The sequence below is a fragment of the Triturus cristatus genome, chromosome 7 (assembly GCF_964204655.1).
Source record: "Triturus cristatus chromosome 7, aTriCri1.1, whole genome shotgun sequence".
In the NCBI taxonomy this organism is placed as follows: domain Eukaryota; kingdom Metazoa; phylum Chordata; class Amphibia; order Caudata; family Salamandridae; genus Triturus; species Triturus cristatus.
In genome coordinates, this window is record NC_140590.1 from 1577484785 (window position 1) to 1577556873 (window position 72089).

Here is a 72089-nt window from a genome sequence, read left to right on the forward strand (position 1 = left end):
GCATGGGGTGACCTCCTAGTAAGTAAAAGGAGATGGTTATGGTTTCAGTCTATAAGCATGGAGATAGGAGTCAGGCTTCTAATGATTGTATCATTGCCATGCTTCCTCCCTATATTAAAAACGTTACCAGAACTCTCCAAGTTGCAGTTCAAGAATGGCTGGAGGACAATCATGGCATTCTCATAACTAAATTGCTTTCAGAGACAACAATACATTCTGTCTAAACTGTTTGTTCTGAGTAGTTGCATAAGTGTTGCAGTTATGAAGCACAGTCCTCCTTGATACTGTCATTTATTGATTTGTAATACCTATTTCACACAGGGAATCAGTCACTAATAATAGCTAAAACAAAAGGAGGTAGAATGTTACTGAAAATGTATTAAGAACAATATTATTATAGCCTTGTAGCCCTTTGCCTTGTGCTATATGTCCATTAGAGACCTCAATGAGGAGCAGGAGTTTAATGTCTGGTATATCCTTCTATGACCCCATGAGGGCAAAATGTCGTAATTAAACATTTTAAAAAAGCAGCCTCCTGAATGAAACAGGGGGTTTCATGCACATGCAGCTCCAAAGCTTCTGTGTATTTAACAACTCCTGCTGTGTGTGTCTGACATTTGCTGCTGCACACAGAACCACAGCAGTGAGTGAGGAAGATCACACATGGTCAGCAGGAACTGTGAAAGGAGGCTGAAGTCAGCTACTGATTCTCAGATAATTTGTTTAATACCAAGGTGGAATCTTCAAGATCCATCTTAAATCAAATCAAATACAGACATGCTCCTCCTTGTCAAGGAAAACATTGTCCTTGTCGCGGAGGAGTGCAGCTGCATTTGATAGCATTCGATGCAGGATGATGCCCGGTTCACTTGAGTCTCTATAAATCATTGTGGTGAATATGGGATACTCAAAGTAATTATGGCAACCTGAGAATGGTCATTCCTCTGTGCCATACGGGCCGAGAGGAGTTCACAGGTGGGAGTACATCCTCCCGTGTTATATACTATTCCACAAAAAGTATCCCACGGTCTTGTGAACACTGTTCACAAGTTCCTGTAACTAACCCTGGAAAGTTTGATATGGGAAGGTCCTACATGAAGCAATTTAGATGTTACCCACTAGAGAGTAGGGAAGGAAGCACTTCCTTTTATTTATATTACCCTCATACACCCTAGTGGTGTCATGCTTCATCATCGGGTCACCCTGACCCCTATAAGTCAGGGTGGGCTAATTAAAAATCCGCCAACAGATCCCAGTATCCCCACGAATAAAGAGATACTGGGATCTGTTTGTGGATTTTTAATCTTTAACTCCCCCTGGCTATATTTCATCAAGAGCTCCCTGGAATATGGTCGAGCCCACCGTGACTTATAGGGGCAGGATGCCACAAAACATGTGTTGTCTTGATTTAAAAAAAAAAAAAAAAGGCTTCAAGCTATTTTTATTATCGGAAACTGAGTGTTGCCCTTGTGCACCATTATGCCAAAGATTCCAAGATGTTACACAGAAGCGATAACACCAATGAACTAAAATATAATACTTCCCCTTTCCTGAAAATCGTCTACCTTCTGAGGTGCAAATCCTGATCAATTCAGCTCCAGATCATGCCTGCCTAGTGATATCAATGTTTAATATGGACTATTTACTTGCACTGTGTAAATTTACTTCCACTTGAAAGATCTCACCAATTCCACCCTTTTTCATCTGTTTAGCAGACGGGACGCTCCTAATACAACACTGAAATTTATGAACCAAAGTATCTGTTTGAATGGTTCCAAGCCCCCCAAATAAGCAAGGGTAAATTGGTATCACTTCTCCTTTTATTTTTCTCCACTAGAGTTGTACTAAAAGTTCCATTCACTCCACTGTCACCTTGAATCTATTAGCACATCTCATAAACAAAGAGGGGAGGTAGAGGCGAAAGGATCTGACTCGTCCTCCAAACTATATATAAATAACCAAAAAGAGTCCCTCCAAAAGGGAAAAAATTATTAACGACTCCAATCTTGTTGTAGAAGGTAAACGTTTTCCTTTAAAGTAACCCTCACCCACCAGGGTTACCCCTTGGTGGCATGCTTCATCGTAGGGTTCATCCCTGACCTGCTATGGAAAGGGGCATGCTACAACCAGTGACTACATGGGAGCACTGACTAGTGATGTTCCTATACACCTATGCTGGTTGAGATGGTAATGGAGTGGGTTATCTAGTGCATACAAAGATTTTATAATATCTAACTAGTGGGAGAAAAGTAATTTTATTCGCTCCCCTGGCTGATATGATTGCAAATTGGGGATGTGGGAAACCAATTGGGTGTATGACCCACTGTCAACTAGTTTCAAGCCCTACCCCAAGGCTTTTCATCAGGACCATAGGGGATTGTGCCTACTCCTATAGTCACTTAATTTCTACCTAATAATAAAATTAAGAATTCACAGTAAGGAACGAAATTAAGAAAAAATATATACAGCACCAAATAAGTCTGTTCTTAATCTGTCAAGTTACTGTAGAGGTTAGAGAGGGGGGACATCGTTTACATCGAAAGCGCTACAACACCTTCCATTACAACGCAGTCGTTACAACGACCACGTTGTTACAACGCAAACCATTACATCGCAAGTTGTTTCAATGACTTCCTGTAGGGGGCACTCTGGTGTTGGATTTGCACTCCAACACCTTCCCTGCTGTTGCACAAGCTGGAGTAGGAATAGTAAATTACACTATTCCTACTTCAGCACGCCCCCTACAGCAAGTCGTTGTAACAACTTGCGATGTAATGGTTCGCGTTGTAACAACGAGGTCATTGTAACGACCGCGTTGTAATGGAATGTGTTGTAGCCCATTCGTTGTAAAGAGATATATTCATTGGAGAGACAAAGAAAGATCATGACAATATGCACGACCCATGAGCCTTATAAAAGTTTTGTTCTGCTTGCATGCTTATGATGGGTAGTGATATATTTTTCTCAAAAATCATGAGCACGCTGTGAAGTGTGATACTATAAGATGAAAAACAAGGATGTACAAAACACCAAACACAAAACACACATATATCTCGTACTAGAAACCGCACATAGCTAGGAGACATTACGTACATGTAAAAGACCAAAATCAGGCCACATGAGTCCAAATCGGGGAAGAAGGGATGCCTGTAGTCAGACCCTAGAGTGTAAGAAAACATAAAAATCCCTGTTCCGAAGTTAGATGCTGAGGAAGGGATCGCAACTTGCCTTCCAAGGGGGACAGCAGAACCTGAAAGGTATGAAAGCACTTACTTCCTCAAGGCTACTCCTTCACTAGGAAAAGAACCAGTTTGCCCGAGACTCCGGAGATGACAGAGGGGCGTCCTCGCGGAGGTGGTGGTGTTAGACCGCTAACCGACTGAGGATTTGTAATACTCACTTCCTGTTTGGTCTTAGGTGAGCTCCTGGAATGAGGGTTCACGCCTCAGGTTTTCAATACCCGTTATGTGTTAAAAACCATTCGCCGAAACAGGCCGCTAACCGACTGAGGAGTTGAAATACTCACTTCATGTTTGAACAGAGATGCATACCAGGAATCAGGGTTCGCGCCTCGGGTTTTCAACATTCATTATGTGTAAAAAGACCATTTACCAAAATGCAATGTGAGAGGTAAAGGGCACAGAAAAACCACTTGTGTGAAATTTACTATTGAAAAGGTGCAACTGTTCCACACTTTAAGAAGGAAAAGAGACTGCAAAAGGTAAATGTTATCTGATTGCTGTACCATGTATGTCAAGAGAGATTGGAACAAACTATCAGTTGAGAGTGAAAAACGTAGTATGTCACAGGAGAGGGAAGTAATAAAAAACAGAAGTACTAAAGGAAAGGTGAAAAATGAAGTACTTCGGAGCAAAACTCCCAGTAGTTCAGTGCTGGACCACACCCCAGATGGATGGTATGAAACACCGGTTGAGGTAGCCAAATGGGTGGTTGGTGTCCCGGACTCGGATTTTACCTCCTTTGGGCACCGTCTCCTAATTATTTCGGGTGCTGTATGTGGGTCCTGACATGGATTGACGTAACTAGTCAAAATTCATGGATGCATCTTGATAGTAATATAAGATTAGTCATACTGAAGTGAAGGAGGCGAACATAGAATTTGTAGATTCCTTTAATAACTGAGGAGCATCAGTAAGATGCATCTTCCATCTCCTATCCCAGCAACGATTCTGGTCAACCACGCAGTGGAACCAGAATCCCTTACAAACCCAAACATTCTGTACAACACGAGGATGCAAGGTAACTAGTTACCAAGCAACACAACTCTTACCCCTCTTTATATAAAAACAAGAATTAAATAACATATACAAGGAATAACAATAATAAAGGTAAAGGAATAAGGGTTAGGACCATAAGAATAACAAAGAATATGGTACACACTATTATTACCATAACTCAACCTCACTCATTGTTAACCACATAATCCCTCAGCCACACGGGAGCTTTCTTTAAACGTGGAGCCCTCTGGTTAACAACAGGAGGACCAGAAGATGGAATGTTCTCACCAGAGGTAGGGATGTTCTCACCAGAGTTAGGACCATCCAACTTTGGAACCTCCAAGACCACCCATCCCCCTCCTGAACCACAACAGGCTGCTGCATATTACAGCCATCTGCCAAATCAGAGGAAGGACCCGCTACATTATTAAAATCATCTTCCAACCAATCTGAATTGTAAGGATCCTCACTGAATCTATTACTAGACTGACCGGGGTGATCCATAGCAACCCTTTTCAAATTCCAAACCTCACCATTTTTAAGTCTCACGGCATTGTGAAGCACTTCTACCACTTCTTCAGCGTCAAAGAAAGCGCTCTCACCTTTGCAACAAAACCCAGGCTTTTTAACTCTAACCCAGTCACCCACTTCAATCACAACTGGTTTGGTGGAGTGTTTAACATTGTAGTATTCACTGTTTTTTTAATGAATACGCTGCATCCTATTCCATACCTCATCCCTTGACCAATTAACCGGACCCAAAGGAAATAACCAACTAGGGTTAAATTTAGAGCGGGGTTTACGTCCACGCATAATAATAAACGGAGGTAACCCGGTCGCTTCGGTGGCAGTCACTCTGTAAGCCCAGACAGTCTTACCCACCTGTGAAATCCAATCTTGTGCATTACTAGAAGCAATTGGAATTATCCCTTTTAGCACATGGTTAAATCTCTCTACCATGCCGTTCCCGCTAGGGTTATACAACAAAGTAGTCCTGTGATTCACGCCAAGTTTTGCAAAGTACTCCTTAGCCATATTGGACACAAATTGGACTCCATTGTCACTAATTGAAGACGCCGGAATACCTTCCGAGGAAAAAACCTCTTCTAAAAAAATTCAAGAACTGCCGAAGTATCCGCCTTAACCACAATCTTTACAACTGGCCAGCGCGAGAAAAAGAACCATAAGCACGAAAATATACTTCTGAGACTCGCCACACTGATCTTTAATGGGTCCCAAAATATCAATAGCGACCTGTGGTAAATAATTTAATTACCGGTACTTAATTTGATGCGGAAGATTAATAAGAATAGCTCAGTAAAATAAGAGGCAGAATCCGTGGTATTAGAGATTCGGAACGGGCTTTATTCCAATAACAATTCGAATTGTGGGCTTCATATTCCATCACCACGGAGGTTCAGGAAGTGAAGGACCCCACATTATTGACAGGTAATCATTTTTATAGAAGAGGCATTACAGTAAAACAGATGCAGGAGGCGTAACAGTTGATAACAGAGATAAAGACATACATGCGTAACTAAAATGGGTGTAACTAGGCGTAACTAAAGAACGTCATTAGGTATGATGTCACAAATGGGTGGTTCCATGAAAGAATTTCGCAATGTCAGCAAAAATATTTGGCAGAGATGCGCGCGCAGCAGCATGACGTGTGATTTGACGTGCAACTAGAAGGAGAAAGGGGCTTGACATTTAGCTCTACATGTGGAGACAAAAGTCTGGGGTTATGTCAACCTAATCCCAAATCATATCTAATATCCTATGTTTAACCCCTTCCATGCTGCGCAAATTCCGCCGCTGTGCTGACGGAATCTTGCGCGGGCGTGGTCATGACGGAACGGTTCCGTCATGAGCACAGCTCAACCGTGGCTCATGACGGAACCGTTCCGTCATGAGCACCGAAGGGGTTAAAGAACTGTGTTATCCAAAAAGAGAGGTCTCTTAGGATAGAATCTTATTCTATACTGACTATACTGACTGTTAGTGCGTGTACAAGCGTCTAAGTGTCTACACTAGATGCGAGGGGGTAGGAATATTCCATGGTAACAGGGTTTATGAATTACTTGCATGAGGACAGCGAGGCCTGGCCCTTTTGCACGGTAGCTGGAGGAATGTTTACCTAAACTGCTAGACAGGAATGCATCGGATGAGGGGCGGAGGAGATAATCTTGAAGGTGAAATACAGTTTTCTGGCAGGCTACGGGCTGGATCAGGCACCGTTAGCCGCGCAGGGAGTAAGACAAAGTTCATGGTCACAGATGCAGGCTCAGACTGGAGCTTTCAGAGGCAGAAGGCAGGAAAAGGCTTGGTGGCAGAATCAGGGCCTACTCGCCTGGACTGTAAAATGGGATAAATGAACCATATAAAGCCGGTGGCCTTTCATACTTAGGAATAGAATATCCGGCCCATTCATGGCGGATCTGAAAGAGGACATGTTGACGGTGGACGCACATGTATTTGCGTCTTCATAACTGGAACTGGAGGGAACATACATGTACTTGTGACTTATACATGAAACCGTTGGGGTCCAAGATAGGGGACATAACCGACCATAAAAATCCATATTTCCACATTCCCTCCTTGTCCCCTACTGGCCCTTAGGAGATATCAATCTTCATCAATCTATCGATCTGTTCATATAACATCATTTGTTTTTCTTTCTTCTTCCGGGATCTCGAACGAAAACTTGGATGTGGGATACACGAGGTGGCACACAGACCACAAATCGCTGGCCCACATTGTAGACATAAGCAGCAACTGAATAGGATGAGAAAGCCAATACCTAGGAAGGAGAGCATTCTCCATCCCCAGGCTGACAACACGCCCCAGAACCAACCGGACCAAGTCCAGGTGCCTGGACTCTGGTGTATCTGGCTTACAATCTTATGAAGGCGGGTTATGGCTTTATATACTGACGGCGAATTTTCTGGTATGAAAATGCAACAACTTGATCCGATGACCCTACAAGCTCCGCCCCTATCGGCCAGGATGACGTCAAGGACAAGACGATTTTGAAGCACAACAATCCGCATAGCAGACTGTTCTTCTGTTAAATTGCCTAAGGCGGAAATAGTTTCGTTCACTACTGCTTCAAGGGTTCTGGTTAATCTACGTATCATCTTACTATTAGTGACTGTACCTATATAGGGGAAGAAACCTTTATTGAAATCTGTGTATTTTTCCCATGCTGTTTCAGTGTAATCGACGATTGGGAGATCTCTCTGCTGTCTATTGTGTACTAAATGAGTATTTCTATGATAATCAGGAGGAGCTAGGAAAACAGGTGGTAGGAGGAATGCTATATAACAGGTACCATCCCAATCTAGAGGTAGGCGTATATATGCGGTCTGGCCACATATAAAGTAGGAATGACGAGAAGCTCTAAATGTAGACTTGCCTTGATCACTGAATTTTATCACAGTGGTGCATTTACTATGGCCCATGTGTATGGAGCCATTCTTTCTTATACATAGTTCCCCTTTTACTGGGAATACGGACATGGCGGACAAGATTGGTGTAGCTTCAGATTCAACGTTCAGGATCATGAGGTTAAGTGTAAAATTACCTAATCCGTATACTTCATTTTCTAGATCAGTTCCTGTTCTTATGGGAAGTCCCTCCTTGTTAGGGTAGCAGACTTTAAGCAAAACTAAGTTCAGGTTTCCCCATACCCAGTTGTCTTGATAAACTGCGGAATTCGAATCTAGGGAATTGATCAAACTAAACCATGCTCCACAGGAGCCATTGTGTGTGAACGGATAGGGAAAGAGGGGCAAAACTCCCTTATAGTTCTGATAGGGAGGGAGTCGGCCACATATCCAACAATTTGTAGCATTGCTAGTCTGATGGGAATGATGTAACATACTAATAAAAGTGTTATTGCGCAGCGCAAATCTATAGGACAACTCATGCGGGGGTAATTCACTAAAAGAATGTTCAGCAGTAACATTGTAAACATGTTTAGAAATAGGATAATATATGTGCAACAATATACTTGCAGCGATTATTAAAAGATTTAAGAAAAACAAAATTAACAACGTCACTGTGCAATGACTACGTAGTGATTTACAGTACGCATGCTTTTTCAACTGCATCTTTCGGTTTCTTTCTCTATTCAGGTCTAGGGGATACATGTCAGAGACAAATTCGATCGATTCACCTTGGAGAGGACTTAAACAATCAAATTGTCTGACTTATTAGACTGTAATTTTAGTTTGTATAGTTCTTTATCGCTTTGTTCAACCAAAGGAAGCTTTGAGTCAATCGGTGAAGACACGCGAGGTGTAACGTTTACATCAGACGGTAGTCCATGAAATTTCTTGATATGACTTGAATGTAACCATCCTTTGCGACCTTCGATCTTCACGGCTGTCCTCGTGGTGAGTAGTACAAGTTGAGGCGATTTCCACCTAGGATCCAGCTGAGTCTTCCGGTCAAAATTCCGCACTAACACCAGGTCCCCGGGAACTACGTCATGGGGTTTCACCTCGGTGTTGTCGGGAAAGGCTGCAGCTACCTGTGAACGACAAGATTGTAGTGCAGACATCAAGGAAGCCAGGTAATCTGTCAGCATATTACAGTCAACATCAGTTATTTTGCGTGGTATAGGCGTCCCCCACATATTTGGTGGTCTGCCAAAGATCACCTCATAAGGGGATAGCCCTGTTCGAGAGTGTGCTACCATTCTCATGTAAAAGAGTGCAACTGGTAAGGCTATTACCCAATCGACACCTTTCTCTCTACATATTTTGGACAATCTAATTTTCAGAGTTTGATTATGTCGTTCCACGAGACCTGCTGCCTCGGGGTGTCGGACACAGTGAAATCTCCATTGATAGCCTAACAAAAGTGAAACGTGTCTCATTAGTTCGGATGAGAACGGCTGGCCGTTATCTGAGTAGACAACACGTGGTAAACCGTACCGTGGGAAGAATTCTCGAACTAACTGTTTGGCAGTAGTCGGGGCAGTGTAATCTGAAACCGGGTATGCTTCTGTCCAACGGGAAAGAGCACAGACAACTACGAGAACATATTTGAATCCTCGACATCGGTCCATCTGGATATAATCCATCTGGAGGACTTCAAAAGCATGATTAGGAGGTTGAAATCCACCCTGTTCTACGGGAATGCTTTTACCTGGATTAAACTGACAACATATCATACAGGTACGAACTTTTTGTTTAGCTGCGGCTCGTAAATGTTTGTTGAACCAAATGTGTTGAATGCTGTCTAGCATAGCTTTTTCTCCTAGGTGCGCTGGACTATGTATAGTGTTAATGATGACTTGGACCATTGAGTCGGGAAGAAACCATATAGATTTTTCCTTCGTCATCCATCCTTGATCTGTTTGGATCCCTCCTAATTCAGTCCATTTCTTTATTTCTTCTGGTGTAGCGTGTGTCTGTATGTCAATTACATCAAGGGCGGGATCCTTAACTGTCATGCAATGTGTTGGTGTCGGTACTATTGTCTTTGTCATGTCAGACATGTGAGTTTGAGCAGTCTGTTTAGCTGTTCTGTCAGCTAGATCATTGCCTTGGGAAATGATATCAGTAACTTTCGTATGAGCTTTACATTTCATAATTGATATTGCAGTAGGTAGATGTATTGCATCTAATAAGGCATGAATGAGGGGTCCGTGCTGAATGTGGGCACCGTGAGAAGTTAAATAACCTCTCTCTCGCCACAGCACGCCGAAGTCATGTACAACTCCGAATGCATAACGTGAATCAGTGTATATGTTGACTTTCTTATTTGTGGCTTGAATACAGGCTTGTGTCAGAGCGATGAGCTCTGCTGCTTGAGCTGACAAGGTATTTATGCAATATGTTTCAATGACTTCAGTGTCTGTTGTAACTGCATACGCGGCCACTAGCTCTCCTGTACTTGTTCTCATACATGAACCATCTACATACAACGTCAGGTCTGGATCTGACAATGGGACGTCTGTTAAGTCTTGTCTGGGTTTCGTCGTGATAGTAATAACTTCAATACAATCATGTGCTAGTGGGTCTGTTCCGTTTACTGGCAAAAGTGTGGCAGGATTCAATGTACTACAACGTCTGATTCCTATGTGTGGCTGAAACAATGTCAATTCGTAACCGGTAAGTCTTGCTATAGTCAAGTGTTGTGTTTGCGTTCGGTTCACAAGAACCTCTACTGCGTGTGGTACTTGTACTGTCAATGGATGTCCTAACACTATAGCATCGCTTTGTCTGATTGCTAAAGCTGTCGCTGCCACTGATTTCAGGCACGCAGGCAGAGCCTGAGCTACGGGATCTAATGTACTAGAAAAATAAGCACATGGTTTGTGTGATCCTGCTTGTTCCTGTGTGAGTACTGACAAAGCAGTACCTTCGCGTTCTGTAACAAAGAGCGTGAAATGTTTATTGTAACATGGTGTTGCTAAAACAGGTGCTTGACATAAAGCTTTCTTTAGGCTTTCAAAAGCTTGTGTATGTTCCTGAGTCCAAGGGAGGACAGTCGATGTGGCCGCCTCCTGTGTTGTCAACTGAATGAGTGGTTTTGCTAGAAATGCATATTGAGGGATCCACTGCCTACAGTATGAAGTGAGGCCTATAAAAGCCCGTACCTCCTTTTGTGTCTTGGGTGGTGGCATGTTAGCGATTAACTGGATGCGGTCGGATGTAAGCTGCCTTCCCTCCTTGGACAGCGAGTGCCCAAGGTAAACAACTCGCTGGACACAGAATTGCAGCTTAGAAGGGGACACCTTGTGCCCCTTGTCAGCCAAAAATTTTAAAACCGTCAGTGACGCTTTTTCACATTCAAGTTCGCTTCGGGCGGTGATCAGTAGATCATCGACATATTGAAGCAAGGCAGTGTTAACTGGCATGTGGATACTGTCAAGTTCTCGTTTCAGTGCTTGGCTATAGATGCTGGGGCTTTCTGTAAATCCTTGAGGTGCGCGTGTGAATTTAAAACTTCGTCCATTTAAACTAAATCCGAACAAGTATTGGCTTTCCGGATCTATTGGGACGCTGAAAAAGGCATTCTTGAGATCAATTACAGTAAAGAATGTTGCTTCGGAATCAATGGCTGTCAGTAATGAAGAAATGTCTGGGACTACGGGGTATTGTGGTACAATACATTTATTTAATTCGCGCAGATCAATAACCAATCGATATACTGGCGGGGCTTTTGGATCAGTTCGTTTAAGAATCGGAATTATCGGGGAATTACATACATTGGAGTCGGTTTCCACAACCACTCCTTGGGTAATAAGCTCGTCAACGATTTGCAGTAAAGCCACTACAGCATCTGGGGGTAGCTTGTATTGTCGCATTCGTGGTAGTACCACTCCTGTCTTTAGTGTGACTCGATATGGTGTAATGTTCATGCAACCAACATCTGTAGGGCCTTGTGCCCATAAATGTGTGGGTAAAGTCTGCAGTCGGTGATCCATGTCTCGGGACACATAGTGCCCTTTGAAATCACGTAAAAACAATCTTACTCCTTCCGGAGAACAACATATTATAGCTCCTAGAGCTTTCAGTGTTTTTATACCTAACAGGTTTTCTGGACATGATTTAGTAAGCAATAAATCTGTAGTTCGTGTCAAGGGACCAATCGTAAGTGGAAGAGGCTGTGATACTTCGTTAATGATGGGTTTTCCTGAAAAACCAAGGGAAATATTCTGTGAGCCTGAGAGGGGTGCCCCTGGAACTTCACTACGTTTTATGGTTGTTCGGCTTGCCCCTGTATCAAGTAAAAATTTTCTATCTTGGCCTAATAGTTCACTGTGTACATAAGGTCCTTCTTGATCTACAGGGACCTCGATAAGGGGTAAACCAACTTCCCTCTCTAGGCTGTTTCATGAGTATCGTTGATAATCAGGGTAGTCATACTGTGCGGTCTGGTACATCTGTCGTGTCGTTGTTGGTGTGGCAGCAATAGGCTGCGGTGGTGGAGCTGGCATAGACTGTTGTGGAGCTGGCATGGACTGTGCATGCTGCGGGGCTCCTTGTTGGTTCTGATCCTGTCTAAGTGGCCGTGGTCTTTCTTTTGTAATACCTATGGCGATATTATGTTTTAAGACTGGACAATCGTGTATATAATGACCTGACTGTTTACAATAGTTGCATGTCCCTTTTACAGACCCTGCTGAATCACTGGACTGTGTCATACCCTTTTTATGACCGTCAGCCGGAACTGTCTGGGAAACTAGCATTTTCATTTTCGTGTCTTTCATGCGTCTTTGTTCATGTTCTTGTTCCTCTCTAATTCTATTGTGATGGTACTGTAGCATTTGTAACATTTGTGACGGGGTGTTACCTTGCCAGGTACTCTCGAATTTCAATACTCTATTCTTAACTTGGGGCAAGGAATTTTCAACTAATTTTGTCACAAACAGATGTGGATACGATTCGCTACTTGCTTTTATTCCACTATTTATACCAAAACATTTTTCGAATCGGGCATAGAAATCACTAGTGTCTTCATCTTGCCTTTGTTTACAGGCTGAGATTGCACCCCAGTCTTCCTTTTTCGTAGTTAATAAACGTGGCAGTACCTGTACTAATAAACCTGGTAGTATTTTGGTCTTTTCCCCAAGCCCTAAACCTGGACCTCGAGCTGTTTCTTCGTTTTCTAATGCTGTCCAATCTATCTTTTGGTCTCCCACCTCCCAATCCTTTTCTTTGAGTTTTTCGTAAATGCCCGCAGGCATTAATACCTTTAATATTTTCATAATGTCGGGATAGGTATACTCTCCCATGAGCAACATGTCTTTAATTTCACGGTGGAAACCCGCTGGGTCTTTGTCATGACTGGGTACCACTTTCTTCATTTCTAATAGTTCCATTTTAGATATGGGTGTGTATACAAACACACGTTTAAACTGATTGTCATCACCTTTTATCGGGTGGACTTCGCGTAAGGGATTCTGTCTATCCATATAATACGTCGTTCTTTCCTTGATGGGCAGTGAGACATGTTCGGGGCATACAAAAAGAATGTACTGCTTTCTGGATTCTAGTATTTCTCTAATTAACTCAGTACCTGAACCTCTCCATTTATTCGTGAGTAATTCAGTCAATATATCAGGTAAGGGACCAGGATCGGAGTGTTGGCTTTTATATAATATAAGGAGTTGTTGAATCATGTAGATACCAGCTAAACCAGGGGTCGCCAACCGGTCGATCGCGAGCTACCGGTAGCTCGCAGGTGCCCTGACAGTAGCTCGCGGCCTGACTTTCAATTTAGTAGCCTATCATTGTCGTTTTGTTTGTTTTTCAGGCCTTTTTAAGTTGCTCGTCTCCCGCGGTAGGAAGCAGCTGTTATTTGAGCCTATCTGGGGCGGGGTGAAGTGGTTGACGTCGGCCAGCGCATGGGCAGTGTTTGCTGCCCTCGGAGAACCACTATGCGCGCCTTTTGCTGCATGTCTCCATTCTAGGATCATGTGCATTTTTGCGGCCGGAGCAGCAGCCTTGAAGGCATAATATGGAGATCCGTGCTGAAATAAAGAAGATGCAGTGTCAGCCACCTTAAGAAGAACCAGACAGAAAGCAGGTATGTGGGCAAGAGGAGCTTTATTTTTTTTTAAATAGATGCCTGTGCATGCCGTTATTCGAGGCTTCTAAAATAAAACATGAGCAGTACTTCAAACAAGTACATTTTTTGGACCGAATTCCTTCCGAATGGCTGTTGAAATTATGTAGCTTTTGTTGAGCTTCAGAAAGTGTCTTATAGTACATGTGAAGGGCCTTAATTCCCTCCCTCGTGTGGTTACTATGGCGCCCTCTGTGTCTCTACTGGCCATTATACAAGTGGGTGACTGTTCTCTTTTTAGCAGCAAGACTAAAAGGCATCCCATTCTATCCCTCTCTCAGTGCAGAGCCTGACGAAAACAGCGTAACAGTAACAGTTCTCTTTGCATTGTTTTTCCTAAAATTTCTGCCTGAAGAGCCTCAAGTTTAATTTCAGCTTGAGCAGCTTTACCAGAGGCGTTCTGCTGGCGGGTCAGCTCTATGTCTCTGTCTCGGAGTTCTGTGTTCCATTTCCTGGTCATTGGGGCTCTGAGTGCGCAGTACCTCTCATAACTACTTTTAATTTAAGGCATTTCATTCTATGTCTCGGTTACTAGCAGTATCAGCATTCAGGGTGTAGTACTCTGTGCTGGCCTCGTTGCGGGATTGGCAAAGCTCTGGGTCACATATCGCTGATACAGGGAGCCGCCAAGTGAGGATCATCACCTTATATTTAGCAATTACATAATCCAGTCCAGTTCCACTGGTGAGTGCTCGGGTCATGCCCTACCCATGTGGGTCACAGACGATGCATATTGAGCCTCATTTCTGTCCAATCTGATATAGTCTAGCCTTGAATATGTGGGACAGGGGCATCCATACTGTGTGTATTCCTTCATGTGGGGATTTTGTTCCCTACAGAAATCCAAAAGGTTCCGATTCAACATCACTCGGTAAAGTAAGGTGGCCATTTTGTACTTGTATGTAGTGAGGGGCACAATTGTGCATCTCATCAAGTACACAGTTAAGATCTCCCATCCATATCTGTGGGCTGTCCATGTGTGTTGTGAGATCTAATGTACGAGGGGAGAATGTGTTGTCTGTGTTTGGTGCATAAACACCCACCAGGGTGAGCTCCCTGCCAATTAACTGACCTTGCAGAATGAGGTAATGGCCCGACTCACCTTTCAGTGCTGCGGTTGGTATGGTGTGCCTGGCGTCATCCATATACCTACTCCCTTTGAATGTGTGCTGTAACCTGTGTGATAAAAATCCCCCCTCCTTTTACGTACTAGCTTTGTGGCTTCTGGTGCCAGTAAATGAGTCGCCTGCAGACAGACCAATGTGTGCCATGTCTTCGCAGATATGCTCCCACTCTTGCCCGTTTTGAATAGCTAACAGTAACACGCTATCAGACATTCCATGTGACTATCACTAACTTATGTCCATGTGTTTGTGCCAGCCCATATCCCGCGTGCAACCCGTTTCATCCACTGAGCTTTTTTGCCCTGCATCTGTGTATCAATGTCCTATATGTCAAATGTCCTCATGCAGGCGCATCTAGTGATTCCCAGGCCTTTAGATCTGAGATATGAGTGCCTCCCCTTCCTTCTTTTCTGCTGCTCGTAGATCATGGTGCGCAGGTTCTCCGCTACTGAATGTTTGGGTCGCACATGGGTGGGGGTGCATGTGCACTGTGGGGGTGCACATTATAACTGTTCCAGGAAGGCTGGGGTGTGGCCTCTGCTGACAGGGAGTTTGGGCACTCATCCCTGTTGCCTGGGAAAGGGCTGGCACTGCGTCTCTGCCGGTGGAGGGAGGGCTGCATTGGCGATGGACAGTTGAATCTGACATGCTGGTCACAGCGGAGGTACACTAACACCAACTGTCTGCCTGAAACGCCCATGACCCCTCCCCCAACCAAGGGGCTATCAATTGCCCGCAAGGAAATGCTGCCCCACCCCCTCATTACTAGGTGGCTTCGTTGTTTAGGCTGCCTTAAGGCCTTTGATGTTAACATCGGCTGCCACTGCGGTTTACATCTCTCTTCAGTAACAAAGTGCAGTGGCAGACAACCATAAAATCGAAGGTCCTTGCAGGCACTGAGCTGCTACCACGGTGGAGGCCAATGTTGAAATTAGAAGTGCTTGCCTGCCGTGAACTGCTTTCACTGACTACAGCACGCTTTAAATTTGCCTTCGTGTTGTAGTCAATAAAAGCAGCTCAGTGCATGCAAGGCCCTTTGATTTTAACATCGGCTGCCACATGTAGTTTATTTTATCTTCTTTCAATTTTAAAGCTCAGTGTCAGCCAATGTTGAAATCAAAGCGCTTTACATGCACTGATCCGATCCTCCAAAAACAGGCTCTTCACCTCTCTGTCCAGTCCTGTCACTCCCAGCCTCTCGTCTCCCACACTCTTCTTTTGTGTCAAGGCAGCTCTGCTTGTGGGACACAGAGCTGTGTTTTGGTGCACCACAGCTTTGCAAAACAATTTGATTTGTTGAGTACTTTGATACTACTGTGCGTTTAATACAGGCAGCTTCTGTTTACAATTTTAGTGGCCGAGTCTGAGATGATGCAATTTTTTCTTGCGTGGGATTTTTTTGGAGCAAGGCTCATTAGTCCTTACCTGATTTTACCCATGCACTATGATCCCATTGATGTTCTGTCTTTATATGGCTTGGTATTTGAGGTGTTACTTAGAAGAAAGTTCAATGAGGGACTCGATTGCCCTGATTTAGAAACTCATGGCCTATGTAGGAGGAAAGCAGGCTGGTAAGTGCAATAGATATCTGGAGTGTGTGTGCATGCACGAGGTGTGATCATAATTAACATTTGTTTTAAGGAACAAATTCATGCTCACTTGTGACATTTTCAAAATTTCATGATGTGTAAGTTTGAATAAATTTGATCTGTATATTAGAGTAGTTCATCATGGAACTTTCTGTTTATTGAGGTATGTGCTCAGGGACATTGCCATATGTTTAATGCTATTATATTCTATTATTACTGGAAGTAGAAGAGGACTGTGCAGCGAGTGCAAAGCTTAGCAGACAGTCTGTTGCGTGAAGTGCTTTCTAATGAAAGTAAGGTTGTCACCTTTCCAAATATTGGCCATTCGTTGATCGAATAGTCTGCAAAGATCTGGACATGAAAGAAAATCATATGTATTAATTACTAACATAACTTTTCTCCCTTTGTTTTACTTTTTTTGATAATGAAGAAAGGGGAAGCCTTCTGTTGCAGCATTTTTATAGCGCTTACTAATGTGTGGCACTGAAGCACTTACCTGCATGGTTAGCAAGCTATGGCACGTGTAGGGTGGGTGGTTCAAAGTGTTTTCTTTGGTTTGTGATCCTATGTGGGAAGTTTTTCCTGGTCTCGCCTGATTAACACCAAGATGCAGTTATCGTTATCATGTTATGGGACACAGTGCATAGCAGTGTGGTGAATGAGGTGTGAAATAGATATACAGTTTATTAAGTTATGATTTTCAGTCTGCTGACAGCTTTGAACAGCTCCTTAGGTCTATGTATCTTGTTCAAACCACAGTATGGGCATAAAGAATTTTGGCTTAAAGACAATGAATGAGGGTGTGGGAGGTGTCTCCGAAAAATGCGCGAGTTGCTTGGCATTTAGTAGCTCACGACGATTTTCACTGATTAGAAGTAGCTCTCACTACAGTAAAGGTTGGAGACCCCTGGCCTAGAATCATGTTCCTCCTTGGTTCCCCCATAAATTAGAATGTCATCCTGGAAAAGGTTACACCCGCCTTCTTTTTAAATAAGTGAAACATCAAATGTTGGAATACCGCACCCGCTGACGCAAGGCCAAAGGGCAGGCAGGTAAACTGAAAACACCCAAAGGGGGTTATGAATGACGTGAGGTGTTTGGAATCATGAGACAAAGAAATTTGGTTATAGGCTGAAGATAGGTCAACCGTGGAAAACCACTTCACACCCTTAAGGCAACTTACCATCTCATATATTTTGGGTAAGGGAAACCTGTCAATAACAATATTGCTGTTGAGATGGCGAAGGTCAACACAGAGTCGGATTTTTCCATTGGAACGTATGGCGATCACAACGGGAGAAATCCACTCTGATGCCTCTATTGGTTCTATCACCTTCGCTGCCACTAATTTCTCTAACTCCTTGGCTACATCCTCCTTAACCAGTATAGGAGCGTTGCGACAACGGTGCACCTTGGGGACAGCGTTTTCTTTAAGGCGGATAAGATGTTCAAAACCACGTAAATTGCCCAGTTTTCCACTAAAAACAGATGGAAATTGTTTCATCATTCTCTCACCCAACGAAGAACCTTCATCAAGGATCAACACTTGTTCCTTGCTGTTAGGGTCAAGAATAATATGCAAAAGTTTCTGATCCAACCATCCCAAAACAGGAGGTCCATTCTTAGCAATGTACAATTTAGCACAACAACGTCTGTTTTTAAACTAAAAAAAAACCATCTGAAACCAACCAGGTCAATTTTCTCACCACCATAACCCTCAGGGTGGATATCAGGTTCGAACAATTGTTCACCCACCTTACTAATAAACTTACTTTTCCACAACTTTTCTTCAATTATGGTGTAAGGTGACCCTGAGTCAGCTATGATGTCAATATTCACACCACCAATCAACATATTGCAAATCGGTTTGTTGGTACATACAATGTCGTTAATATTTAGCATCAAATTGCTTCTAAAGTTTTTAGACAAATCCTCATTCAAAATCACATCCACAGGATCAGGATTTGATTCAGCCACACTTTCACAGTTCATATCCATGACACATTTAACCTTGTAGTTTCTTCTTTTACATACCTTCGCAAAATGGCCTACCAAACCACAATTAGTACATTTCTGCTTCATAGCGGGACAATTCTTACTATGAGCAAGGTGGTCTAAGCTTTCACACCTATAGCATTTAGCACGCTCTGTAAATGGAGGTCTATCTTTAAACTTGTGAGGAATTCTATTGAAATCATTAGGGATACTCGGATTACTAACCGGCGCAACATTTTGAGTATCATTCTTTAAAGCGACAGAACATCGACCAGAAATCTCAGCTTTCCTCACAATAGCTAATATCTCATCCAGTGTGGCATCGCCGTTCACACACAATCTATCTTGAATTGCAGGGTTGGAGGTATGCATAACAACCTGATCTCTAATTAGATCGTCGTGCAAAATCCCAAATTTACAATCAAGAGCCAGCCTTTTTAAATCAGACACATAATTATCAATAGTTTCAGATTTTGACTGTTTCCTCTGAAAAAATTGATACCTAGTAACACCAATACATACTTTAGGTTTAAAATAATTGTCTAGCTGTGATAATGCGATTTCGAAAACATTAAAATCCCCAGAAGTAATGCTACCAGTCAATTGGTGGAAGGTCTTAAGTCCCATAGCACCCAGAGCATGTAATAACAATCTTTTCTTCTGTTCCGCTGCCATTTTTTTTGCTTCATCGACAGCTTTGATGTAATTTACAAAATACGCCTTCCACTCAGACCACTTGAGGGAGGGTTCATTTCCTGTTGCCCACAATGGTTGAGGCGAAGAAATACTAAAGTTAGCATTGTTTGTCTGAGCTGAACCAGTGCCTTCTGTAGTCTTGGCGACTATTTACAGGCTATAAGACTTAGGGAAATCCCATTTGCAATCCAATGGCAGATACACAGAAACCAGTTTCCAGCAAACTGCAATCCCACAGTTCAAGTACCTAAATGTTATTTTGAATACCTCAAAAATGATGCCACGATACTGTTCCTGCTCGTAAATATGTGAGGCAAGAAAACCGATTACAATGGTTCAGCGCGAAGAATAATCCGGTCGCTCGACTCTGATCCTTGGTAACTAGGCAAAGAATCTGCAACAAGATGGCCGACAAGGAGGTCACGCAGCGCGATGACGTTGCTCCGCAGTGCGTGACATACGTGATGACGCTGCTTTGCTTGTTCAGACGGACGTCACAGAGATTCCACGAAGCTCCAGCGGGGAACGTCCGTGGGGAAGATCCAGCGGGGAACGTCCGCGGGGAATGTCACCTCGAACACAACGCTGCCGAAGATCCAAGATCGCGATGAGTTCCAGGACGCTTCAAAAGATGCAATCTCTCAACGGCATGTAATCCTTCATCTTTTGCGATCGCGATAACCGCGATGAAGGCACCTTACTTGAAGCGATCTCGCACGGTAGCAAGGCACCAGGATCACATGAATAGATCCATCTCCAACGGAGCTTTACACAGTGCATCCACAGTTTCACAAAAGCACGAAAGTTCAGATTCCACAAAAATGAATAAATCCCATGACAAGGGGGGGTCCAACGTGGGTTCGATGCTCCTCAGCTCCTCAGTCACCAATTGAAGTGAAGGAGACGAACATAGAATTTGTAGATTCCTTTAATAACTGAGGAGCATCAGTAAGATACATCTTCCATCTCCTATCCCAGCAACGATTCTGGTCAACCACTCAGTTGAACCAGAATCCCTTACAAACCCAAACATTCTGTACAACACGAGGATGCAAGGTAACTAGTTACCAAGCAACACAACACATACAAACTAGCCCTAGGGGATATTTTTGTTCTGGCCCATTTCATGGGATTTTAATCTATAGACCCAGCATTGTTCTTGTTTGATCAAATGGGATTCCTGGTCCACTTGTTCTATCTCAGTTCGTCTGCAGTGTGTTGCAGTTCCAGGTAGTGGGGGGTCCTTTTTGTAGTTGCTCTTTTGCATCTGAGGTTGGTTTGATGCTCACAGACTCTGGTCTTGATTTTGCGTGATGTCATACTTAGATAATGTAGGTTACAAGGGCAGGTGATCATATAGATTACCCGCTCCGTGTTACAGTTGGTGAATCTTCTCATTTCCCATGATGTGGTATTATTGAAAGTGATAGTTTTGCTGGTTTTGGTCAGGTGACAAACACTGCAGTTCCCACATGGGTGGTGTCCGCTTATGGGTGTTGACACCCTGGCCTGTTAACCTGTCTCTAGGGATACGTGGTCGCATGTGGACCAGCATGTCCTTGAGATTGCGACCTCTCCTGTGAGAAAACATTGGTTTTGGTATAGGAGTACCAATGCCTTCCAGGATCCGCCAATGTTTGTTGATAATCTTGCTCACTGCATTGTACGTGGAGTTGTAAGTGGCAATAGAAATGGGGTATATTTCTTTCTCTTTCAGTATAGGTGGCACTAAAAGTGATTTCCTACTGTTATTCTTGGCTCTTTAAATTTCTTTAGTCAAAATATTGTGCAGGTATTTCCGTGCTCTTAACTTTGAAGCCAGATCTGTAGCTTGTGTTCTGTAGTCACTGAGTTCCAAACAATTACGTCTAAGTCTTAGAAATTGTCTGAAAGGTAAGTTCTCTCTCAGACAGTGGCGGTTCGCCCAAAGGGGGCGTAGGGGCGGAGACCCGTTAACAAATAGCACAGGTCTGTCACATCTCCTATTACTTTCTGCTGTCATGATGTTACACTTTGCAGGAAAACGATTGCCAGTTTTCAAAATAAAGTGCAACATCATGCCAACAACAAAGGGAGCTCCACTGTCTGTTTCCAACTGCGCATGTGTCAGGCGGAGGCTTCTTCTGCCCACCTCACACATTCACAGTACATAGCAGACATGAAGCACTTGCCTCGGGCAGTGCAGCATGTTTGCTAATGAGGCTTTGGTGGGGCTTGTCACTCTTTTCATCTCGATATCCTATCGCATGGCATGATAGAGGAGGCGGGTTTGTCTCCAACTCTATCCTGGCATCTGATATGGCAGTAACTCGCTTTCCAGGCCAGGTTAAGCAAACGCTTTCAGTTTCAATCATGACCGCTTCCGCTCGTTTAGACTTGCGCGCAGTTTGTGGCGGCAGAATCCAGGAGCAGAGATCACAGAGAGGCCGACTGAGAGTCCCGAGGTAAAATAGCCTGTGTGTGTGAGGCCAGCATAATTGTAGGGCGCAGGGTGGGACCTGGGAAGAGCTGAAGGAAGGGAGAGATCCCGAACAGTTATTGTGCACGGCGCAGTCCTTTCAGATTACCACCACTCAGAAAAAAAAACGAGGTTGCAATTGTCAACTCGGAAACAATATTTGCAGTTGGCCAGTGTTTGTTAAACACAGGCTGCTCCAGATGAATATGCCAAGAAGGCCTAGTTCCTAGCATCACGTGGGAGACCAATGGAAAAGAAACTCATTTTGCAGGGACAAATTTAGCTGATGGGAGCTTGCTGCCTTTGTTTAATTCACGTAAATGTTGCATCCTTAAACACAACGCTGCAATTGATAACTAGTCGGTGGAACCTCCTGGATGGCACATATACTTTAAACAAATTAGAATGTTGAGTGTGTGCGACTTACTTTGATGCACAGTTTTGGGAAAGTGTACTCTGTGTGAGTGTGATGAAAATGACGGGCACCAACCCATATAGGGGGCGTGGTGCCTTTAGTGGCAGCAAGGGGCAGAATCAGGGTAGGAACTCTTCCGGGTTAAGTTACCCGGATGAGCTTGAGCTTTGCGGACCCACGAAAGTGCGTCACGTTTCAGGCAACTGGCGGGGGGTTTGAAAACTCAGGGGCGAGGTAGATCCCCCTCTTTGTCCTCTCGCCGCGTGGACGGCGACATTGGGTGTCGCAAAGTTACCCACCCACCCATCCCTAAGCTCAGAGTTTGGTTAGGCGGGGTCCTGGACAAGAGACATGTCAGGGACTCCGGTTGGCGGCGGCTGCTTGGCCCCAGAACAGGGCGCGTAGCCTATTGTGGGCTCCGGGCTGGCGGGAGAGGGGGCTGACCTGCTGGTGGCCCTGGACTCTCTGGCCCTACCCAGGAAGCCGGTGCTAGTTATCAGCAGGGGTGAAACTACCTGTGGCTCTGTTGGCCAGTGGGCGGTCAGCACTAAAGAGAGCAGGGTATCTTGGTTGGGGCCTGCTGGCACAACCCTTGGCAAACGCCCTGTGGAGAGTCAAGTGTAAATACAAATGTAGAGATGAAAATGTATAACCTGATATCTTATTAGCGTGCTGTGGTGTATTGAATAAAGCAATAATAAAGTTGGTGAAGAGATTAACAGTGAGTGAGCCAAAAATGTAAAAATGGCGGTAGCATGTTTTAAAATTAATAAAGACTACGCTGTGAAGACCAAATACAGCCTGACGTGTTTTACTGGGGATATTCTACACGGCAAGGGTGGGGAGAAGGATGAAGTTGTGGTGAATTGCACATTGTCTGCCAACTAAATATTAATGGCTCAGTGCTTGGAAATCTGTGGCAGTTTGCTAATTCATCTGGGTTACCTAGGCAGCAGTACTAACAAAACACCATTTTAAATGGAGAAAATCAAATGCAGAGATAAAGATCATTACTGAGTGTCACAGGTGAAATACAGTCCACTGCACAGTGACCACGCTCCCAAGTGGAAAGTGACTCAGCCACTTCCAGGCTCAGTTATTCCACATTCCTGCTGCCTTAAAACAATCACCACTTCACTTTTCCCCGCAAAGCATAGTCCTCTCCCCTAATTATAGTCACACTTAAACAAGCCAATTCTCTCCTCCAGCTCCTCCAGCTCCAGCTCATGTCTCTTTTTAGCATGTGGTGCGTCCAGGGGAGAAAGGCAGGCATAGCCTTGAACACTCTCCAGCCAGCAGTCATATGCCACCCTGGCCCAGTAATCAGCTTTTCACCTTCAAAGAAAATATTTTCCTCTGCGCATTCTACAATTTGCATATGCTTAGGATGTTCTCTCACGAGGTGGAAGTGGTCGCTTTGTGTAGCTCTTTTTTCAATTGCACTCTCCCTGTTTGCGCTTGCATTTTATTGCAACTGTAGGACGACAATTCTTTCTAAGCTTGGCAGCAACATGTAAAGACAATTTGGAAGTGGTCTCATCCCATTTCACTCCTTGCATGTGGGACCTTGTTCTGCGCAGGCACTCAAAACAGATGTGGATGGCATGTATGGTGGATGAAAGGTGCTTCCGAACCAAGCATGAGCCAACACATGCCTCGCTACCGGGGGCTTACATTGCGAGTTGTACACTGGAAATAATTTCCAAGGCTAGATAAAATAAGTACTATAAGTAATTGGTGGCAGATGCTAAGTCCAATCAGTATTTTTAGAGTGGAAATCTTTTCAATGTTTAGATGCCTAATGTAGGGTCTTGCGTTAATGTATTATTTTTAAGTGACAACAGATGAGGTTAAATTGCACCTTGGAGATGTGGCAACTTGAAAACGTACTTAAAAAAAAAAATACTTAATACTTGTTCTATTTAAGAAAACACTATAGTTAATATTTTAAACTGCCAGTCTGTCTAATTCTAGTTTCTGTGAAGTACTGCAAAGTCTGCAAGGCCCTGAACATAATAGCAGTAGTTGTATTTGCAATGATAGTATCATATGTATTTTGATATTAAAAAGGCTTGTATCCGTTTTCTGCAAACCTAATTTTTCTCATTATCTGTTTGCACAGTCAGTCTTTATCACATTATTCTTGTCCCTATGTAACACTCCCAGTTTTGTGCTTTTTGCACTGCGCAAATCCTCACATTAAAATACAATTTGTAAAAAACTTAAAAACACACAGGAACAATTTGCGAAACTATATCAAACCTTGAAGGGGCTGAAAGCCTTCAAGCTCCTAAAATCAGGGAAAAGCATCAGGGCATTGAGCAATTATTTAGATAGTTTGGGGGTGAGGCTTGTCAGGGGTTACAACTTCGTTCTTAAATCTGTGCCTCACCACTTTTCAAATCCACCAGTCTCCACTGCTCTCAGATGCCTTGGATGGAAACTGTCGTAGCAAAGTAGGTAGATTTTTGCTGTGGTTTTACAGTAGGTGGTGGTTTTTAGGTGACCCTCGTGGGGGAAGATGTTCAGATTTAGGAAGACTAGACCTGTTCTAGAGAAATTGTGTGTGAATATAAAGAATTTATTCTGCCTATTCAGCCACTGCACGAAATCTTTTGCTGTGCTTTCATCCCCATTCCATATGATTAGGATGTCGTCTATATATCTTTTCCAAACGCCGATGTTGGGGTTTTGAACTCTCAGGATTTTACGTTCTTTGAGGTGGTGTATGTAAAGCCCTGCCATACTCGGTGCGAAGGTACTTCCCATGCTAGTACCATGCTTCTGTAGATATAGAGTGTCCTCAAACTTAAAATAATTCTCAGTCAGTGCTAGTTTGCAACACTCCATCACAAGGTTGCGTGGGGTTTGATACTTCCACTCTGTTGTAAACAGGACTTCTTCTAGGATGTCTAATGTCTCTGTGTGTGTTGAAGGCTGGTGTAAAGGCTTTCAATGCCCAGGCCAATAAGTAGTTGTCTCTTGGGATCGAAGGGCAGGTCCTGGAGGATTCGGAGGACATCCTACATATCTTTAAGGTACGTGTTGGTGCCCTGAATTTAAGGCCTAAAAAAAGCATCTGCAAACCTCGAGAGAGAGGTTCAAGGATCGACTCTATGCCAGAGACAATGAGCCGTCCCGGTGGAAGGTGCAGATATTTGTGTTATTTCAGAATGGTGTAAAAGTAGGGGGTAACTGGACTTTTGCTGATTAGGAAGTCACCTTCCTTTTTGGAGACCCAGTCATGGGCCAGGGCTTCTTCAACCATGCTCCCAGTGTGGATTCTGATCCTCTCTGTGGGGTCTCTGGTAAGGTGTTCATAGTTGCGAGTTTCACTCAGCAAACGAATGCATTCTGTTTGGTATGCCACCTTGGTTTGAATGACAAGGGTGTCACCCTGATCTGCTGGTGTTATATCTATATTGTCATTTTCTGAGAGTTTTTTGATTGTTTGTATTTCATCCCGTGACGTGTTGTGAAAAGTTTTGATATTATTGCGGTTAAGTTACCCTATTTCTTTCAGCACAGCCTTTTCCAATGGAGGAACTCTTTTTGGTTATTTATATTTTTTCTATTAGCACATAGACATGCACTACGCTTGTTTCAAGTCCCAGCAATAATCATTATGCTGAGAAGAAATTTTAAAGTTCAGAAGATAAACATACACAATCTATTGTCTATTATTTAAGAAATATAAACACAAAACTGTTGGTCAGAAAAAGCAAGGTTATGTTTTGCTGAAAAGATGGGTTCAAACTAGGCTATAGGTAATCAAGTATTTTATTTTTACTGATTGTACTGATGCTCAGTGAAACTCTGTTGAAAGTAAGAACAAGTTTAATGGTTTCTTTTGCTTTTTATTCAAAGCATGCACTGGTCTGATGTCTTAGTAAATAGGATGGAAATTTATAGACATGTTTGTAATGCTTTGATGGATTGAACTAAATGTTCCTCATTTATCAAAGGCCACAAAAATGTAGATGTGCACAGCATATGCAGTAGAATAAATGTGCCATGCTTAGTCACATTCTTTCTGCAGCAAGATGTTCTTATTGTTCTAAATCTTACACCGTAGAACAACGTTAAAGGAAATAGCATTATGCTGTAGTGGTTTGGCAGAACAGTGTAGTAAAGAGGTCCCCCTGCAACAATGGCATGTTGCTAGGGCAGGGGAAATTACTCAATTCTACATAAACTCTACAAATACATTAACAGTTTCCTAACTAATTCTCAAGATCAGAGAATGTAGGTCTACTTGTTGACAAATGCTTTATCAACAATCAACATTCCAAAGAGCACAATTAATTTGTTAAAAATGTTGACATTTGAGATGGTATAATTACACAAGACGTTACTGTATAAAATGCAATTTCATTCAACAACGTTCTCATCAATCACACCGTCATTCACTCAAATCACTCATCCTGTTCTTCACTCTATCCATGTTCATGGCACAAAGAATTTGTAATACCTAGCAGGATAGTCCTAGAAATTGGAGTTCATCAATGTCACCAGTGTAGACTATTCCTTTAAATTAGGTAATTAATGCTCTGAATTATCCATAGCACAATTATATATTTTCCGTGTCTTTCGGAGTCGCAGCAGTTCCCCAGCTGTAGTCTGTGTTTCTTGAAGAAACACTATTTGCACTTGTTGTCTGTTAACGTATGAGTATATAGAGTAGCGTTTCCTCTCTGTGTGCATTCCCCTTAGGTTATAGATGGTGGTGGGTGGAGCCATAATATGAATGGTGAGAGTGTCTTGACCCCGGGATCCTGGGGTCTCTAGCAAGTTCTTCCATGTGCTGGTGTCCACTCACCCAGCTACACAGTGCGTTTGATGCCTGTCTACTGAGGTGTTTAGTGTGGAAGAGAATCTTGAATAGGTGTTAACAGGGATAAACAAGAACTGAAGGAGCCTACCACAACTAGCGGTACAACCAAGCTGGAGATAATAGGTAACCATCAAGTTATGTGGAGTAGTGGCCCAGTGATATGTAAGGAGGGCTCAAGGGTAGTTCTGCCCTGCTTGTCAGTCTCTAAGTGGAATGGTGTCTGGTCCTAAGAGTGTGCAGTAGTGGGTGGTCATGTCCCCGTTGCAGCAGCCCTGGAGGGTATAATCACAATAATTCAGTTAGTAATATCTAGATTAAAGATTGTGCAGGTGAGAGTCAGTTTGCTCATGTCATGGCTGTAAATAGTCTATTCATATGACATTGGCTGACTGAGGAGTCACCTGCGGAAGGGATTGGTAATCCTGGTTGAAGGCCGGCGATGAGTCAGATTCCTCATCTGAGGAGATGTGTGATCCGCTGTCCCCATCCGAGAGGCCAGTTTCAGCTCCCAGGCTGGCTGCAGCCTAGAGGGCATGCCCTGGGTGAGGGGCATTAGGGTGTCTATGAGCCCATACACAGGCTTCTTTAGTGTCAGTAAAAAAGAGAGACTCGTCGTTGGTGAGGACCCTGAGGTAAGTTGGGAACAGCAAGAAATATTGGACCTCCATTTGTCGGAGCCTCCTTTTGACTTCCAAAAAGGTTGTGCCTTGTCATGGCACTGGTTGGGTATAATCTAGGAATAGCATTATAGTTTTGTCTTCCAGTTTAAGGGGTCGACCATTCTAGCAGTGCCTAGGATAGCATCTCGGTCTCTGAAATGTAAAGGTTGGCCAACATGGGTCTTGACAGTGCTACCAGCGTGGGGCGACACTCCAGCGAGAAGAGGGGGGTGAGGTCCGAGGCAGCAACAAAGGAGCGAAGCTAAGTCTCCAGAAAGATCAGGGAGTCCTAGCCCTCTTCACCCTTCTGCAGGCCCAGGTTTTGTCTATTGCCACTGCAAGAGCGTTCCTCCATGTCTTCTGCCCTCTTCTCCAGCATTCACACGTGTCCTGTAGATCCAGAAGGGCTCGTTGATTGTCAGTTGTTTGCAGTTGCAGTGTGGCTATTATTTTCTCTCCTTCGGTGACCCTGTTTGCCAGTTTCCAGTTGTCGTAGGGCAGTAAGTTCAGTTCTGTTATGGGTGAGCCTTGGGTTGTTTCCATAGATATCTAGGAGCTTTCAAATGCAGCCAATACTTGATCCAGTTTGTCTGCTGCAGGCTCAGGGGTAGTCTGTGTGTTCCCCTGTTATGGAGTGTCTGGTATCATAGATGGGGGTAAGACATCACTGGTTTCAGAGTTGGAGGAGTCACCTTCTGCCTGCTCATAATTGCGTTTTGTAGGGGCTCCCCTCCTTCCATTTGAGAGGTTTCAGTGACTTCAGTGGTTAACACCCCGAGAGTCCTTACTGCAGTGGCACCTAGTAATTGGAGGATAGTCTGCGCCAGGAATTAGGCAAAGGGGGGCCTCCAGGGGGTGTCACTGATTCATCTCTGGTTTATCCCTGTGAATCGGGGATGAGGAGAAGGGGGAAAGGGAGGTGGTTACACATGACCAAAGCAGTGAGTACCTTCATGTCACCTCACAGTGAATCTTTCTCCCATCTCAGTGTCCGTGGGGCACCATAGATGTGGTGCATGCCAACTGCCACTGCGATGTGAGGTATTGGTTCCCCCAGTACATGCTGATGCTCATCCCCTCACTTGCAGCGTGGCCTCTACCTCCCAGGCTGCGATAGAGGAGAAAGGGATGTGGGATACTTTCTGGTCTGTCCAAGGTTGCCCGAGCAGTGTGTCTTTCCAGAGTTGCCACGGGCAATCCCTCCCAGGATCACAGATTGCCCCCTAATTTGGCTTTAGGCTTGATTATTTTGGAGCCTCCACAAGCCTTGTGGTGGCCGGTGTGGTCAAAGTCCAGGTTTTGAGCTGCCTTGTTCCCAATGCCTCCGCATCGACGTCAGTCCGGTGCATCATGAAGTAGCTGTGGGGGCCATTCCCCCCAGTGCCAGGCCTCTTTCTCAGCAAGGCAACACCTGTAGCCATGACGGATATGCTGTGTGCCAAACCAGGGCTGGGCCGGCCTTGGGGACCAACAGGTGTAGGAGGCCTCTCCCCCCCCCCTGGTTTAGAACATTGTGATCCCGCTGGGTTCCATGCAGGCCACACCCGACCCCTTGCTACTCACCTCTCTGCTTACGTACCTCAACCAGCCACTCAACCTCAGGTTCAGCAGGCAGGCAGCCACGCCGATGTGGCTGCAGACGGTGCATCACAGGTATAGGGCCTGCAACGTCAGCTCCTGCCTCGGGACTCCGAGGCAGGTGGTCCCTTCTCTCACCACCCAAAATTCACAGGGAGCAGCTTTGGGGTGTCGAAATCAGCAGCATCGGTCTTTGCCGTCAGTCACAGCTGCACCAATGAGTAGGTTGGTGCAGATGACGGGCCCAGAGTCAAGATTTGGGAAAATTGCAGGGTGGATGGCGCGGAGCACTAGCAGTGTGCGTCCGCCATCTTAGCCTCCTTGGCCATGCATTGTCAGTTCCTGTACTTTACTGGCTTTGCAGATTTGAGACTGTTTCGGAATATTGGCCCCATTCATGTAGGAAACTCTATGTATGAAATTATCTGCAAACATAGATTTTTGTCTATGCATAAACTAACATCTCCACCTGGATAGCATTCACCAGTTCTGAGTGGAGACATCCACAGTTTGTGTCCCCCCTTGCATGAAGTGGAGAAGTGACATACTACTGATATTACAACCGCAATCCAACTACTAGCAAATTTAAGTAAGGATTTCAAGTTTACGCCTGTTGGATGAGTTCTCTGCATCAGAGGGTGAAATCTCCACTATGCTGTAGAGAACTTCAAATGGAAGAGAATAAGGAAAACTAATTTACCAGAGCTAAATCACATACAGATAATAAACATTACCCTGAAAGCACATAGATTTAGCCCACACCCTGGCCTCTGGCCTCTTTCCCTTGGACTGTGTGATCTTACAGACACCACCAGCTGCAGCCTACAGAAGATAGCCCACCACACTCAAGAGTAAGTAGAAACTCATTCTGGAATGGGCAGACCTTGTAGTAACATTTGTTGTAGGACACTACTGGTAAATGTATGGTCTACCTCCATGCAGTCTCAGTGGAGTGGAGAATGTGGCAGAAGTTCACAAGTTTTCTCAATGCATTGGGGGTGGCGGTACACGGCATGTGTGACCTGAAAAAGAAGCAGCAGTAAAACAGGAGGCATGTGAAGGATATGTTTTCTAAGATAAAGGTGGTAGACCCAGATCCCAACTCCTTCCTTCCACCCTTGGTTAACGAATCTTCTGCACCATATATGCACAAAGTCACACAAAGGCAAAGCCAAGATAATGAAAATGTACCAAATTCTGCTTTCAAGGTTCAAAATAATTGTAGCACTTTTGACATTTGTGAACTCAATAATACAAAAGGATGACAAATGATCTTTAATGATCTCTTTTTATCTCTTACAGTAGTTACATTTTGGACAAATATGATAGAGATTGAATCATAGGTTGAATGAATATCACAAATGCCGATAGGTGTTTCACAAAATTCATTTCATCAGAACTGGTTAAAATATTAGAATCATGTGCTGTCATAGCATTCGGATGCAAATTTTTATCATATCTGATAATGCTTAAAATCAGAAGAGATAGATGGCTGGGCAGCATGGCAACCATTTGGCTCCATGATATGTGAAGCGATCAAGTCAGTTAGGATATCCACCCTGCACAATGGACAACTATGTGCCTGTCCCAGATGATATACCATGAAGGAGTTTTGACATGGGAAAGTCCTGTCCTCTGGGAGGATCACTGCTTTCAACAGCAATCTTTTGTGTCGGGGACATTCATGAAATGGTAGCGCAACACAGCTATCAATCTGTAAAGGCTCCCTATGTTAACTGAGAGGCAGACCTGTGTTTTGCAGAACATAAAGAAATGTTTCCATGACATCATGAAGTTGCATCTGGAAGACCACCAGGTGTTGAGGGAGTAGGATGCAAAGCGCCTGTGACATGGTCAAGTAGTTGATACAGGCTCTCTCACCAGTGGCCTGTCTCAAACTGAGGGGCCAAGTTCGGTGTCACCTGCAAGTGGGGTTCAACAGTAACTTTCCAGTTCCACCACACCCACCAACCCTATCAATAATTCACCTGATCCCAGAACCAAGCCACCAGCTCCCAGTCCTTAGCGCTAGGATAATTATCGCCGGCTAGCGTGAATTTTTATCGCTGAGATAGCGTGCTATTAGCAACGCTTATCTCAATAGCGATAAAAATCCTCACGCTAACAGGCTAATGTGAGATTATCGCTGGAAACCCAGCGATAATCTCACGTTACCTTGTTGATAGGGACAGGCAAATTTAGCCCTGATATCCTCCTTCCATAGGATATCATGGCTAAGTCTGAAAAATGCCAGACGTAAAAAAGCAGCGTTAACCGCGGTTAGCGCTGCTTTTTTTGTCTCTAACAGTGTTAGCGACATTCTTGATAATAGGAGAAATGTCGCTTAGCGACATTTCTCCTATTATTTTACTCTGGAACGCCCCCTTTGCATCTCATTAGAGATGCAAGGGGAAGCGTAGAGTAAAAGGGTGCTAACATGCAAATTTGCATGTTAGCACCCTGTTGTTGATAGGGCACTAGTTTTATCTCTCCTTTTTTGGCTTTTAAAGCCAAAAAAGCAGAGATAAAGCCCTGGTTGATATGCCCCTTAGTTTTGAAAATTATTTCTATATCGTTTCTTTTCAATAAATGAAAGCTAAAAATGTGGGCATGGATTTTGAGGATATGTCAACTGGCCTGGAGAAAGGCAGACAGAATAAAAAGAGTGCCTGAGTCGAGGAAAGAAGGTTCAACTTGGAGGTAAGGGGGCGATGGAAAAAAGCCAACAGGAAGGTCAGGATAAAAAAGAATCAACTTGTCCAAAAAATAGTCCAAAACAACGTTCCAAATGTCCTAAAGTAAAGTACAAATGCAAAGAAAAGTCCAAATTCAAACAGTTAAAGTCAATTCCCCAAACCAGGTGGATGTTGGGTCAGAAATGCTTGTCTGTGTCGAAGACAAACATTCTAGGCCAACCTCTGACATCAGAGCCACATGTATCTCATTCTCTGGTGCAGGCATTTGGGATTATAGGGCAAGATCAGACATCTCCTGAGTTTGAGGACACATTGGGATAGTTTTAGCTGTATGGGAGCAGACATTGGGAGTTGCAACTACTGTTCTCTAAACCAGATGAAATGGCTACAGTCTCAGCAGAGAGTAGGCTGTAGAGTCCTTTATGCTTGTCAGCCTCCACTTCTTGATGGGCCTTCAAGCTTGATAGAAGCTGCTGAGGATTCCTACAGGGTACCGATCAGCAATTAACTGATTAGCTGCTTATATCATATTCTAACAAAAGAGAAATGCACAACCTTCGCAATTCAAGAAGAGGCATGTTAGCACCTTCATTATTCACAGTGCTGTGAAGGACACAGTCTGACTCTAGAGCTGTGTGACCACGAACCGTGCAAAAGAACACCTTGCAGACTGACAAACTCCGTGCTTGTGTAAATGTGAGTGTATACCCTTAATTGAAGTTTCAGATGTTGACAAACTGTAGTACTTTACATGCTGTAATTAATTAGTCAAATTTTTCCTGAACACAGCTTGTGACAAGCATAATCCTGCAGTTTGGATAGGTACGATCACCATGGTGAATCATGAAGGATGTAGATGTAGGGTTCTATCACCACCTTCCTTATTCAAAATTATGTATATTTAGGATTTCGGACTTCATTTAAAACCAATATTAACCAAAATGACACCACCCGAGGGAATATTGGATTTTCAGGAGACACTGGAAAACACCTGATTTTGCAGCATTTTTACTACAGTTATGCCCTCTGGTATTAAAGAAGTAGACATGCAGGCGGTACCTCTAATATATATTTTCCTTTTGTCACATAATGGTTTTGAGAGCAATTTGAGCACACAGATGGAGATTTTGCATCTAATCTGTCCTGACTTTCCAGTTACATTTAGCCCCGATGAAGATCTTGATGAACTATTGCCCCACACACTGAGATCAAAACACATAGGTCATACTGAGGAGTATCCAGTTGGCATTGTTATTTTTTGTGGACTCATTGAAGGACTTTAGGTCATGAATAATTATTAATACTTTGCTAAACATCCAGCAACTCTTAGATATCCCCAGATGGGACCACATTGTTTGAACATCCTTTGCAAAATTGCGGTATGAAGTTGCACATGCTGTTCTACATAATGGCAGGATGAATTAATGTTTTTGTCCACATATGAAACTTACATGTATACATTTTGTCTGTCTCCTATGTTGTTCCATATGCTTGTTACTGTCTAAACATGTATTGGCACATTACAATGATGAGAAAATTATTTCTATGAAATAATGAGCTATACAGAATATAGAATAAAGTTTGCATGTCGTCTATATAAAATTTGAAATTTCGGATCTATGGAAAATGAGGTCTCCCCCATTTCTGATTGCATAACAGCAATTAATTGCATGAAGGCCTTATAAAAAGCAGCCATGGGGACACACTGATAGAGTGGGGGTGGGATATCAGGGGCAAAAGTTACCCTCAGATGCTGAGTTTGAAGACTGGTCCTTGGAGGAGGAAGGAAGTTAACAGGGGGTGCAGCTGGAGGTCCCATTGTATTGGGGTCTTCTTCAGTGATGGAGGAGTTGGCTTTAGATCTTGATGATGGAGGGGCCACTCCTTGAGACACCCCAGATGTAACTTATTCCATCTGGAGGAGCCCGTGTGTCTAAACCCTCCATGCTAATGCCTTCTATCTCCACCTCTACTGTAGATGTGCCTAAAGTGGCTGATGATCTTCTTCTCCTTCAGCCATGGTCCCATTCTTCCACGCTTCATATTGTGCTTCCTAATGAAAAGTACAAGGAAAGTTGAAAAATGAAAAAAGCCATGAGGGCATATGTTCACTACTTCATGTATATAAAAACACATCTCCGAGCATTACAATAATGACTGTGACAACAAGTGACATTGTCATGTACCCCATTTACCCCATTTGTGTGTCCCATGGAATGGTCTTATTCCCATATGCCTATTGCAGATACCTCTAAATGTACTTTGCACATACATAACTTGACAAGGTCAGAAAAGCCAAGACTTGTGTTTCACACTGTTTATGATCTGGCTCTAGCAGACAACAGGTGATGGGAGAAAAGCTTACAATAAGTCTAACCAAATGCTCTGAGTAGCATTCCAACCCATCATTCTTTTTCCCACCATGACACCTCAGATTAGACCCATCCATATGCAAATCAGTCTTGGTTATGCAGTATTAGGACCAATCCAGCCCGCAATGCCAAAGCAGGTGCTCTCTGAACCGAAACACAAGCTACCCAAGACCAGTTTTGGCCTCTTCAGTTGGATGTAGCATGAGTCAAGTGGCACAGTGAGCAAGGGAACCACATCTGGTCATGCCCTTGGCCAGTGGGGCTTTACACTAAACATACAAAAGTAGATGGGAGCGATGTTTGCATTAAGTCTAACCCCTGGCAATCGCTCATGCTCACTGTGCCACTGGAACCAAGCTACAACCAACTGAAGAGCCCCAATCAGGGCGAAACAGTCTTGGGTAACTTGATGTTGAAAATTTATACAGATTGTGGAGGCTTACTAAATTAAAAAGAGTCAGAGGGGCTTAGCAATCCTGCCATGGGCCCAAACACATGCAATATAAATGTGTTATGTTATATGTTATGTTATAAAGAATTTTATAGCGCGCTCAATTACTCAAGAGTGTCCTGGCGCGAGCAGTTATCGGAGAACCTGAGAGAACGAGAAGTTTGAATCAGCTAATTAAAAAGAAAGGTGTTAAGTTGTTTCTTGAAGGGTCCGAGCTCCTGAATGCTCCGAATTTCTAAAGGGAGAGAATTCCAGGCCAGCGCAGTTTTGACGGAAATAGACTGGCCTCCCAGCCGGGACCTACGAAAACGGGGGATGGTAATCAAGTATTGGGTGGCTGATCGTAAGGCTCTATTGGGGGCATAAAAGCTAAACTGCTTCCTTATGTATACAGGACCCAAACCATGCAGCGCTGTGTGAGCCACCGTAAGAGCTTTAAATTGCACTCTTTTGGCTACTGGAAGCCAGTGCAGGTCACGCAAATGCTTTCTCTCGTTAGATCTTCTAGAGATGGTAAATAGAAGTCTAACAGTGGCGTTTTGAATCATTTGCAATTTTCTCAGCAAATAGCCGGAAATGCAACAGTAGAGGGCATTGGCGTAGTCCAAGCGCGAGAGAATGAGTGCCCGAGCGACCGTTTCCTTTGCTTGGCTAGGAAGAAGAGGAAAAAATCTTCTAAGAGATTTAAGTATGCCAAAGCAAGCACCAGTGAGTTTCCTAACTTGCACCGCAAAGCGGAGATGTGCTACTGATGGTTCATCGAAATGACAAGATAGAGGGAGGCAAACATGACATTTGATCTCCTTGTCAGAGATGAGGCCATGTGCTAATGTCTTCCTTTATTTATTTTCTCAGCACCAACCAGCATCAGGGTGGTGTCATCCATGCATGTGTGGCTAGTTTATTGGGTGGCACAATCCACCCCCCTTGTCCACTCGTTCAGTACAAAAGAATAGCTCTTTGGTGGTGATGTAGCCCTCTCACACGCCTGGGTCTATGTACCACTGCACCTGATGCACTAATCTTGCCAGTCAGCCACAACAAAGGAAAGGCTGGGTGTGACAAAAGAGGCTTCTGCATACTGATAGTCTTCCTGGTCTGGGAGTGGGGGATGTGGGGCGCACTTACCTTTCTGTAGGCTGTGTCCTGCCTTCACACAAAGGGCTCGTTTACCCACTACTTGTTGTCTGGGGCCAGGGCTGGAGTTGAAACGAGTATGTATATGTATAATCCAGTGTGGATTCTCTTTTGTGGTGTATTCATTGTGTTGCTGGTGTGTGTGTATTGTGCAAACACTTTACACATTGCCTCTGATGATAAGCCAGACTGCTCTGTGCCAAGCTACAGGGGGTGAGCACAGGTTATCTTTGGTGTGTAACTCACTTGCCCTGACTAGAGTGGTGGGTTCTGCCTGGTTTAGGTGCATACCCTAGCCAACTAGAAACCCAGTTTATAACATATATCAATTTAATAATTGATCTGCAATCAGTTTCTTGGTATTTCCTGTAACCATCTACTGTATTGTCTAATGAGGTCATAGAAATCCAACTGGTAAATCAGGTCAAAGAAAAACACTTTTTTACCCCACTCTACACCTTCCCTATGGCTGTCACAAGACTGCTGATGCGGTAATACAGCACCTGGATATGAAGCGGTGTGGTAATTTCTGGGTGTGGTATTACAGCTCTACTATGAGATGACCCAATGGAATGAAGAATCACAGTGGGAATTGCTATTCCTGCACAATTTATGCTTCTAGTTCCCATATCCTGGACCATTTTCAGAGATTGTGTTGTGCCCGGTTTTACCTCCGGAATATGTCTTCAGAAATCCGAGAAAGTTTGGTTAAAATGGATGCGGAAATTTCTAAACAGCTCAGACTCATGTTACCGGCTTGATTTCCTTGATGCTCAGAATGAGCACTTTAGTCACTCATTCCAGTGATAGAGGATGAAGTAGTTTCACACCTGACATTGCTAATACCCTTAGTAATGCTAATTTTGGGATATAGTATTACCTAGCAATTCAGAGTTAACGCTAAAGAATGTTGAATATTTGGGAAAATCACTGCCATAGTGCAGTTTCTGCCAAGTTATGGACCTTTTTCTGGAACACATTCTGTATCCTTTGATCTAAGAATGAGTGCCCAGGAACACCAAACACCTGACACAATTCCATATATGGTAATATTGTGAAATTACTGCTTTTCTCAGAATGTATGGTTTAGACAGAAACTCCTGTTTTTACCCAAATTGGGAATTCACAATACTCAGCATGAGCGCCATGGGCTAAAAGTTTGGCACTGATAGCGCCCTGTGCGACAATCTTTTTTGGTGCCCTACCCAATGACCTTCTCTACGATTCTCTCACAATCACCCTCTAACAGTGTCCCTCATCTCTCCATAGCCCCTCTCTCACATACATTTCATTGGGTTTAAAGCGCTGGTTTACTTTACTGAAAAGAATGTATTTCTACCCAAACACACTCATTTTTAGTAACATTAGGAATAGATAATGAAAGACTGGGGGAGAAAAACACAAAGCCCTAACTATACTGTGCAGTTTGCATGCAGCTCTTTGATGCTAGTTCATAAGCCACTGTTCTGTATTAGTATTCTAACTTATGAACTACTGTAACAAAAATATCTCTGTGACAAAAGCAGGTGTGGCTCCTCCGCGACGGCAGAGGAGCGTTGCCCCACTGCTCTCAGAGCAGGGAAAATAAAATGATAATAACGTTATTATCATTTTATTTTTCGTAGGTTCAGGGCTCAGTTAGGGCGCGGGGCTGATGGCACAGAGGGAAGAGTGGTTTGTCATCTCCAAGTGCGCGTGGCGGTTTGACTAGCCGTCTATGGCCGGCCAAACAGTCATGCACACTTTGCATGTTCCCCACCAGGCTGTAATGCACAGCCTGGTGGGGAACATGCACAGGTTCCCTGCCCCCTTTGAGCCCTGAACCATGGCGCTCACACCAATCACAACGCTGCGTTGCAGCATTGTCATTGTCTTAGGGGAACCAATCACAACGCTGCATTGCAGAGTTGTGGTTGTCTTAGGGGAGACTGTGTGCTTCCTGGACCACCCTCCACCCACGTTCCCCGCCAGCCGCTACTGGACAAAAGCAGTGACACACTGAGCTATCCACATAAAATACATTCTGTGCTCTGCATGGTATGCGTTCTTTGCAGCAGGCATATAAACCCTCTGTGCTACTTTATGGAGAGCCAAAACTGTCACTAGACAAAACTCTGATCTCTATACGCAGGAACAATAAACACCAGAGTAAGTTTGACATTTTTATTGTTGACTGAACCTGCTAGAAGGACAAGTAACTGTGCAGCAGGTGCTTTTAAAACCATCATTGTTATTGTGACCCTGTCAGAGGTCACAATAACTTACAAAGGTCTTCTCAACAAAAGATGCTTCCTTTCTGATTGCCATCAGTTAGCAGATGTGTTTAATGTTTTGAAGAGATTGAGGATGCATGGTGCCTTAACAGGTTTCCCCCTTAATGGCACTATATATTTTTTATTTCAGAGCAAGACTGAGACGGATTGTTGAGGAGGAGTTAGAACCCTGCCCTGCCTTCGCATGTGATGCCCTTGAACTGTTGGCACTCATCGAGCTTCCATTTCTAAAGTAATGAATATGGTATATAAAAGAACTGCAGTAGGATGGAGGGGGAGATAATGGAGTTGCTAGGCAATATAATAACCCTTGTAATGTACCATGCTTCAGTGATATTAAGAAAATGGCCTTATAAGTGCTATTCTTCTGTCTTATTAAAATAAAGTACAGTAAATGAGTTTATGTTCTTTAATTCGATGAAAGGTGTTCTCTGGTGTAGCTGTGCATCCATGCCTCAGAGATCATGCTATCAGATGCTAAAGTGCACTGCACCGTCCACACAGGATCATGCTAACTGCATGTGGTTGGAAATGCTTACAGTGATTTTATGAAGCACATGATGCAGAAGGTTAGCTGGCTTCAAAGTGTGGGCCAGAGAAATGCCAAGTTAATTACAAAGCAATTTACACACACATTGACAATGCTAATACTGTTGGCTTTTCTGTAGTGGAAAGATTATTTACTAAGCTTCACAAACACACAACATCGGTACAAGAAGGGCAGAAACATTGCTATCTCCAATAACACAAGGGACATGATGTTTTATGAGCTTAGTCCCGAAATAAACATTGAAATGAGAACAGAAGAAAGAAGTACAGAACAGGCAGCAGCCGTGCATGATTCTCTCATTTACACACAGTAGTCACACAAAAGGAAACTACAGCGCGTTTCGCCTCAGAAACAGAGAACATGTACAGCATGTGGAGAAGTAATCCATGTTCCATCAAAATAGGAAGTACATGTGCAGAAGCAGTTCAAGTTTCAGTAAGTGAATATATGCATTCATGTCTGTTCATTTGTGTAAAGGTGCCTGTGTGATATGTAAGTTGTGTGCTAGTGGCATGTGTTCTGTGTTCATGTGTGTGGGCATGGCTTCCCATTGCTTCACATTGTATGTTTGTGTGATGTTTTACAGCGGCGGCTCCTCGGCTAAGGCGGTAAAGCATCACCCCACAGGACAAATAAAAGAACACCATGTTATTATCATTTTATTTTTCCAGTACTGGCTCTGTAGCAGTAGGGCGGGTGGGGCTGGGCTGCCCACAGAGCAAGGGGAGGAGTGGTGGGCAATTTCTAAGTGCGCATGAGAGTTTAGCTGGCCGTCTTGGGCTGGCCAAACAGACATGTGTACTGAGCATGTTATCGACCCGGGTGTATTGCAGAGCCGGATGAAGAACATGCACAGGCTCCCACTATCTGACTGAGCAGAAGAAGGTTGCTGAGACCAATCATGAGGCTGTGGTTTTGCTGATGACATCAGCGTCATGATTTGCTTAGGGGAGTCTGGGAGCCTGTGTGCTTCCTGCGTCGACCAAAGAGGACAGAGGAGAGATGGCGGCTGGCATGTAATTGAAATTTTTCTTTATTGTTTTGATTTTTTAACCCCCTTACTCCCCACCTCACCACCACTGCCCCGTAGCAACTGCTACTAATGGTTTATGAGTGTTTCTGCGGAGGGTTGATGCTGTTTCGACACAATACTGTTCAATGTGTCTCTGACACTGCTGTTTCTCAGTGCAGATCTTGCCTCCACCCACCGTTTGAAAATCCCTGGCTGTACTGAATCCCACACCTCCTCCTAGGCTGTAGGACGCCCGACCAGTCTCAATGAGAATGTCGAAGGTAGTTCTTTAGCACCTGGCTTCCTCCTCCTCATCTAGGTGTGGCTGGCCAAGGGGCACTCTCGTCCATCACTACTGCACCGCCTCTTTTCTTTTCCTACACCAATACCACATACAAAGCTACATTAATATGTCATGACATAAGCAAAGGGAGACAGAAGTATCAAGCTGCAGAGAATAGGGGGCATAGAAGGAGAAAGAGCAGAACACCCTAGAACAGTGTTTCCCAAACTGGGTATCCGAGGACCCCCAGGGGTCTGTGGCACATTCCCAGGGGGTCCGCAGGCAGCAGTTTTAAAAGCACTGCTAAGTTCCTTGTAAAATGAGCAGTTTTCTAGCAACTATAAAAGTGTCAAGAAGATGCCAGTGATTAATGTACCTGCTGGGGAGAGATGAGAGTTTTGTCTTGTGGCAGCTTTGACTTATCTAATGTGACACAGAGGGTTAATATTCCTTCTGCAAAGAACATGTACAATGCATTTTAAAAAACAGTATTTTATGTGCATAGGTCAGTGGGCTACTGATTTTGTAAGCAAGTCCAGGATACAGAAGATGTCTTGAGTAGTTTATTTGTAGGTTACATGGAAGAGGGGATAGCTTGGAAGCAGCTAACTCCAACGGACCCCATCTCAAGAGTGCCCACTAACATTCTTAAGTAACTAAGCAGCAATGGAATATTCCAACTAGGTACAATACATGAACATCCATAAATGTGAATGAATACAAGATTATAACATACGTAATCTGACTCACAGATTACTACATTACCACCCCTTCTTCCAACACAAAAAAAAAAAAAAATGTTTTTTTTGTTTTTTTTACTGTAACAACAATTAGCATAAGAAAACTCAATCCCTATCCCTGATAGGTTTAATAACTTTACGTGACCTCCGCCTGACACCACCCGGTACAGAACCTGTGCCCTGCGAACATTTACCAGTAAGACGGAACTTCTTTAGCAGAACAATGGACTTTAGCAACCTTGCATAAGTTCCACCAAAAACCTCCTTTCACTTGAATAGCATTTCCCATGATCTTAATTACCTTCACAGGAGGACCAAATTTGCTTTCCCCTTTGTGACTATGCATGGACTTCCTGATTCTAACAGTATCACCTACTATGAGGATGGAAGTCTTAGACCCTTTTTAGTGTCAAAACATTTTTTCTGTTTAGCTTGAGTGACTGAAACATTATCTTTTGCTACAGACATTAATTGCCGCACATCTGATTCTACATCAATCCTGGACGGAAAGATGTAATGGGCTTCCTTCCTCTCATTAACTCAAAAGGAGACACCTTGGTAGACGAGTGTGGGGTGGTCCTATAAAACCATATCATACTTTCAAGAGATTTGAGAACATCCTGGTTATTAGCTTTAGCCCATTTAACACAGTCCCCCACCACACAATTCATTATTTCGACCAGACCATTCCCTTGAGGATGATAAAAGGAACTTTTAAAATGTTTCACCCCGGAGGCAGACAAAAAGGATTCAAAATCTTTCCCAACAAATTGTTTCCCATTATCTGACACAAGTATTTCAGGAGATCCCTCTCTAGACCAAACTTTCCTCAAAAAATTAATGAGGCTTTTTGTGTCAGCTTCTCTAACTAATTTGTATTCGGGCCATTTGGAAGCATAGTCAACTAAAACCAAGATAACTCTTGAATTTCCGTTGAGTGTCAAATAAGGTCCCATTACATCAACACCCAGTTTGACCCAAGGACGGTCTGGGCATTTACAGGCATAAGAGGAGGGACTGAAGTTTTAAGAGACTTGTCAGATGAACTGCAAATACAGCAGTTCAAAACAAACTCATCGATCTCAGAACCCATTCCTGGCCACCAGTACGCGTCACGAATGCGGCGTTTGGTGAAGGAAGAACCTAAATGCCCCTCATGAGCTCTAATTATGATCCCCCTCCTAAACAAATGTGGAGGAATAAGTTTGTCATTCCGTAATAAAATACCATCCTCCAACGAAATGTCATCTCCAATCTTAGAGAAAGGTTGTAGCGCAGGAGGCAGGACCTTTACTTTGGGCCACCCACTCCTAATAAGATTACACACGTCTTGGAGAACACAGTCATCAGAAAATGCGACTCTCCATTCATCTTCGGAACAAAATCTCAGTTCAGGAATGTCGACACCTGCCACAAGACAATCTTCATAATCCTCCTCAATAAGGTCAGAAAAGGAAACATCATCTTTTTGAGTGCTCGTGGGCAGAAAACGAGACAGAAAGTCTGCTCTCTCATTTTTTCCCCCAGAGATGTGTCTGATATCAAATTAATACTGTAACAACTTGGTGACCATTCTCATAATTCTGGGAGTGCAACATTTGCTTAAATTCCCACCGAAGATATTGACAAGGGGCTTGTGGTCAGTCTGAAGTAGAAAACGCTTTCCCCACACATATGGCCGAAACCTTTCAATAGCTCATGAGCAGGCCAACAGTTCCTTCTCAATGACTGAGTATTGTAATTCAGGTAACCTTAAAACTCTGGACGCAAACCCAATTGTTTTTTCAACTCCAACCTCAGCTTGCGTAAGCGTAGCACCCAACCCTACTTGACTGGCATCGACTGTAAGACAACTAGGTAAACTCGGGTCAAAAGGCTTTAGTACAGCACTGCTGCCTAGGAGATTTTTGACTTCTTCAAACGCGGACACACACTCATTGTTCCAAACAAATCTAGTACCTTTTTTGAGGAGATTACTAATGGGACGGACTATAGTAGCATAGTGGGGAATGAACCTCGAGTAATATTCACACAGGCCTAAGAGCGATTTGGCCCCCTTTTTATAAGTGGGAGTGGAGGCATTAACAATTGCCTCCAGAAGACCAGGTCTGGGTTTAACGCCATCTTGACTGAGAATGTGCCCTAAGTACTCTACTTCAGTACAAAAGAATTAGCATTTTTCAAGTTTCAAGACAACACCATGTTGCTGAAATAAGCCCAAAACTTTGTGCAAAATTAGGTCATGTGAGGGAGCATCGTTGGCAAAAATTAATACATCGTCTTGAAAAACTAAGACTCCGTCAACCCCTTTAAGTATGTTGGACATGACTCTCTGAAATACCGACGCAGCCGATGCTAGCCCAAAATTGCATGCGTAGGTATTGAAATGTGCCTAGAGGGGACACAAACGCCGTGAGATGCCGAGAATCGGGATGCAACTCAACTTGGTGATATGCGGAGGCTAAGTCAAGCTTAGTGAAGAATTTGGCACCTCTGGTAGACGAAAATAGATCATTAATTTTCGGAAGAGGATGTGAGTCAACCCAGATTTCCTTATTAAGTGATCTCAAATCAACACACACCCTGAGTTGACCACACCTCTTCCTAGCGACGACCAATGGAGAAAGCCATAGGGAGGACTCTGTTGGCTCAATCACACCCTTCTGACATAACTGTACTAATTCCTTCTCTAAGTCGTCCCTGACACTATATGGTACTCCCCTGAGTTTGTGTTTTACTGGTAGGGACCCCTCATTGACTATGATTCTGTGTTTAAAACCCTGAATTTTCCCTAATTCAGAGCTGAAAACTGTAGGGAATTTATCTTTGAGTGATTGTATTTCATCGGAACACCCAACCACAAGGACCTGTTCTTTGGTTCCCGGCTTAAGAATCATTCCAAACAATCCTTGATGAAACCACCCTAAAATGTTTAACCCTTTAACAGCAACATAGATCTTCCCTTTTATTCTCCTTCCTTTAAAACACATTTCTTCCTCAGATAAACCCAAGAGCTCGATTTTACGACCCTCATACGACACAGGTGTGCGATCAGGAGGAAGGAGAGGTTGAGTACCTTCCCAAGTTTCATCAAAAAGTTTCTTAGTGATCATGGTTATCTTGGCACCAGAATCCACCAAGAGTTTGATACATTTAGTCCCAACAGAGATATCAACGATAGGGTCAACACAAGCTTTGGGATCACCTTCAATGACATCACCAATAATGTGATCAGAAACAACAGAAACAACCTCAGAATCAGAGGAAGATTCTGACTCAACTACACATACAGTAGATTTCTTTTGATTCTTTTGGCCTTTAAGCTTAAGGCAAACCTTTGCGAAGTGACCAACTTTTTTACAATAGTTGCAAGTGACATTGGAAGCAGGACATCGTGAACCTTTAGAAATGGGGTGAGTTCCCACACCTTATACACATTGTAGGCTCTCCATTGCTAGTATTGTTGACTTTAGAGGACTTACTGACTTTACTAGCATTGTTTTGAGACGACTTTCTGATAGATTTACTAGATGCATTGAGGTTAATAGCATGAACAGCTTCCACAACTTTATCCTCTAATTCCTTCAATGAAACCATAGAAATTTCTATACTTTTAGCTAACTTGATGGTTTCATCCAAAGACGGATCACCCATGGTGAGCAATTTTTGTCTAATATTCTTGTCTCTACAATGGCATACAAATTGGTCCCTGATGAGTTGGTCAGTAAAGTTCTCAAATTTACAGTTTGCTGCCAATCTACGCAACACAAAAATGTAAGAATCCACATCTTCCCCTTCTGATTGTTTTCTTTAAAAAAAAGAATGTCTGAGAACCATGAGACTTGGTTGTTTATCAAAGCGAAGCTTGAGTTTAAGCACCATTTTTCTGTATTCGTCATTAGGTATGGCGACATCTTGTGGTAGGTCAGGCAAATGTTTAAACACAGATCTTCCTTCGAAACCTAGAGAGTGTAGCAATAAGTATTTCTTTCTATCTGCGCTGAATCTTGACGCACCTATGGCCCCCAAATAGGTTTCAAAAGCGTCATGCCACACTTCCCATCTGATAGGTGGTTCTCCAGGAGAGTCTAAAAATGCAGGAGGTGGATTCACAGATTGGAGGGTACACATGGTGGATATGACAAACTAGTGGTCAGAAAATACTCATGTTAAGTGATTTTGAGGAAAAGTAAAAAAAATACAAAGTAAAAGGAAACTATTGGCGAAATGAGTACATCACCGTGATAAAGTTTGGGCAAAACGAGGTGTGTGTGTCACAGTAAAGTGCACACTTGAGCAAAGAGTTTAATTGACGGAGATGAGGTGTGTATATCACCGTGACATACACAAATACAAGGAGAAGGTGTGTGTGTCACCGTCGTAATAAGCAGACGAAGTGATAGGAGATAAGCTGTGCGCATAAGTGTGCTTAATACATTGTGCACAGATAATTTCCAGCAGAATAAATGTCCATATGTTGTTGCTTTGAGGGAAAAAAAGGATTTACTGTAAGGAAAAAGCTGTGTGCATCAGCGTTGCAGCATTACAGTCTGTGCGCGTTGTGTTCGCGGTAGTGTGGTTGCTAGGAGACACAGGATTAGTAACGTACGAGCCAGCAGGAAGAACAAAGGTGGCAGTTATGCGCATTGAACTTGTGACACGCAGCCGTTCTTACGTACAGACGCTCATCTGGCAGGAATGATGTAGAGAGCGTTCCGAAGAAATGATGCGCGCACGCGATGTCAACACGCGCCAGGTAAGAATGCAGGCGCTTTTTAAAAAAATGCTATGTCAACGTGAAGCCAATTAGAAAGAAAGCAAACAGAGTAGGCCGCAATAGAGCGCACAAGTTGGGCAAATGGCAACAAAAACAAAATGTCAAGACGCTCGTCCTCGATAACGACGAAGAACGAGGTATGGCTACTGGAAAGGCATCCAATTAAAATGCACTGAGTCAGTAGATAACAAGTCTTAACAGGTCTTGCTCGATAATTAATTCACAAATGTTGCAGTTTGCCTTGTGGTATCGTAGAGTAGAGCTTTGATTGTAGATCATGAAGACAGGGATGTTTGATGATTCATGAGTCTAAGGCAGTAGAAAGTAGCTTGTCAAGTTGATCCGCTTCTTTCAATACTTGCACGCTGGGTAGTCCATGTAACCAGGATCGTCGCCAATCAAATTTAGTAAGCAAGTCCAGGATACAGAAGATGTCTTGAGTAGTTTATTTGTAGATTACATGAAAGAGGAAATAGCTTGGAAGCAGCTAACTTCAACGGACCCCATCTCAAGAGTGCCCACTAACATTCTTAAGTAACTAAGCAGCAATGGAACATTCCAACTAGGTACAATACATGAACATACATAAATGTGAATGAATACAAGATTATAACATACGTAATCTGACTCACAGATTACTACACTTATCTAATGTGACACAGAGGGTTAATATGCCTACTGCAAATAACGTGTACAATGTATTTTAAAAAACAGTATTTTATGTGCATAGGTCAGTGGGCTACTGATTTTGTCACAGAGATTCTTTTGTCACTTTGCAATTCATAAGGGACAATCGTAATCTAGCACAGTGCCCTATAAACTGTCAAAGAGCTGCCTGCAAACTGCATGGTAAAAGTTAGCAACATATGTTTATTCCCAGTCTATCATTATCCTGATGCTGCTATGTTCCCACTTCCTGCACATGAACAATTTTGTAATGCCTTTTTGTCACTCCTATGTGTGCTGCCTAATGCAGCACACATGGAAGTTACAAAACGTCATTTTTATTAAAGATTGTTTATGTGCAGGAAGGGTCACCTTCCTGAACATAAACAAACAAAGGTGTTTTGCTTTTTCCGTTGGAAAAAGCAAAAACGAGGAGAAATAAGGCATTTCTCCTCATTAAGACCAGGTTTTTCATGGTCCTAATTCTGGTGCTGTCTCCTATTTAAGCTGACCTTGTAAATAGAGGGCAGCGTCAAAATCAATGGGTGTTGGAGTGAAACGCCCACTGCAACTCCCACTGCCCACCTTTTTCATGCCAAGCATTGCGTGAAAGGGGTCCTTATTTACAAGGCAGCGTTAAGTCACAATAAGTGGCTTAACACTGCCTTGTAAATAAGGCAAAGCCCATATTGCCACAGGAACATTGCAAAAAGTGACGTTCCCATGGCGATAGGGACTTGTAAATATGCCCCTAATATCCTTAGTAATTTGAGTATTTGTTTTGTGTGCACACGTTTGTTTATTTTTTTCGAATTACTGTTTTAATGTTTGAAATGTAAATCCTACAAATTGCTTGGGGGTCCCCGGCATCCAGTGGTGACTCAATGGGGGTCCCCTGGAGTCAAAAGTTTGGGAACCAATGCCCTAGAACATTAAAGAAGGTGATGGAACAGAACACTGGCTTAAGAAGTTGAGTAGTCGGAGTTAAGCGTGTTTAAAGACACCAAGCATAGTGTGGGCAAGATTCTAGAACAGGACTTGGGGAATATGGGAATATGATGGAAAAATGTGCACATACAGGGGAAAAAAAGAAGCAGAGTGGAACTGGCCTGAGAAATGGCATTGGTCATAAAACCCATCGGTCCCTGCAAAATGCCACTGCACAGTGCATGACTTTCAACCACCCTACTCATAACCGAAGAACTGGAATGGGATCAACCCTTACATTGCCAGTATTAGACGATGATCCTGATGGTAATGCAAGATGGCAAAGTAGCCAAGTACTCTACACACGGCCAGCATGCCACCATTACACTAAATAAACGCTTACTGTTCATGAAGTATAATGGGTGCACTCCTTTGTCGAATCAACATGATAAATCTAAGTAGCTTCTGCTGTGCAGTCTATTTCTACACCACTCCATTAGTCTTCCATTAGGGGGCACATGTCAAAATTTAAAAATCAAGCATTTGTGCAGCACTCAAAAATGTCACTCTCTTAGGAGAGTCCAATTTTGAGAAGTAATTCACCAATTTTCTTATATAGCTTTATTCAGTTGTCTCATAAAATATATTCTGTCAAATGTAACAGAAAAATGTCAGATTTTTCCTAAAACACCATCGTCAGAGACTTGACTATTTTAGAAATAAATTCAGGCACAATATCAAGTAAATATCAAACAATGAGTTCTCGCCTTCATGAAATCCATATCTCTCTTGTGTAAACATATTTTACTAGTATTCCATTTTGGTAATCTACCAAAATGTAACTTTTAAAGTTATCAAAACAGAATGCAGATTTGATTTTTCAATTCCAACTGGAAAACGTACAGATTATTTTTTCTATAAAAGGTTCAGATACACCACACAGCAAAAGATAAATTACTATAAATTGTAATTAAAACATTAACGCATTGCATCTATGTAATATCTAGCTACAAATGCATCATTTCATTGACTCACTAAGTACAACGGTGTATTGCTATGGAAAACAATGGTACTTCCAAATAACCATTCACAATAATATCCCGTAAGGTTTGCACTCCATGATATTTAATCTCTTTGGTTCATATTTTCATGGTGTTAGACCTGGCATCCATGGTGTCATTTCTCCAGATTTTTAGCTTTCTGGCCTCCTATTTAGCTAGCTTCAGGGTATGTGGGCACTTTACCACTGCTAGCCAGTGCTAAAGTGCATTTCTCTGTACTCTAAACATGGTAACATTGGCTTATCCACAAATGGCATATTTCATTTACTTGCAAGTACCTAGTACAGTGCACTATATGTGCCCAGGACCTGTAAATTACAGTAGCCCTAAAACATGGCTCATGCCTGCCACAGCAGTGCCTGTTTGTGCAGTTTTATAACTGCCATTTCGACCTGGCAAGTTCACCTACTTGCCAGGTCCAACCCTTCCCTTTTACTACAGATACATCGCCCCTAAGTTAGGCCCTAGGCAGCCCTATGGGCAGGGTGCGGTGTTTTTAAAAGGTAGGACATGTGCTTTTGAACTTTACATGTCCTGGTAGTTTTTCACTACTGCAAGGCTTATCTCTCCCATAGGGTAACATTGGTATCGCCCTAAAACATCTTTTTACTGTAATTTTCAATTGGAAAAAATAGAGATCTGGAGTTTGGTGTCTCTGAACTCACAATTTAGAATCACAACTGATGTTGAAATCAGATTTGAAATTGTAAGTCTCAAAATAACACTTTTAGAAAGTTGGCATTTTCTTAGTTTAACCATTCTGTGCCTTTGCCTGTCTCTGAATACAAGTCTGGGTTGGGTAACAGGTGGGTGTTCTGCATTCCCTCTAGACTGTCACACAAAGGGAGATGGAGTGTGACATTTGCATTCTGATGGCCCATCACCAGGCAGATGGGCCTTACTGAGGTAGATTGGAAGGGAAGAGCTGACACTTGCATGTGAATGGGGCTTTACCTGTCCAAACACAAAGAGCTGCATACACCCCTATAGTGATCCTGGAGCCAGGGCAGGGGAGCCATAGACCTCGTGATCTTCAAAGGATTCTTTGAAGTCTCCCACACTTCAAATGCACATTTGGTTATAAGCACTGGACCCCTGGCACCACCAAATCAGAACTGTGCTGGAACCAAGGAAGAAGAGCTGTTGTGCTGTAGAAGGGACTGCTACTTTTCTAAATACATTGCTATGTTGGCCTGCTGCCTGCTGATTGCTATGCTGTAGGAAGGAATGTCCCTTTGCCACCTGCTCTGCTGTGTAGGTCTGCTGTCTGGGAGTGAGGAGGACTGGACCTGTTCTCTACATCCTTAAACCCAAGTTTCTCCAAGGGCTTGATGGTATGCCCCTTTTTCTTTGAAGTATCAGGGTCACAACAGATCTTTTGCAACTCTGCTGGTGCTGCTGGACTCTGCTATCTGTGAGTCCTACCCTTACCTTAGGTGCCCATTCAGCCCTGTGCCTCAGAAGGGAGTTCTGCAGTTGTTTTCTGCAAAAATCAATGCAGGGACCCCTTTGTGCCAATCGGCACTGACACATTGCCTCTCCAACGCAGTGCTGATTCGATGACAATGTAGGTCCCGACTGGGAGGTTCGATGATGACGCAGTGCCGTTCTGAAGACATCGCTGTGAGGCTCAACTTTGATGCATCGCCTATCCTTCGACACCGACTGCAAGGCTCAACTCTGACGCATCCACCCGACTGCGTGAATCTGATCCGATGTATAGAGGCTTCGATGTAGACGCTTGCTCCATACAAAGGTACTTTTTCGGCAAACCCTGCATGGGATCAGTAGCCTGCCTGCCTTCATCGTGGTCGGCCTGAACTTTGGATTTACCCCGGTCTAGTGCAACTGCAAGGAATCGTTTAGTGCTATTGACTTCAAGCACTTTGAACTTAATCTTTAAAAGTTCATATCTCGAGTTCTACTAATTAGATTTTTGTCATTTTTGTCTTGTTTACTCACATAAATATTCTCCATTTTGCTAAGCTGGTGTGGAGTCTTTTTATGGTATTTTCACTGTGTTATTGTAATTTTAGTGTTGCACAAATACTTTACACATCGACTCAAAAGTTAAGCCTGACCGCTCTGTGCCAAGCTATCAGAGGATGAGCACAGGTTAACTTAGGGTGTGTATCTGACGTACCCTGACTAGAATTGTGGTTCCAACTTGGACAGGTTGCAAACCTCTGCCAACTAGAGACCCAATTTCTAACACATGGCCACTCCTGGTATCACAATATAAACCTCAATATAAAAGTGTTTGTTAGTTCAGCATTTCATAGCCTTCTTCAAGAAACAATAACCACTGCACAATCTAAAATAAATGTAATACTTGTCTCTATAGACTGAGTGAACATTCCCATATGGTGGTATATCTTCTGTGTTTCAATCCAGTTTCCTCACTTGTTTAATACATCTAAGCAAAGCTGTAGTTATTTTGTGTCAAATAAGATTCATCAAACACATATGGAATTATAGATAGAAAACAGTGAATTATGGAGATCCCTTTTACCGAGGGGCTCTGGGCTGTTTTCCCTGTAACATGCACACTTGGGCACCCACCCCAGTGCAGTCTTCCTGTCATACACATTAAGTTTTACGCACATAGTGGAAGTGAATACACACCAACAATCACCCTAACTCTATGGGTGGATAATACATTCAACTCATCAGTCAAGCTCTTCATTACATGCAGCATTAAAAGCTTTTGAGTCAGTCTCCTGCTGGTCTTCGGCTTCTTCCCATTTCTCCTTATGAGCATTGGTAAAGATGAACATTTTGTTAAAGAGCTTATAGTAACAACACCTTTGTGTTGCAGCTTCTATCCCCAGACTCCTTTGTAAACAAATGCTACTGCTCCAAAATACACACACCTCATATTCATAGTGCCAAGTCTGTGGTATCCTTCCTAACAACACTTGACCTTATCATTACATTGACAAATGCAAATAAGCCTATGACATCCTCTGCCTTGGGCATTAATTCATAAGAAGTGTGAAAACCTAGGCCTGGGCAGAGCTGGCGGAGTTTCACAATGTGGAATTCTGCAGAGTTACCAAAATACTCCACTGAAACCCGTGAAGTTTTGCGTGTGAGCAGAGTAACTATTGCTTGGTGACGGTCACTCCTACCTGGGACTGGGAGTAAATGTGTGTGCTCAGCTTGTGTATGGCATGTCTCAACGTAGCTCTACAGCATTTAAAATAGAAGCGTTAATAAGGATGGCCAACAAATTCTGCAAATCAACACTGATAGTCTAATATTATTTGCTTTACGGATGCTGAGCTCCGAATACTTGTAAGTAAATAGTGTTTTTGAACGTCTGTTCTCAAATTCATAATTAATCAACTTCCTCCTGTGTCCTTTTCCACTTCTCAGGTCGACAGCAAAGAACCTCAGGAGGCACCACCAAAACCTATCATCTTACCTCAACCTAATCAATCCTCCTTCCTTCCTTCATATCGTTTTCCACACGTAGAGGCGGTCAGGAAAAAGGAGTAGGCTCCATATTGTCTCTGCTAGGCTGCGGCGTGAACTACAGGGTAAGAGTTCTCGATGTCTGATCTGGCATATGTATGTAAAAGTAATGCCCGCCTTCCATTTCACATAACAATCTGCTTATCATATATCATTTTTTTTACACATAGCATCAGCTTTATTTAACATGATGTACTGTCATTTGACAGAATGGGCCATAAACCGGTCGTGGCACAAGCTCCCATAGAGAAATGGGAGATTGTGTTCATCCCTACAACAACCTCAAGGTGCCTGCCATATGGTGCAGGGATCAACAGGGGCCCCAACCAGATGCCACAAGGGGAAGAGGGCCCTGCTATGGTCCTCCAAACTTGCTTTCTGACAGGCTTTCCATGTCGGAAAACCCGGCATGGAAAGCCTGTGAGAAACCGAGCATCGTAATCCCAACGGCGGAAACGCTGTCCATTGGATTTACAAGCTGGTCTCTGAGTGACTGACGGGCTCCTTAAGCCCATTCGAATCCAGCCAGAATGACTGGCCCGTTTAAATTCCGATCACCTAGATTGTAATTAGGTGGTCGGATGTCAAACCGACGATGAGTGTATAAAAGCCTCCGACCCGAGGTCGGAGGCTTTCCATCTCTCATCGTAATCAGCCCCACTGTATTTTAGTTTGCAAGAAACCTGATCACACAGCGTTTTCCATTGTTAACTGGTAGGATAGCTAAATCCATAGGCTAAATTACAAAATGCATTACCAGTAAACCTGTGCTCAAATCTCAGTTTCCTCACTTTACCAAATTGTGTGTCCTGGGCAAATTACTGTATTTTACAGTGCCACATTTAGGTCAGGATGTGTGCATACAATAATGTCATTCATACATAGATTAATAGTGAATAGTATTGCTTCACAATTAACAATAACGTAGGTCATTTCTGTAGGACTTGAACCTCAATAATCACCTGAACCCCAATATTTCGAACACCCCAATTTTCTTCCAATTAATTCAGCTCCAAAATCTCTAATACATCTTGTGGTTAGAGAATACACTCCTCATAAAAATACATTTCAACACAATAAAACAAGATAAATAAGGAAGCATTAATAATAACTGAGTTCCAGGTAAAATATAAGGCAAAAAAAAGAATTTATTACATAACTATTACTATATATGGTACAGAGAAAAATGTATTGATTGCCATGAAGGTCCAAATACAGTAATACAACCTGATAAAAAGTGGCTTCAATCAGACAAGTCTAGGCAAAATCCGAAGTTAAACTCATAAAGAGTGCTGACACATTCCTATCAGAAAATCTAAGTCAAATGGACATAACCTCAGGAAAAGAAATTAAAAATCTCCCCAGCAGCAGCAGCAGCTCTGGAGACAACCATACAAATGACCCCCACGATAATAAATTCCAAGGGTTTTTATACACAAATCATACAACCTATTAATAGATTCTCCAAATTCATCATGATTGAGGTCACATTGATAAATCAGAAACAGCAACATAATATTTTAAATCTTTAGTGCTAACCCATTTCTTAAGGTAAGAGAAATCGTCCACCTGCTCCCTCATCAACTACACTCCGGAGATGTTCAACACAAAAAGACACATTCTTAAACAATGGCTCACAGACTTAGCATGCCTTCAATGGACCTTCCTGGGATATATTGAATATGATGCTTTGGGCACACGATGGACACTTCCTAACACAGTTATTCATCGTTGATTCCTTGACGTCATTCAATTGGAGCTCCACGGAACTAGAGGAGGGATGGTTTACCATGAGACACTGATTGGGAGGGCAGTTACAGTGAAACACTGATTGGGAAGGGAAATGATAAGGAGCAAAATGAGCATAACACCAGAAAATTGATCCATATTAAAATAAAAAAGTGTCTCACAGAAAAATGTGGCATAAGTTCTTCACAGTATTAATTACATTTCAAAGTGACAGAATAAACTAATTTCAAGTGCAACATCATTAACTCATCAAGAACAACCCTATGCATCATTTAAAACCATCAATTTTCAAAAATATATTTCATCCACAATTACACATGTCCACATTTCTAAAGAAATGCTACTACATTTATATGGTGTTGATGGCAAACCAAAAACTTTCATGGTTGACATAAACCCACATTGTCAGGGCACATAAATATTCTTGACTATTTCTAAGTCCATGTTTAGAAATGAATACTTTAAATAATTGTCTTTCAGTACAGTCATATCATCTCATGCATTAAATTGATACATTTAAAAACTTGTCTAACTTTTAAATAATCTTTATCATATTTTTGCAATACAGTTGTTGCATATATTACATTTTAAATCTTTTATTTGTCTCAGCTCATGTTTTGTCTCTTAGAGCCAAATCAAACCCATAGCTCTGCTCACTTCATTCATGTTCTCTGCTCATCCTCATCTCTCTACAGGAAATAGCAAACAAAACACTTCAGGGGCAATCAAATCCTCCAACTTGGCAGATAAGATCATATACTATGTAAGACTTGCTAATGTTCCCAAAAGAAAAGAAAATTATGGAAGTCCCTGTATCGGCCAATAAATGTAGTCCTGTCAGTGTCCTGGGATCCTTCACTCATTTAATTGCCCATATGTTGTGAGACCATGATTGCTTTGCCACAGGAAGGCTCACCTGGGTATCTATGCTCCAACAGACACCAAATTCATTGTGTCGACCTGAACCCCAATATGGCCATCCCTGCACTCTGATGATGTAATTTGCCCTATACAAAATGGCTCACTTATCATTAATTACTATTAATGAATGAGGACAAAGACTTTTGAACCACCCTGTCACCTAAATAATTAGCTGATCATTGCCTTCGATTGCACACAAAGTTGAGAAAAGGTGCACACAAACATATCATGACATACACAGACAAAAATAATTAGAGGGAACTTAGGTTCTGAGTGACATCAACTAGACATCAACTAGAGCACATCACGAGTTGTCTATGATGTCACTCAGAACCACGTGGTGAAAAATGTCCTTGTAATTCAATTTTTAACCATCCAAAATGTTATTGTATGCATGGCTCCCAAAATCATCTACCCTTGCTTTCAGCTGCTGGGTGGGGAAGAGGGGTAATGGGGAGAATACTTAACATGGCCTTCTCTCTCTGTCCAACATAAAATAAAATAACTGCCATCCTGCTACCCAACCCCACCACTCTCCTTGCCTTCCCTTTTCCCCCTCTAGAATCTATGCACCCTGCTCTCCAGTGCTACACCCGTAGGCTCTCAGAGAATCCTGTCAGAGCAGCATACAATTCCTTTAAGATGTAGCAACAGTGAGTAACAGCTTTTGTTAATAACTGTTGCTACATCAGAACAGTGATTTACAGGACTTGAATCCACTTATTCATGCTGGTGGTGCCCTTCGTGAGCCATACAGACTATATAGAGTTATAAATGGGTACTTCACTGAGTGTTTCTGAATGACATCAAACAGACAACAAGAGCAAAGTGTTTGAACAGAATATGAAAAATATATCACTGCAGCAATATTTTGATATAAAAAATATTGTAGACATAAATATCAAATGTATGTCTATCAGCTGTAGCCTTCTTTTTCATACAATTAACAAATATATTTTTTGCTGAAATATTGTTGCATATGTCATGTCATTTCTATGACATTTTTGTTAATGAGATGTGATAGTTGTCTGATTTATTTTATGTATTTAATTATAAAATAGCTTGATGTTGTGTATACTTATGTTAAAAGGTTATTGTAATGTTTAATGCATTTAATTTTAAAATGTTATGTTTTAAACATTTTACTTTAAAATACATGTTTAACAACATGTTTATTTGTGGGTTGTTGGATGTATAGAGGAAAAAGATGTGGTGGTTTTTAAAGTATGTTTGGATAAATATATTCATTCAATTAGAATTTTTATTTTTTATTCAGTAACTTAAATTTTTAGAACTGTCAAATTTAAATATGTATGTAAAGGTAAAGATTGTTTTGTTGTTTTTGATAATGTTTTACTTTAAAAATGCATTTATATAAGTCATGCCTTAGATTTTAAAATGTTCTTATTACTATTATTTCAAATGTAATTAGAATGTTTTTAATTTTATGTTCATGATATGCTATTGTTGTGTTTATGATCATAAAAAGGGAAATATTTAAACAAGTTTTATTGCATTAATTTATTATTTAGTAACGTTTTATTATACATATACATACACTGTTTCATTTTTTGCTTTTTAAATAAAAGAATCAATATTTATTTGCATTTGATTTATTAATAAAAATATGTTTTTCAGATGTTTTTATGAAAATAATTATTCATATTTTGATTAGTGGTATGTTGAGAAGATTTTTTAGGTATTTGTTATTAGATTTATAAATCATTTAGAATTGTACATTTTAAGTGTTGTATTTATAATTATTTGCAAAACATGTTAAATTCTGAAAGTTTAATACTCTAAGGAGGGGATCTACTAAGATTTTACTCTGTTAAATCAGCGCAAAAATCTTTTTCTCACAATTTACTTTCCAGCGTGCTGGGAATCCTGTGAAAGTAATGCAAAGCAGCTCATAGTGTTGCTTTGCATTACTTATCGCCAAGGGGGCATACCATAGGTGGAGCATGCAACCACCCAAGGTTTCTGAAGCTAAACCCAATTTACTAAACAATGTAGACTGGGTTTAGCTTCAGAAAACTGCGAACTTTTAAAGTAGGCGCAAGGAAGGAGAAATGCTTTAATTTCTCCTTCGTTTTCTGACTTTGCATGTGTGCTGCACTGGACACATCACATACAAAGAGGGAAAAGGTTTGAAGTGAGACTCAGCATAGTATTTTGTACTGAAAGGGTACCCTTCCAGTTCAAAACCTTTGCTGGACTCACAGAGACACCCTTGCACCCTGGTGCAAAGGTGTGTCTCTGGTGCACCGCAGTTAATTTCAGTGGTGGCATAGGCAGAGGGGAGGAGAGTGCCTTATTTTAGTAAATTTGGTGCTCTCCTCCTCTCTCGTTTTTACGCAGTACAGTGCAGCATTTACGGCTGCTGCACTGCGCTGTGTGAAAAAGTAGTAAATCTCACCCTAATTTTGTTATTTTCAAATTTGATCAGAATTTTAAATGTATTAATAAATAATTGAATTTTTTAAATTATTCTTTTACCATGTTTATATAGTTATTTAAAATGTTTTTTTCATTTGTGTACATATGTAGTTAGTGTATGTATAAATTGTGTTCTTTGGAATCAAATTATTGTTTTGTAATAATCTAAATATGTTTGTTATACAATTATTATTTTTTTAATGAAAAATATAAAATACCTTTATAAGTTATTAGTTTGTAATGTTTATGTTATTTATATTTTAGTACAGGTGTTTTTAAAAAAGCACAATGTTGTAGTTTAAAAATATTTCACTCATTGTAATATTTATATTTACTTACTTTAAATGTAATTGTATAATTTTTACATTTGTATTTGCATTTGCCTTAGATGATCATTTGTTGTTTTTAATTCTATATTTTTAATGTTATTTAGAGCATTTATGTGAATACATGTATTGTGTACTATATTTATTTAATTTTTATTGCTATTTATGATGTTGAAAAATAATGCATTGTCTTGTAGGAATCCTAAATGTTACCTCTGTAGTGTCGACCATGTTCCCCAAAGTGTTTTATAATGGAGTGAGAATAGTAGCTCTAACCATTTTAGTTTTAACAGTTTCCTCAAATTAGCTTAGAATGGAGTGAGAGTAGTATACTTGATCCTTTTAGTGTACAGGAACCTCCCCAAAATAGCTTAGATTGAGTGGACATATTAAATTGAACCCCATTACTGTGGAACACCTTTACCACAAATAGTTTACGTTTGAGTGGGACTACTATAGTCTATCCCTCTGGTGTCCAGCACCCTCCCCAAAATGGCTTAGATTGCAGTGGGAGAAGTAAATCCTAGAGGTAATGATGAAAATGTAGTAGCAACGTGGGTGGCCACAGTGTAGTGCACCTCTGAGAAGTAGATGTTATGTCTTAATGAGGCAACCATATGATGGTTTACATGTGAGGGTCTTCTATCTTATATATTTTTGTGGGAAACGTTGTGGTTTAATAAAACTACATATAAAAAGGGGTGGCAGATCTTTCCAACTGCAGGGTGCTTTAACTTGGAACACTCACTCCACTGATGTTGTACAATGTGATACTAGATATACCTCTCTAGGAAGATCCAACTGCTTGAGAAGTCTTTCCCAAAGCTGTAGGACAGTACTGCTTTATTAAAGGCTACTCTCAGTTCAGTTACAGCTATTTGAAAGGTATTTCATGAAGCTGCTGTGACACAAGGTGTTACTTAAGGATTCTCTTGAATTAGATGCAATTATTTGAAAATTATTTCACAGATCTACAGGGCCTCAATGTGTTTACGGCCCCAACTACCATCCTGGGTCCAGTCAGTATCATTTATTTACCCTTAACTCAACCCTGGGTAGCTGTGGCTGCGAGCAGTAAAGCTTGGAAAAATAAATTAGTTGATTAGGATGGTGAGCGGAGTCCGCCCGCCATCCTCGCGGTGCTGGGACCGGCCGCCAGACAAGCGATGGTCCCGCACTGCTAATTAAGATGCGACCGCCAACCTGGTGGTTGCATTCTGCATGTTTGACATTGAGGCAGGTGCTGCTGTAAGCAGCACCCACCGCAATGGCAAAGTGCCATGGTGTGCATTTTCATGCACAACGTGGCAGGCACCGCGCGGTGCCTGCCACCTTGTGCATGGAAATGGAGGGGGGTACCGTGGTACCCTCAAAGTGCACCCCCACCCCCAGGGGGCCCGCAATGGGCCCCCAAAGCACATCCCGCCAGACTTTCCATGGCGGCATCGCCAACATGGAAGGCCTTCCACCGCACTCATCACAATATGGATGGTGGTGCCTGCTAGGGACCGCCACCATATTGTAGCCCAAGTCCGCCCTGCCGGCAATCGGAATGATTGCTGACCAGCCGATAAGCGGCAGACGCACTTTGTGTCCGCCACGATACCCCCAGCTATTATGGCGGTGGGGTAAATCACTGTACGATGGCGGGCGCATCACCACCGCTGGACTGGCGGTGGTAATCCGCCTGCCATCCTAATCACCCCCTTAGTGTGAAGCATTTAACAGCTGCAAACAATGAAATAAGAATGTCACACACCATTAAAGAGATGCAACAACAATGTATAAAATGGAGTGTATTTTTATGAATTTTTATAGACCTTGATCATCAAACTCCACAGAAGGTTCTATAGATACCCATTTTAGAAGCTTTTATCAATTTTAAATGTTACCGCAAACAAGCACTGATCATTACAAAGTTTGTAAACTTTTCAAAAGTTTGAAAGAGTTAGTGCAAATACTCCAGCCCAGGATAGGTGACTTAATATGCCAGGGAAATGGTCTGGGGAGCCAGAGAGGAAACTTTGAACAGTTACCTGACCACCCGAGCATTTTTTAAGCAAGTTTCAAGCCTTACAGGACTGCCACCTTAGACTTCAATGGAGTGGTCCTGATGCTGGGGATGCAGGCAAAGAATACTCAAAAGATGCTCTTGATGCTGTGTGATCGATGGGGATGAGTTGTGGTCGAGTCCTAGGCCCACGGGTGAAGGAAGGTGACTCTGTCCGCAGACCTCTTATCCCACGATGTCCTCTCAGTGATGGCAAAAGGCCAGCTGCAGCTGGTGTTTACTGTTCTCGCAGTATAGTGGTCAAGACACAGGTGCAATTTTTGGCTAACTCGGATTGGTTGTCTTGGACCACAGACGACTGGTAGCGGCAAAACTTCTGCAGTGGCTAGTAACTTGTCAGTTTGTGCTTCTTCAGCTCTCGTGTCCCTCGAGCTGGTTCCAAGGGATCAGAAGACTGATCCTTGGAGTCACTGCTATGGGTGAAGGTGGAGAACCAACTCTATCCCGAGCTAGGAGCCATAGGCACAATCCAACTCTCACTAGGCCAAAGGTGCAGCATGTGCAGTCCTCTCAGTGGTGCAGGCTCTCTTTGTGTGGGTTAAAGGCAGCATGATCTTCCTTAGCCCTCTCTTAGATTCCAGCATGGTCTAAGGGGCAGGGTGCAAGGGGTGGCTTATTTATCCCAGGAAAAAGCCCTGAGTAGACTATGTGGTCACTAGCCAATGGGCTATCCCTCCTATCTAGTGAAATATTTCCTGTGATGGGTGGCATCTGGCTATTCCAGAGTGCCCCATTCTTGTCCCTTTCAAGATGGCACAACCCTACCATGGTCATCTGGGTTGCCCATGCTAGAGGTGTGGCTATCAGTGAGCTACACACCCATAGGAAAAACAGTTTGGAGACAGGTTGTCCCCTCCTGGCTCTCTCTCCTAATTGTCTGCAGGAAGAAAAGGCATCCTACTCAGGGGTGTGTTTGCAAGCTCCCCTTCAACTTTGAAGCTCACCTTTTGGAGTAACACCCAAGTGGCCATTCTAGAAGAGAATTTGACAACTCACTCTACAGCAACTGCTTTTGTTCTTGGGTGTCATTCACACATCTCCCTGGCTGCCCAGAAATCTGTGTGCCAAGATCTTTGTGAGGCCGCTGTACTAGCTGGAGTTCAAGAGTGGCAACTTTGTAAGGTTGCTTAACCTTAATAGTGACTTTAAATTTGACTTGGGCATCAGGTCAGATTTAATGCCACAATTAATTTGATACGGCACACAGCCTTGTTAGGTAGTCCCATTCAGAGGTTAGCTAGGCTGGCATGCCAGTCAGTAACCCTGTGCTAGCAATGGAGCTGCTAACTTGTCCACAGCAAAACAACAATTGAGAAAAGTTTCTCTTAAGACTTATGATAAATATATGTCCTACTTATTAATATATGGCTACCTGCCATAAAGATCTATAGGCCTTCCTTATGGGAGATTTCTATATATTATTAAGGGAACTCGTGGCTTTGCCATTGATGGTAATATCAAATTTGAACTAGCAGTGTAACACTGCCCTTTCAGTCTGCAGTGGCAGGCTGAGGTCCATTTTGTTATTTGGCACATTCAGGGTGGCACAACTAGTGCTGCAGCCATGGCTGGACACTCTGCCTTACATGCCCTGTACCCCGGGTACCATATACTAGGGACTTACAAGTAAGTTAGTATTTGCCAATTGGCTGCATCCAATTAAACATATCTTTGGTATTGGGCTAAAACACTGGCCTTGAGATCTGGTTAGAAGGCCTCAGTGCAACCACAGAGTCAAAAAAACGGCAGCATAAGTCAAAAAATGTGAGGGTGAAAATGCAAAAATAGGCATTTCTTTACAGAGATGAAATCAACTTCATCCCTCAACTCTGCACAGTTGTCAATAGGGGCAAAAAGGCAGTCATCTCTGTTGCAAATCCTTTCACGCCTGCAAACGAATCACAGAATAGAGCTAGGAAGAGCTGTAATAATGGTTTGCCATGACTACTGAAAAATAACCTAAGTGGGCCCAAACATCAAACTCACCACTAGACTTCAAGGAGTGCATAACCAGGAATTCAGAATGTACCACTTCTTACATAGATACAAATGTATCAAGCCAGCCATGCAAGTCTGTTCTTAAACGCGCACAAAACGTTTGATGGGATGTCCTCACACACCTACCGGGTGTAATGCTTCATCATAGCACATCACTACACTTTCAAAAAGCTTTGGTGGAGAGTGGGCCTATGCTCTGAGATCAGGGAGACACTTATTCTGACTTATTCTGACCTAGGATCCATACAATAAGTCAAAAACAGTTAGGTTATTTGGCTACCTGTAAGAGAATAATATAATACTAATGTCATATATTAATAATTAAACAGACTGATAAACCAGGACACAAAGTCCACCAAACTCATTTCATAAAACCGCAGACTGTGCAATTGTGAAACTGCACTTGTGCATCACACCCATTAAGCATTATGTAGTGGTTTGAAATTACTCACACCACTCTTACCCTAGCTAAGTGTCATTTGAACCCCATGGAGGAAGGCCTCAGGAACCCCTGTAGTCACACTCTTAGTGATATTTGACACACATGTTATATTATTCTCTTACAGGTAACAAGAGAACCTAAGACCAAAAGATGGTTGGCAGTCTTATGTCATTATTTCATTAGTGTTTAAACACGGTACATACTTCTAGAGGATCCAGCGCTTGCCCCGATGAATGTCATGGACTCTTTTGAGCTGCCAGGCAGAAACATGTCAATACTTTAGTGGGGTCGGGGTACTTAACCCTTATACCCCATGCCCAGTTTTTAATACCAAGTGATACCCTATGAAGTAATCACCATACTGGGTTACAACACTGGCCTTTAACTTATTTTATGGATCCTAGGCCAGAATAAGAGTCTCCCTGATTTCTGGCCGTAGGCCCACTCTCACACAAACCAAAGTTTTTGGAGATTGTGGGGATATTCTTTGATGAAGCATGACACCTGGTAGGTGTGTGAGGACACTCCATCTAACTGTTCTTGTGTATTTAAGAACAGACTGGGAAAGAATAAATAATAATATGTTGTCAAAATCTAATCTCACTCGGGTGACGTTTGTGTAAAACAGAATTACATTGGAGGCTGGCTCACCCTTGAGGCCCTAAGCCTCTAGATCGTTACCTTGGAGATTGCCCATTGGTCTTGTGGGTCAAAGCCAGCCGAGCAACCATTTAATTGGCTCCCAGTGAAATCAATATTATGCATCATGCACCAAGCATTCTGGAGCAATCCTCCTGAATACCTCCCAAAGCACCACCTATATGCACCATTCAGAAACTTATGATTGCCATTCTCCTCAGCTTCTCCAACAATACACCTTGAAGAGACTAAAACAGGGCAAACACATTTCTGGGGTTCTGGTACTGAACCTGGAACACTCTCAATTGCTGGTTTTGAGCTGAAATTCACAACATCCATTTATTGAAATTCTGGGAAGCAAACTATTCCATTCTACATTCAACTACAAACCTTTTTGCCTAGGTCACCAACTGAAGAATGCCAGATTTCGATCCAGATCGAAACTTTTCATTACATTAAGCTGGACTCTGCAAGACCTGACATCATTGGTGGGGCATTCCCCCAAACCTTTTGCTTTAGCACCTCCTGTTTGCTGATATTCATTTTTGTTGGCTTTAGGATGCACTGCAGTTTACAACTTCTAACAAGTACAAAAGTATTTGTGCTCTCGCCTTCAACTATTGTAAAATAGGCCTAAACCTAATTAGCAAATGTAATTTACTTGTAAGCTCCTAGTAAATGGTACTACCTCTACCCAAGGCCTACAAATTAAATGCTACTAGTGGACCTGACCTGTCAGTTCAGGTTGAACTGTTCCCATGGGAAGCAGGGTCAAGACTGATTTGCATATGGCTGGGTTTAAACTGGGATGTCATGGGGAGCAAAAAAACGATGGATTTAGTCTCAGATCTCTGTACTGGGCTGAATGTTTGACATTGATCAGCATTCTGTCCATCAATTGTTCTTTTTACATTTGTCACCCCGACTGGGACGGGAATATCTAGACGTGGGTCCTGTGCTCTCCATGCCACTGTAGTCAAGCTAGCCTGGCTGATGAGAGGTGATTCCCCGAAACCAGTCCCAGGATGCTTGTTTCCGGTCCAGAGAGGACCTGGGCTGCCAGTTCGGGCTAGACTGTTCCAATGGGGAGCAGGGCCAAGACATTTTTGCATATGGCTGGGTTTAAACTGGAATGGCATGGGAGGAAAAACAAACAATGGATTTAGGCCCATATCTCTGTACTGGGGTGAATGTTTGACATTGATCAGCATTCTGTCTATCAATTGTTCTTTTTGCACTAGTGGACCTGCAGCACTCATTGTGCCATCCACTAAAGTAGTACTCTGTCAGTGTCCTGTGTCATATGACTGTGAATGGCTCTGCTGATAATTGTGTATATTGCTTCCAGACAGTAACACAAAGGTGTGGACAGAATGATCCATCCTGGCAAGATGACTGGGGAGAGGTTGTACCCATCCCCACTTACACTTCAAAGGGCATTGCCTCCTGTACACATAAAGGAACTCGATACCAGATCTGTCCTACCTTTTGTCACCCCAAGACAGTTTGGAGCCTTGACAGGGGAAGTGGGAGAATGTTCCAGAATCAGATGTGGGGGGTAGGACAGTGACTCCCTCTATAAAAAAGGCTGGCATTGGGTATACATATTGGACCTCCACAGCCACTCTCAGAACGCTCCTAGACTTACAGAAGTTACAGAAGAAGGACTGCCGTTCTGTCAAAGACTTCTGTGCTGCTCGAATGACTGCCTTACCGTCTGAGAAGGAAAATTTGACATTCTTACCTTAATCCCAGGGTACCCAGAGTGAGTCCAAGGGTCTGTTGGCTCACCTGTGTGTGAGCTACAGGGACACATCAAGCTTCAGATGCCGCTCTGCATCTAACCAGTTGACCTGCTGCTACAGGACCTGCTTAGACCTGCAGCTCTGCTGCTTGCCTCTGCTGGAGTGATTCATGATCCCCAAGAGCACCCCCAGGTCCTGGACTCTTGGCTGACATTAGTGAAAGCTCCTTCTAAGAACAGAGGTGAAAATCCTGCAGTTTAGGCTCCTTGCGACCACAAACGGGCCAATTCGCACTGAAACTCTGCTGCTTGCGATGACTGCCAAAGCAAACCTTTGGTGAGACCTACTCTTCATGTCAATGACTGTCTGTGGCAATCGGCAAGACGAGACTTGAACTACACACTACAACGACAGTCCGCGACAACAGCCACCACATAGCTACAGCAACAACCGCAGCGACCCTTGACTGGCTCTTTGCGCTTTGACAACGATGGTCTGTAACACCTTGCTCTTCATGCATCAGCGATGACTGTCCACGATGCTCAGCCTCCTCCTCACGGCCTCATCCAGAGCGAAAGGACGTTTTGCGTTGAACTTAAAAGGTAACTTTTCAGCAGGACTAATCTGGTCTTTGTATACTACCCACACTCCATGATGGCCGGCTTGAACTAGGGACTTATCACTGGTCTAGCGTGACCAGATGACTGCTCATGGCACTTTGTGCTTTTAGATACCATTTTCAGTAAAAACTGTAAAACTGAAAATATCTGGCTCTACTAGATTTTGATTGTCCTGCTATCATTTTATTTATTAAAATGTATTCTATGTTTCTAAATTGGTTTGGGGCTTTTCTTGAGTTGTGTTTTCACTTTACAATTATTACTGATTGTCTGTTGTATAAATACTTAACACACTGACTCTACAATAAGCCTGACTGTGTTTGTTCTAAGCTACCAAAGCGTTAAGCAGAGGTTAATTTAGTGACTTTTGTGGTTCAAACTGACAAGGATTGTGGTTCTTGCATTAGTGGAGCTTCCACTGCCCTCAACCAATAACACAATTTCTTAGAGACTCTAACCCCCTTAATACAATTTTTATTTTTCAGTGCCCTGAAGTTGATAAAATGACATGCCAGTGCTATACAAACTCGGTATAAATAAATAAATTAAAGATTGTAAAACCCATAAGACGATTATTGGATGCTTTGGGAACCATTTGTAAATGGTTAACTGGAATTTCCACCCAGCTTCACAAGACCAATGGTATTTTTTAAACATTGTCCTTGGTTTATGGCAACCTGCATAAACACACCATCAGCATTTTAGTGCACCTTGTTTCGAATCCAGTTCATAATTCAAGAACAGAAATAGTGCATCAAAGTATTCAAAACCTCCCTGAGCGGAGACAAGAATCGAAAATGTACCCAACAGTCATGGCGGGTGGCACACTAGTGATAGGAAGCGCTATACATTTGTGACAGAAGGCGTCATACAACTGTAAAACACAACACAGTGCATGTCCCTCTCTTCTCAAAGCGAGAGTGAGATTACAACCAGTTTGCGAACACCTCGTGGGTTTTGCTCCAAAGAATAAGTGCTGCCTTTGCTAACCGGCTAGTGCTTCATAGTGGAAGGGTCTAGAACCGTCGCTTCCCAAAACTGGGTAATTCAAGTTCCCCACCCACCTTCTGTTCACCATCTTGTGGTGTTGAGCAAACCACTTGCTTTACCTGTGCTAGGGTTACCAGATTTTGAGAAGCAAAAACCGGGAGAGGCCAGACATAAAAGTAGGACTAAAGTCTTTAGTCCTCTAAATCTGGCCTGTCCCATTCTTTTGCAAAGCCACATATATACATATACGCACACAATACGCTTGTACATGCATGAGTGGTTGTATATGTATATGTATATACACATACATACACACACACACACATATACAAACACACATGCATTTACAAGCCTATTATTATACACACACACATACTTGTAACTGTGTGTGTATATATGTCTGTTGCAGGATCCCTCATTCCTGAACTCACCCTGTGCTACGCCCACTCTGTCTCTGCTGGCATCAGGCAGGTGTAAACAGACAAATTACTTAACACTACAGTCTTTCAAGGCACCTGTGAATGGAGGTATAACTTTCAATTCTGCTTTGCAGAATGACGTGAACTTTCTCCCAAAGACCAGGACATTTACCTAAAATTAAGAAAAGTGTCGGTACACCAGGACAGTCCTCTAAAAACCTGGGGGGAGATTTACAAGCCCCTTGCGCCACTTTTGCGTCACTTTTAACATGGTAAAAGTGACGTAAAAGTGGCGCAGGGGGCTTGTAAATCTACCCCCTGGACTGTCCGGGGAAATCCGGGATGTCTGGTCACCCTTATCTGTGCCGATAAAAATAGTGTAATGATCGATTCTGTTATATAGCACCTTAATTCCCTTCGCCAGCTTTGCGCTGTAAAAACAGCAATAATCTCCAGAGCACAAAGCTACGCTTAAACAGTTGGGTTTAAAGCAACAGGATGGGGGGAGCGGGGGAATTAAACGTGGTTCACTTTCTACTCAAAAGGAAAACGTGTTATTTCGTGATCCTCCTTTATGTTTAATTAATAGGGGTTTTACATGGAAAGGTGCAACGCGCTACATGTTCGTGTTTAGTGTTTTGGCGGTGTAGGGACTTGAAATGTTCTCTATTATGTGGTAACCAGTACGGCGTAGGGGCTGGTGTCCGACACGGTAGGAGAAGGGAGTATACCCGATCGACAGGAGGAAGCGACAAGTGGGGAGTAGGAGGGGGGCCAGGATGATGGGTGGACACATGAGATGCGGCTGGACATGGGGGAAAGCCCAAGCTGCCAGAGATAGGTTTGAGTACCCATACACGAATCATAGTAATGGGGGGGTCGCATCAGGGGGAGGATAGGTAGATGGGGGCACACTGACATGGGTTGAGGGAGGGAGAGGGTGGGGGGAGCCCAGGCGGGAAGGGTGACTTTTCTTATGCATAACTAGTTGCAATGTCATGTGTAACACTCTCCGGTGGCGGGCTTGGGCTGTTGTGGAATTGTATTGGGGTGTTGGTACAAAAATAATAAAAAAAATGTTTCAACAAAAAAAAATGTGGTAACCAGTAAACTGTATCTGCTCGCTGGGTTTTATTCTGTATGGTGCTATTTTCAAATTCGTAAATTGTAATTAGCATGCCTCCAATGACCAATGGTGGCGGTGGAAATTAAGATCATGAAACAGGCTGTCTTACTTTAAATGCTATTCTGATAAAAAAAATGTTTTAAACACATGACTAAAGAATAGTTTACTAAATCTTTAGTGCAAGGACATCTTAAGGATTGTGGGGGCCCTGGGCCAAACGTATGTTGGGGCCCTTGTTCAGAACAGTTTTAAATTTGGCCAGGCCACTGACAGCAAGGGCACACTGGTCTAAATATGTTTACATCTAATATTCAGGGAAAATGATGTGCGGTTTTTAGGTCGAGCCTAGCGGCAGTGCACATGCACTGCTCGCTCTGCGAGACATGCTGTTGTAGGGTGTGCTGTGAAAGCCTCGTCCACTCTCCGCCCATATTTGTCATTGGCTTTGTGTCATTGTCCTTCTTGAATGCTGGCTTCTGATTGGTAAATAGGCTTTTTAGTCCCTCCTTGGTACCGCCTTGTCTCCATTTGTTACCGCCCATAAGGACTGGACCTTTTACTGGTCATGCTACATGGTCTGTTTTATCATGGCTAATAGCACTATTTTGATTATTTATTTTTTATTTACAGCACGGTCCGCTTTCACTTTAGTGACACGCTTGTTTATTTAATTAATTTGCAGCACGGGTCGCTTTCACTTTTGCAGACGTGCTTCTTTATTTTATTAATTTGCAATGCGGACCGCTAACTTGAGCAGTGCCGAGAGACCTCAGTGTCACAGAACTAGCGTGAGTGCGAAACCTCAACTGTGTTGTTCTTTGCCTTCTGATGCTCGTATTTAGGTGCATGTTTGAATTAAGCGAGGAAAGTGCATTCTGGGACACGTAGTCCCTGAGGTCTTGTGCATGTAAAAAGGTTTTTTCTGTGATGTGTAATATCAGAGACCATACCTACTGTGGCACCCCGTGACTTTAGAACCACCCTCTTCAAAGTATACAAAGCTGCGATGGACTCTGAGACCGCGGTGTCAGTGGGTGTGTTTTTAAAGTAATGATCCAGCAGCAGTAAGGCTGGAGACCAGTATTGAAAGAGCAGAGGGGTTGGGCTAGAGGGCCCACGCTCCTCTTTCGGGTTGCATGCTTGTGTTAGTGCTGGGTAAGCAAGCCTTCGGCAGGAGGCGCCAGGTCTGCGAGTAAAGAGCAGTCAGGAAATGTCTGCTTTAGATACCACCTATATTTTAAGTAGGGTGACAGCGTGATATACCAGGAGAGGCAAAATTATTAATTCTGCTGTTTGCTACATGAAAAATCATGTGTTGCTTTCAATAGGAGGATAAATACAGTGCTACGAAATTCAGGTCATTGGGAACCGAAAATATTTATACCACAAGCAATCATGATTTGATGATTCACCAATGTCTACCTGAAAGAGAAATGCATTGATCAGTCACAGTGAGATGCCACAAAAAAGAGAGATTTAAAAAGCAATAGAATTTGTGTATTAATTCATACGAATCATACATTGAATATGAATTGTTTTTTAATTAAGTAATTTATCATTGCTAATACATTTTAACCACTTGAAAGGCACCATCGCTTGGACAGAGGAAGATTTAGTTCAAACTTATCTTTTTCATGTATACTGAAACACAGCAAGTTTGTAATTTTACTTATTTCATTGTTTTTATTTACTCATAAGGGAGTGTATTGGATAACTAAATGTATGCATTTTACATAGAACGTAAATAGTGCTTAATATGTTATTATATGTGTATTTGTAAAGCGCACTATCACCCATGTATTCTGGCGCTGACACTGTTTACATTCTGTTTCTGGTAGTCTGAGTTTTCTGGTTACAAAGGCAATGCCCGGGTCACAGTGGTAAGTCAGAGTTAGCAGCTGCTACCTTAGGCGACCTTCTCCCCCCAATTGACGCCCAAAATGATTGTGTTTGTGAGGTTATGGTAAAAACTAAACCAACCACATCTGTTCTTTTTGTGTTTGTCACTCTAAGTGGGCAGGGTATGCCCGGACCTGGGTCCTGTGCTCACTGCTAGCCTGACTGATGAAGGGTGATACCCCAAAACCGGTCCCAGGATGCTTGTTTCCAGTCCAGGGAGGACCTGGCTTGACGGTTCAGGCTGGACTGTTCCCATGAGGAGCAAGGTCAAGACTGATTTGCACATGGCTGGGCCCAAACTGGGATGGCCTGGTGGACAAAAACTGTATGGATTTAACCCAGATCTGTTAACTGGGAGTGAATGTTTGCATTGTTAACCATTTCGTCCATCATCTGTACTTTTTGCATTTGTCGCCCTTAGTGGGAAGGGTATGCCCAGACATGGGTTCCGTGCTCACTGCACCACTGGATTCAAGCTAGCCTGACTGATAAGGGGTGATACCTCGAAACCGGTCCCAGGATGCTTGTTTCCAGTGCAGGGAGGACCTGGCTTGGCAGTTCAGGCTGGACTGTTACCATGAGGATCAGGGTCAAGACTTATATGCATATGGCTGGATCCAAACTGGGGTGGTTTGATGGGCCAAAAATAAAGGAATAAATCCAGATCTGTTGACTGGGGGGTGAATGTTTGTATTGTTCAGCATTCCGTCGATCATTTGTTCTTTTTGCTTCTGACACCCCACAGTACTCCCACCCTAGAGACCAAGACCTTTAACCTATTCTGCGGCCGCATCAGTAGGGTTGTCAGACACTTATAACTGAATGCAGCCTAGCTGTCCTCTGCCTCACAGATGCCTGGTTCAACACTGTCCCAAGGACCATCATGGTCTCCTGCCATGTCTCTGGGTCTTGTTATCATCCTCTGTAGCAGGAAAGTGCAAGACACTGGGCGGTGTTACATGATGCATATAAGCAAGCTATATTGCAAACTAATTAATACTCAATCGATCCCTGGGAATACCTTGTGGTTGCAGTAAAAACCTCTTCCTCAAACTATCCAACCCCCATATTCTGCCCCCGGAAGGCGGAGCGGTAGGGGAGGAAGCAGCGAGCTGGAGATAATAATCTGTTCTATGACAATGTATTTGCCCTATAAGCACCCTTATTAAATCCTCAAGAAACCTCTTTCTCTGAGACATAGTTATCCAATGTTGGGATAGTTCTGCTTACTTATCTACATTCAAGCACTTTGAGTGAAAATGACTTAATTAAATATTTCAAGAAGCTGACATAGACTTCAAGACAAAAATCTGATATCACTATTGGTCACCCTCAGCCACCGCACAAGAAATTGATATAACCTTGCCAACCCTGAGGGAAGAAAATTTGTGTTGGATACATTAAAAAAGATGGGCCTGACAAGTCTTGTTGCATTGCATAATCATAACTTGCCCTAATAGAGGACGCAGAATGCACAAATATACTACTGACTCTTATCATACAGAATAAGAGAGTCCACAGCATGGTGGACTGGGGCTGTGAACACTGAGAAGGGCGTGCTCACTTCGGTAGGCAATTGGTGGCAAAACCTCTTCCAAAGCAACCTGACACAACTGAAAAAAGCCATAAAGAAAAGCACCAAAAACATATTCAGCATTAAAAAAATGCTTTCAACTTGCAAAAACCATCAAATCTAGTGTGGTCCGAATTGTAATCTATAACACGCGACCCACCCCCACCCTCCCAGTTATTGGAACGCTGATGAAGGATTTCCAAAACTTAGGCAAATGTTAACCCCAAATCATAAATGCTCCTTTATCGCTAGAGCACACTCCCAGTTTGAAGATAAGGCAGTTCAACCCACTATATAAAAAAAAGAGAAAACGTAGACAAGCAACCACACTAGCCTGAACTGCTACCAACCCACCTTTGGCTCCTCAGTCTCACCAAAAATCATTGAGAGGTGCATGTCCTCTCCACTGAAGCAGTTCATTTCTAGAACAACTTACAAGAGATGGGCCAGGTATGTAAGGTTGTATCACTAAAATCCAACGTATGCAGGTAATTGAGTATTCACTTCTCATGCACAGCAAAGATATGGCTTACCAACTCATCCTCTCGGGCTTCTTGCCAACAATTGGTACCGATGGCTGCTGGACTCCTATATACATCATGAACTCCCAATTTGGCATAGATGATACCTTTTTCAAATGATTAACCTCCTTTTCTCATGCCCATAGACAAACTGTGATATGAAAAGTGCACATGTGCGCTCTATACCATATACATCGTATCCATAGGTGAACGGATCGTAGACTTGAGTGGAATTGTCCAGCACTATGATGATGATGATTCTCAGCTTTATCTCAAGTCGAAAGTGTATCAAGATGGTCCTACTTACTGACTCTCTTGGTAAAATCCAAGACAAGTTGCTAAATCATTATAAGAACCTGAAACATCAAGAGACAGAATGTGTACACCTTTCCACATCACCACCAAATTGCATAAATTGGATTTTGGCTCTTTCAGACCTTGCATCTCTCAACTCTAGCCACTTTTCTTTTTAATTAGCATGTGTTTAGCAATTTGGTTGCCCATTTAAAAAGAAGTCATTCACAGTTAGGTTACCTAGAGTAAGGTTGTAACTAAGGTTACTCATTCCGCGTACGCTGAAAAACTGGGACCAGTTTATTCAGAAGAAATAAATTTGAGTTCCAAAGGCATTAAAAGAACTGGTCTTAGCGTAATAACCATCTGTGTTTACGCACAAAGACTGAAAGAACTCAGCAAGCCTGCAATAGGGATGTACTTAGGTACTGGCAAATGAATCCAGGCGGTCAACTCGGATCCAGGGAAACAGAATGTGCATAAGCTAATTTTATAGATGATTTATAGTCTTAAGCTCATGTATTTTGTGGTTAAATTCTTTTGTAATGATTTTAAATATTTATATACAAATTCAATTTCATTAATCCAACTGATGTTAGGTGACTTATATGCAGATACAAAAATCAACAATGAGGGGGGGAATAGACCACTTGTCCTGTGTACCAGGGTCTTAGTTAACGTGAATGGTCGTCGTTAAAAAACCCTCATATACGTACACAAGTAT

The 72089-nt window shown here is 42.7% G+C and overlaps 1 long non-coding RNA gene across 1 annotated transcript; it reads left to right on the plus strand.

The window, feature by feature from the left end:
* The first annotated feature begins 21609 nt into the window (after positions 1 to 21609).
* LOC146812422 (uncharacterized) lies at positions 21610 to 55761 on the plus strand. Its single transcript, XR_014965943.1, has 3 exons — positions 21610 to 21671; positions 38231 to 38332; positions 51495 to 55761. It is a non-coding gene; the product is annotated as an uncharacterized LOC146812422 (long non-coding RNA).
* Positions 55762 to 72089: the final 16328 nt, after the last annotated feature.